Consider the following 72,089-nt stretch of genomic DNA (forward strand, 5'->3'; position numbering starts at 1 on the left):
AGCCAGTGTCTTAGCTGTTCCATGTTTACGCCATTGACTGATGAATTATACACACTCTTGGCATGGTTACATCAGTCGCCCCGACAACAGATGGATTTGTTTACCAGGAAACAACAGTGAAAGTTGTCTGTCAGCCTCAGACAGGTGACACCTGACCATGTTACTGGTCTCACCTAGGAGCAATTAGTTCCCCTGGCCTTTACAATGAGGTAAAACACACCCAAAAACCACACGTTGGATAGTTATCTTTATTTGTTGTGAAATGGCAGAGGGAATGTGTCCAATATTGTCTTTGTAATCTGGCATAACACATACCTACATTAAGGGACAAAGAAACATAATATATTCAAATAATTCCCTGTGGATACAACCGAGAATGAGGTTTATACAGTAAAAGCACCTGGGATGTAGTGGAGTGTAACAACATGCTAACATTGTTACCCACCTTTTTATTTTCTCAACAGTGTTTTCCCACTACATCCCTGCAGAGCACAATAGTGTATCAGCAGCCCTATCCTGAGCGTTAGAGGCACAGAGTGGTCACATCACAAACACAACAGTAGAGTCATAAAATACAGAGCATTCATTACAATGTTGATAAAAATGAATTCAACTTCACAGAATGTTAATATAAAACAAAGTCCACAGGTGAGTGAGACACCTCCTCAGACAGTTCATTCACACTGTCAGAGTTGGGAGAGGTCCATGCAGTCCTTAGGAATTTGTGTGGGTGTGTGTTAGGACTTGCCATGTATGATCTTGGGGCATGTCTCTGGTGGTACACAGTGGTTGTTGTGTAATACCAGTCCAGCAGGACACTGGCAGCCGGGCACACAGGGTTTAAAACAGTGACTCTCTATCACCCCTAGTGGCACGTCACGGTTAACACAGGTCACTGGACATGGGGGACCACATTCATCAAACACGAAACCACGCTCCACTGGACAGCCCACCGCTAGATCGAGAGAAATAAATGGGCAGGGAGAGAGGGAGAGATTGTCAACACAGAGAGATGGGGCCCTTTACTGTGGTAAAATAATGTTTTATACTGTGGTTTTGTGTTTGTATTTACCACACAGTGAGGAGCTCCTCCAGGACAGTCTAGCCCCAGCCTCTCTGCACTGCGCTGCGTAGGCCTCCAGGGCATCACACAGACACTCGTCAGCGTTGGCTCCGCAGGCACACAGGTCATAGACACATGCTGCATACCAGGGCTCTGGAGCCACCAAGTGGTGGCAGGTATGGAACACTGCAGACTTTAGAACCCTGAGGAACAAAGGTCAATCAATCAATCTAGCAAGCTCAAGCGCAGCTAATGTTTTTGAAAAGTCTGGTGTGTGTGTTACCTGCAGCGTGCATTAGCCGACTTCCTGGCCTGGTAGCCTGCTGCCTTACAGGGGTCAATATCTTCCCCAGGCTGACATGACAGGCTGCTGTTACCACTACCCACCTACAGGGGGAGATAGCGATACTAGGGTCTGTGTATGGCTGCTCTGACAAATCAAATCAAATTTTGTGCCGAATACAACATACCTTACAGTGAAATGCTTACCTAAGAGCCCCTAACCAACAATGCAGTTTAAAAAATACAGATAAGAATAAGAAATAAAACTAACAAGTAATTAAGAACCGCAGTAAAATAACAATAGTGAGACTATATACAGGGGGGTACCGGTGCAGAGTCAATGTGCGGGGGCACCGGTTAGTTGAGGTAGTATGCACATGTAGGTAGAGTTATTAAAGTGACTACATAGATGATAACAGAGTAGCAGCGTTGAAAAAAGGGGGGTGGCAATGCAAATAGTCTGGGTAGCAATTTGATTAGATGTTCAGGAGTCTTCTGGCTTAGAGGTAGAAGCTATTAAGAAGCCTTTTTGACCTAGACTTGGCGCTCCAGTACCGCTTGCCTCTGCGGTAGCAGACAAAACAGTCTATGACTAGGGTGGTTGGAGTCTGACAATTTTTAGGGCCTTCCTCTGACACCGCCTGGTATAGAGGTCCTGGATGGCAGGAAGCTTGGCCCCACTGATGTACTGGGCTGTTCGCACAACCCTCTGTAGTGCCTTGCGGTCGGAGGCCGAGCAGTTGCCATACCAGGCAGTGATGCAACCAGGATGCTCTCGATGGTGCAGCTGTAGAACTTTTTCAGGATCTGAGGACCCATGCCAAATCTTTTCAGTCTCCTGATGTGGAATAGGCATTGTCGTGCCCTCTTCACGACTGCCTTGGTGTGCTTGGACCATGTTAGTTTGTTGGTGATGTGGACACCAAGGAACTTGAAGCTCCCAACCTTCTCCACTGCAGCCCCGTCGATGAGAATGGGGGCATGCTCGGTCCTCTTTTTCCTGTAGGCCACAATCATCTCATTGTCTTGATCAAGTTGAGGGAGAGGTACTGGCACCACACGGCCAGGTCTCTGACCTCCTCCCTATAGGTTGTCTTGTTGTTGATCAGGCCTACCACTGTTGTGTCATCGGCAAAATGAATGATGGTGTTGGAGTTGTGCCTGACCGTGAACAGGGAGTACAGGAGGGGACTGAGCACGCACCCCTAAGGGGCCTGTGTTGAGGATCAGAGTGGCAGATGTGTTGTTACCTACCCTTACCACCTGGGGGCGGCCTGTCAGGAGGTCCAGGATCCAGTTGCAGAAGGAAGTGTTTTAGTCCCAGGGTCCTTAGCTTATTGATGAGCTTTGAGGGCACTATGGTGTTGAACGCTGAGCTGTAGTCAATGAATAGCATTCTCACATAGGTGTTCCTTTTGTCCAGGTGGGAAAGGATAGTGTGGAGTGCAATAGAGATGACATCATCTGTGGATCTATTGGGGCGGTATGCAAATTGGAGTGGGTCTAGGGTATCTGGTATGATTGTGTTGATGTGAGCCATGACCAGCCTTTCAAAGACCTTCATAGCTACAGACATGAGTGCTACGGGCCTGTAGTCATTTAGGCAGGTTACCTTAGTGTTCGTGGGCACAGGCACTATGGTGGTCTGCTTAAAACATTGGTATTACAGACTCAAACAGGGAGAGGTTGAAAATGTCAGTGAAGACACATGTCAGTTGGTCAGCGCATGCTCGCAGTACACGTCCTGGTAATCCATCTGGCCCCGCGGCCTTGTGAATGTTGACCTGTTTAAAGGTCTTACTCACATCGGCTGCGGAGAGCGTGATCACACAGTCTCCCGGAACAGATGGTGCTCCCATGCATGTTTCAGTGTTATTTGCCTCAAAGCGATCATCAAAGTAGTTTAGCTCGTCTGGTAGGCTTGTGTCACTGGGCAGCTCTCGGCTGTGCTTCCTTTTGTAGTCTGTAATGGTTTGCAAGCTCTGCCACATCCAATGAATGTCAGAGCCGGTGTAGTATGATTCAATCTTTGTCCTGTATTGACGCTTTGTTTGTTTGATGGTTCGTCGGAAGGCATAGCGGGAATTCTTATAAGCTTCCGGGTTAGAGTCCCGCTCCTTGAAAGCGGCAGCTCTAGCCTTACTACTCAATGTCATCGGAGGAATCCCGGAACATATTCCAGTCTGTAGCTTAGCATCTGCTTCATTTGACCACTTTTTTATTGATCTAGTCACTGGTGCTTCCTGCTTGTAATTTGTAAGCAGGAATCAGAAAGATAGAATTATGGTCAGATTTTCCAAATGGAGGGAGAGCTTTGTATGCGTCTCTGTGTGTGGAGTAAAGGTGGTCCAGAATTTTTCCCCCTCTGGTTGCACATTTAACATGCAGATAGAAATTTGGCAAAACAGATTTAAGTTTCCCTGTATTAAAGTCCCCGGCTACTAGGATTTCTTGTTTGCTTATGGCGGAATACAGCTCATTAAATGCTGTCTTAGTGCCAGTCTCTGACTGTGGTGGCATGTAAACAGCTACGAAAAATACAGATGACAACTCTCTAGGTAGGTAGTGTGGTCTACAGCTTATCATGAGATACTCTACCTCAGGCGAGCAATAGCTCGAGACTTCCTTAGATATCGTGCACCAGCCCCTTGTCTTACCAGACACCGCTGTTCTATCCTGCTGGTACAGCGTATAACCAGCCAGCTGTATGTTGATAGTGTTGTCGTTCAGCCACGACTCCGTGAAGCATTACAGTTTTTAATGTCCGTGGTGAATATTCACAGTCCTGATGTCTAGAAGTTATTTTCGGTTGTAAGAGACGGTAGCGGCAACATTATGTACAAAATAAGTAAAAAATAAGTTACAAACAAAAAAACACAATCGGTTGGGGACACGTAAAACGTCTGCCTTCCTCTCCGGCGTCATTTTACACAACTACAGGAGTTTTGGTTAACACTCTACCTACAAAGGAGACAGACGCACACTCACCTTCCAGCTGTTTCCAAAGTCGGCCTCTGATTGACTGACTTTTCCTGCAGGGGTTCGTAGGTCGTCCTGGGGGTAGTTGTTGAAGTTGCCACAGAGACCACAGGTGTGACCTTTATACGACCCCGGAATACTCACTTCCAGGTGTGACCGCCCACTCCACAACACCTGAGGAGTTCAGACATGTAAGAGTTAACACAGGTAAGGGTTTAGACAACTTAGAGTAAATAGATAGTAGTTTTAGTACCTTTAGTCCTATATTAGTGTTGAGTAGGATGGTATTTGTCTGGCGCTCCAGGTAGATGTATGGTTCTTTGAGGAAAGGCAGGGTGACAACCTTGTAGTCCACCTGGAATAAAAACACACCTCCGCTAAGATTGGCTCTCACCTCTTATACACATGTTTTGATTGGCTCGCGGCTAGAACATCCAGAACCAGAAACCCACTCACCCTAACAACCCAGTCCTGGAGTAGCTGCACTACCACATCTCCTATGAAAACAGTTACTTCTTTGGTCCAGGACACTCCCTTTCGACCACGGTCATCATTGGTCGCATGGATACTGGACACGCACAGGTGTAGACAAATTAGTTCAAATCAACCAAATACCAAACCTTGCATGAATCTTGTTAACAGAAAAAGCATTGCTTTGTACCTGAAGTCCCCTCCGTCACAGTCCTGGGACAGTATGTAAGTGCAGGCCCCCTGGAAGTGGAGCATGCGGCCATCGAAGGTCCTGTAGTGGGGATCCCCAAACGCTACGCAGGTGGCTGGCCGTGGTATGCAGTGGGGACAACACACACCTGGGATCACAGCAGGAGTCTCATCCTGTTACACACAAGAGTCAAACGGAACACATAGTTAGACAGAACACAGAGTCAGACGGAACACTGACAGACCAGACAGAACACTAAGGCCAGACAGAACACTAAAAGCCAAAAAGAACACTAAGAGACCAGACGGAACACCGAAAAAACATACGGAACACAGAAAGAACATATGGAACACTGAGTCAGACACAACACTGAGAGACCAGACGGAACACCGAAAGAACATATGGAACACTGAGTCAGACACAACACTGAGAGACCAGACCGAACACTGAGAGACTTGACAGAACACTGAGAGACAAGTGTGTGTTATATTGACCGCTGCACAGCCTAGTGGAGGACAGCGTTGGCTGTAACAGTGTACGTCTCCAAACACACAGGTACAGCTGGTACACTCATCCACTTCCCACTGTTCATTAGACTGGTACACAGAGCCCTGGTAGACACACTGCGCCCCCGAGTCTGAAACACACACACACACACATTATGTAGAGGTATATTAACAGTTTAGCTGTGTAGTGGTGATATTGCATTTTTTTTTTTACCCCTTTTTCTCCACAATTTTGTGGTATCCAATTGGTAGTTACAGTCTTGTCTCATCGCTGCAACTCCCGTATGGACCTGGGAGAAGCGAATGTTGGGAGCCGTGCGTCCTCAGAAACACAACCCAACCAAGCCGCACTGTTTCTTCACATAATGCCCACTTAACCCGGAAGCGTCTGAGAAAACACCGTACACCTGGCGACCGTGTCAGCATGCACTGCGCCCGGCCCGCCACAGGAGTCGCTAGTGCGTGATGAGAAAAGGACATCCCTGCCGGCCAAACCCTCCCCTAACCCAGACGACGCTAGGCCAAATGTGTCTCCCGGGCGCAGCCGGTTGCAACAGGCCCTGGAATCAAACCCAGAATCTCTAGCAGCACAGCTAGCAATGCAATGCAGTGCTTTAGACCACTGCGCCACTTGGGAGGCCATTGCATAGTTATATATATTAGTGGTTAGTGAGAACTGTAGAAGTGGTACCTTGGCACTCGTAACAGCATTTTCCAGGAGTCTTCATTCTGACCAGGCCCTGCTCACACTCCACAGGAACACACTCCTCTATACTGCACTCAATGTTACCCAGCTAGAATACACACACATACAACAATGGAAATTTGTGCCATTCGTGCAATTCTGTGAGTGCGTTAGCGTGCATGTGTGTTTGTGTAACTTACATTACAGGTACATGTGACGCACTCATCCTCACTGTCTGTCCAGCTCTCACCATTAGACACATGCCTCTTCTCACCCTCCATAACACACTCTGAAAGAAACACACACACACAGTGTTTGGAGGTTAAGGTTGGATGTTTAAGAGATGGGGTTTAGGGTGTACAAAAATGGGGTAGGGTTGAGCGTGTACTGTCACAGACGGGGCAGCAGGAATCAGGGGGTGTGTGGTGTTCTTCAGGGCGGCAGCTGAGAGGGGGGCAGCTCTGGTGTAGACACGTCCACGTCAGGTCCTGATCAATAACACACAGGGATACAGGTTATATATCACTAGTCCAACACACAATACACAGCTTTATATTATTATACCACTACTCCTACAGACAATATACAGCTTTAAACAGACAAACACAGGTCAGGGGTTGTTGCCATGATACCTTGCACTGGCAGGTGAAGCAGGGGTCGTCTGTAGCCAGGACCTCGTTGCCGATCAGAGTGGCCGTGCAGTTACTGAGGGGCTCTACACACATGCGTGCACAAACACACAGGTTAGTGGTGCGCAGGTCATCTGTTTGTTCACCGGCCCGCAATTGCTAATAACCCATCCGTAACTGCCCAACTATATGTGATAAAGTGAAATTCTGAGGCCCGAACCCAACCCTAACTCGTTAATATGATAGAAACATGTCCTGCAGGCTACAGTCAGACGGCGGAACAATATTTTGACAGAGAGTGGAGGATTTTTTGGGGTTGATTTAGATCTATGACTGCTTATAATTTACAACATATTGGTAGGCTACTTGTTAGTCAACTTAATTAGATACATGCAGCTTCTCTTCTGTCATTATATAAGTATGTTGCCCTTGTAGACTAAATAAACCTTTGCTCACCAGAATAATGTCATGAATTGATAGAATGAATGCTTCAATCTTGACATCGATAAAGTTCTCTATCATCTCTGCTTCTTAAGTGGAGCAAAGACATTTAGGGACCAGGGAGAACATGCAATAACAAAAATATAATTAGGTGGAACATTTCCAAATGACATCAGTTTGACCGGTTGTCAGGAAATAGAAAGCTGTGAAAACAACCCAACATGTTTTGGATAAGATTTCAGTTTGGCTTGGATGCATATTTTCTGTGGTTGAAATACTATTAGCTTTTATGATGCTGATAAAAATAGCATCTCTACAGACGGTATCTAACTGTGCATTCACATTCTCTCGACGCTGAAATAAATAAATCATAATTCTCCACTCCTGTTCCTGAGTAAAAGTTGTCTTGATAGTGTATAATTTTACAGCAAGAAATGCTTAATTCTGCAGAAGTTAATATTAAGGCTATGTGAGAGGTTATAGACCCACAGTCAGTGTCCAGATTTCAGTTTCCATTTAACCCATCAGTAGGTAGTTCCCTTGATGTATGGCACAAGGGCCTATTTAAAGTCCCCTTCTTGAAACTGTCAAATTTGTATATCGCCTCACAATCATCACATATAACATACTGTAGCCCGGCACTGCCATCACCCTCTTTTACCATTTCACTAAATCTTTCTCAAACAATACTTTTCTGGCCCTTCCTTCTCTTTATTTTCATCTCTTCGTTTCGCAGCTTTTCTCTTATTGAACTCTGACATTGTCCTTTGGCTCTCGTACAGTTAGGCCTAAAGCTTAGGCTTACGTCCTAATGCCAGAAGCCTAAAATAATGAAAGAAAAACCTCAATGTAGTCTATACAGTATATACATTTGATAAATGTTTAGATTTTTAAAATATATTGTTTCTCTTTATTCAACCAGCCATCCACCCTTCATCCACACAATATTTCATGATCCTAAATCCATTATAAGTCAACCCCCACCTCATTAACACAGGTTACTGGAAGTTTTAGAGTGAGGGAGAGAGAGAGAGAGAAAAAGAGTGTGTTTGTGTGCGTGTGTTAAACTGGTGTGTATGTGTACTGACGTGCGCAGACAGGGCAGCAGGAGTCTGGTCCAGAGAACAGGATGTTGCTTTTAACACAGTCCACCAGGCTGGGACACTGCTTACGGTAACACTTCAGGTGCTGCTCTCCATCTGGCATCACCTGGACACAGGAAACAATGACATCACCTGCTACAGTACTGTATCTAGACATGCTGTGTGTGTGTGTGTGTGTGTGTGTGTGTGTGTGTGTGTGTGTGTGTGTGTGTGTGTGTGTGTGTGTGTGTGTGTGTGTGTGTGTGTGTGTGTGTGTGTGTGTGTGTGTGTGTGTTTGTGTGTGTGTAGTACCTCGCAGGTGCAGATGTGACAGGGGTCATCTGCAGGGTGGAAGCTGTCTCCTGGACCGTACACTAAGCCCTCAAACACACAGTCTGACCAAACACAAAGAGAGACACTGATCACAGTCTGACCAAACACACACAGAGACACTGATCACAGTCTGACCAAACACACACAGAGATATTGAACTAAACAGAGGAACAGAGAAGGTAAACAGGGTGTCTATTATAGTTACCTGCACACACAGGGCAGCACTCCCCAGGTACAGTGATGGTGTTGATGCAGGGGGACAGACAGCGGACCTCCGAGCAGGTGGTCACTCCGTCCACACACATACAGCTCATACAGGGAGTAGAGTCTGCAAACCAGCTACTGCCCTCAGCATGCTCCTCTCCGTCATACACACACCCTGAGGAACACGCACACACAACATTTTACATCCACAGAGTGTGCTAAATTGTGTAAACCTGACCAATAACTTGTTAAATATATGGGAGGCAAATACAAAGCCCAAGCTGGTGTTTTACCTCTGCAGCGAGGACAGCATGTTCCTGGTTCTGTCAGCTGGTGCATACAGGTCAGCTTAGGACACTCTGGACCCACACACTGCACCTTCCCTGCCTGGAACAAACACACATTATACACACACATACGCCGCAGACACCTGCACACACACGCAAGAAAGAGAGAGGAGATATAGTCTAACCTGACAAGTACATGCTGTGCAGAGGTTGGAGCTGGGATTCCACTGCTGTCTGTCACTGTACTCCTCACCTTGGTATACACACACTGAGAGAAACAAACACACAGGGAGTTTAACAGGAATGTTTTCTAATGCACCGTAACCTGCAAAATAGTTGCATGGTGTAATTGTAACATCATACAGGAACTCAAGTCCTTTTGTTGACCTGACCTAGAATTCCTCACAATCAAATGCCGACCGTATTATCTCCCAAGAGAATTATCCTCTGCTATTGAACCAGCGTGTATATCCCCCCTCAAGCCGATACCACAACGGACCTCAAGGAACTTCACTGGACTTAATGCAAACTGGAAACCATATATCCAGAGGCTGCATTTATTGTAGCTTGGGATTTTAACAAAGCACATTTGAGAACAAGGCTACCTAATTTATATCAGCAAATTGACTGTAGTACTCGTGCTGGCAAAATTCTGGATCACTGCTACTCTAACTTCCGCGATGCATATAAGGCCCTCCCCGCCCTCCTTTTGGCAAATCTGACCATGACTCCATTTTGATCCTCCTTCCTATAGGCAGAAACTCAAACAGGATGTACCCGTGTTAAGAACTATTCAACATGCGGTGGAACTATCCACCGCATTTAACCATGTTAAGGTGACTGGGAATATGGCTGAATACAAACAGTGTAGTTATTCCCTCTTCAAGGCAATCAAACAAGCGAAATGTCAGTATAGAGACCAAGTGGAGTCGCAATTCAACGGCTCAGACATGAGACGTATGTGGCAGGGTCTACAGGAAATCACAGACTACAAAAAGAAAACCAGCCACGTCACGGACACTGACGTCTTGCTTCCAGACAAACTAAACACCTTCTTTGCCTGCTTTGAGGATAATAGTGCCACCGACGCGGCCAGCTACCAAGGACTGCTGGCCCCCCCTCTCCTTCTCCGTGGACAACGTGAGTAAGACATTTAAACGTGTTAACCCTCGCAAGGCTGCTGGCCCAGACGGCATCCCTAGCCATGTCCTCAGAGCCTGCGCAGACCAGTTGGATGATGTGTTTATGGACATATTCAATCCCTCCCTATCCAAGACTGCTGTCCCCACATGCTACTAGATGGCCACCATTGTTCCTGTACCCAAGAAGGCAAATGTAACTGAACTAAATAACTTTCGCCCAGTAGCACTCACATCTGTCATCATGAAGTGCTTTGAGAGACTAGTCAAGGATCATATCACCTCCACCTTACCTGTCACCCTAGGCCCACTTCAATTTGTTTACTGCCCCGTCCACAGATGATGCAATCGCCATAACACTGCACACTTCACTATCCCATCTGGACAGGAGGAATACCTATGTAAGAATGCTGTTCATTGACAGCACTCAGCATTCAACACCATGGTACCCTCCAAGCTCATCATTAAGCTTGAGGCCCTGGGTCTCAACCCCGCCCTGTGCAATTGGGTCCTGGCCTTCCTGACGGGCCGCCCCCAGGTGGTGAAGGTAGGAAACAACATCTCCACTTCACTGATCCTCATCACTGTGGCCCCACAAGGTTGCGTGCTCAGCCCCCTCCAGTACTTCCTGTTCCCCATGACTGCGTGGCCATGCACTCTTCCAGCTCAATCATCAAGCTTGCAGACGACACAACAGTAGTAGGCTTGATTACCAACAACGACGAGATAGCCTACAGGGAGGAGGTGAGGGCACTCGGAGTGTGGTGTCAGGAAACAACCTCTCACTCAACATCAACAAAACAATGGAGATGATTGTGGACTTCAGGAAACAGCAGAGGGAGCACCTCCCTATCCACATCAACGGGGCAGTAGAGGAGAAGGTGGAAAGTTTTAAGTTCCTCGTGGTACACATTACGGACAAACTGAAATGGTCCACCCACACAGACAGTGTGGTGAAGAAAGAGCAACAGCAACAGCGCCTCTTCAACCTCAGGAGGCTGAAGAAATTTGGCTTGTCACCTAAAACCCTCACAAACTTTTACAGATGCACAACAGAGTATCCTGTCGGGCTGCATCACGGCCTGGTACGGCAACTACACCGCCCACAACCGCAAAGCTCTCCAGAGGGTGGTGCAGTCTGCACAATGCATCACCGGGGGCAAACTACCTGCCCTCCAGGACACCCACAGCACCAATGAAATCATTGGCCACTTTAATAAATGGATCACTAGTCACTTTAATAATGCCACTTTAATCATGTTTACATATATTGCATTCCTCATCTCATATGTATTTGCATCTTGCCTATGCCGCTCGGTCATTGCTCATCCATATATTTATATGTATATATTCAATTCCGTTACTTAGATTTGTGTGTATTAGGTAGTTGCTGTGGAATTGTTAGATTACATGTTAGATATTGCTGCACTGTCGGAACTAGAAGCACAAGCATTTCGCTACACTCGCAATAACATCTGTTAACCATGTGTATGTGAACAATAAAATTTGATTTGATTTGATTTTTGGAAAACATGAAATATTCCATGTTTTCATTCAGTTTGTGGGTTTACCTGCACACTGGGGGCAGCAGTCTCCTGGCAGTGTGATTGGTTGGGGGCAGGAGGTGGGGGGGCAGAAGAGAGGCATGCAAGAGACACTCCCCCTCACACAGGTACAGCGCTGACAGGGATTGGCTAGCCCTGGGGTGAGGGGTGTGGCTGCTGGGGTGAAGGTTTGTCTGTTAGGGGAGTGAGGAGAGTGTTTACAGACATCCAGCTTGTCACAGGGCCTAGACATAACAGTGAAGGTGTGTGTGTGTGTGTGTGTGTGTGTGTGTGTGTGTGTGTGTGTGTGTGTGTGTGTGTGTGTGTGTGTGTGTGTGTGTATGTGGAATTAGACCTACCTGTTAGAGTAGACCACACCCCCGTAGAGGCAGGCCTCACAGAGTGGACAGCAGCCATTGGATGACTCAAAGGGGAGGGGGTGGGAACATTGAACAGGACACAGCTTTTTATGACACGTCACCACCTCGTTCTAGAGAGGGGGGGGGGGGAGCAAGAAAGACGGAGGGAGAAAAATATGGGACAGGGATGTGGGATAGAACAAATATGGAACAGGGAAACAGTGATATAAGAGGATAGACAGACTTCACAGAGATAGAGGGAGGGATAGGGGATGAGATAAAGCTGTCTTCTCACCAGACAGCTGCAGGTGGAGCAGGGGTCAATGGGCGGGGTGAAGGAGGCCCCAGACTGAAACTCCTCCCCCTGGTAAAGGCACACCCCTCTGCAGATGGGGCAGCACTCCCCTGGAGGGACCACAGGACGCGCACACACCACGGGTGGGCACGACCCAGACACACACACCACACCACCGTTCTACACACAGTCACATGGAAAAATTGACCAAAACTAGAGCAAATATAGTAATAACATTGTGTCTCACCAAGGACCTGAAGATTTGTGTTAGCCTCCATTACTGTCTAAGCCTTAAGTTTTATCTCAGTGGAGTATCGAAGGTTGGTCACATACAGATACAGTGTAGGTGTGTATGAAGTGTGTATGTGTGTACCAGGCATGTGCAGCGTTGACAGTGGTCTGAGGGGTGTGGGAAGCGCTCTCCATTGGAACAGTCTCGTCCGTTGAAGCGACAGCCGTCACACACACCGCACGCACAACCGTCCAGCGCAGGGTGTGGACAGGACACAGCAGGACACCTCCGCTTCACACACACTACCTCTCCTCTCTACACACACACATCCACACAAATGTAAACGCACACAAACACAAGAAAACACACCGACATCCGTCACACACAACATATAAATGCAAACATGAACACACAAATACTTCATTGGATCAGATGTCTAACTGACATGGAGCAATTATTTGTATTTTTTTCACACGGTAACTTGTTGACGCATATGTTACTTTACGCACACATCACCCTCCCTTCACGTTTCTCACGTTTCTCACCCTCTTCTGGATCCTTCCTATAAACCAATTTGATGGACATGATGATGTAGCCCAGGGTTTCCCAAACTCGTCCTAGGACCCCCCCTGGGTGCACGTTTTTGTTTTTGCCCTAGCAATACAGAGCTGATTCAAATAATCAAAGCTTGATGATGAAGGGGTTAATGGAATCAGCTGTGTAGTGCTAGGGCAAAAAACAAAACATGCACCCGGGGGGGGGGGGGGGGGGGGGGGGGGGGGGCCAAGGACCGAGATTGGAAAACCCTGATGTAGTCTACATCTCTGACTCATATTTATGAACAGCCGACATAAAAACCTGCAGCGATTTGAATGAATGTACCAATATATATATATTCTGTAGGCAACCTTCTCTTTCTGTTGTAACTAAGGATACTGCAGTAGCACAATCGGGACGCACACTGTAAACCCCAAGGAATTTTTAACTCAAATACTTCTAGTAAGTTGTACTCAAAAGTCAATGAAAAGTCATTATTACTTCAAATGTTCATGTGGTACTGACTCAAAACTAAATGAGAAGTCACACCAACTACATTTTTTAAAGATATGATAACAAATGAACTTTTTCCCTAGCATGCTCTGCTGGAGGTAGATTATTTTTGAGTCATTTTTATATCTTTGTTTTTGCATGTATCCAAGCATTACATTTTTGCACCCATTACTGAAATGGTTGATCTAGTTTAAATGGCTTAGGTAGTTTCCTCCCACTGTTCTTAACCCTGGCAGTCGTTATGGATGCAGGTTGCAGGTGAATATAACTTAGGAATTACACATCAATTTGCAAGCCAGCATAATGTGATTTATAGTTAGGGTTGTAAAATTCTGGTAAATGTCCCAGGTTTTCCAGAAATCCTGATTGGAAGATTACTGGAATTGTTTTTGGGAAAGTTTGTGGAATTTTGCAGGCCTGATGTGCCCTGTGAACTATGAGTTTCAGGCCACTGTATAAGGCCTTATGATATATTGTATGTAATGGTTAAATTATACTGATAATAATTCACCTAGGAACTCACTTGGTGAAGGCTACCAGACTAAATGAACGAATTCAACAACCATGTCTCTGTCAATAACAAATACAGTCATGGGTGGTAACTCTACAATTCAATCGAAAAGGCAAGGCACACTGGGAAATTATTGGAGTCGTGGCTTAGTGAGGGCATTAAATTGAAGTATACCTTAATCAAAAAACGACATTTGTATTACTCATATGAAGGTAGTACTGCTCACTTCAGCTATTCAACTTTCTTATCCAGTCATTTTTTAGATCATCGGTTTCCTAAAAATGTTTGAGTAGCCAGAATGTATCTGGTTTTACAGTGCAGTCTACACATTGCTTTGGGGCAAAAACAATCTCAGTTTTAACCACAAATAACATACAACTGTTAAAAAATGAAAAAAAAGAACACTAATACTCCCTGTCTGCTTCCTGCTTAGCCAATGTTTGCAATGATGATTTTTAAAAAAAGAGCATCACATTGCTATTTAGACTGCCTATCTGAGTCCTGCTTGTGTTTGATATGGGAGGGAGTTGTAAAGTAGAGAAGCTCGCACATGCGCAGAAACAGGATTGCAAACGCAGCCACTTAACCTTGACCCCACCCTGAACTCTGACCCTGATACTTGACCACTCACTGAGCATGTGCAGGTTTCACAGGTTCCTCTGGTTCCAGGGAAGACCTGTCCATCAACGTAAGCCCCGCCCTGGAACACACAGCCTACACACACACACACACACCCACCCACCCACCCACCCACCCACCCACCCACACACACACACACACACACACACACACACACACACACACACACACACACACACACACGTCAGTGTCAGACAGAAAGAAATAAAGACAGACAGACAGATATGTTATAGTGGGTAGAGTACCGTCACACAAGGGGCAGCCACAGGGGCTGGTGGCAGGATGAGAGCAGGAGGCTGGAGGACACAACTTCTTCACACACCTCACTGATCCGCCCTACAGACAGGGAGAGAGATATAGAGAGGAGAGAGTGGGAGAGAGAGAAAAATATTTAAATAAAGTTACACATACAAAGTACAAATAGGTGTCTGATGAAGGCGATTACGCCGAAATGTAAGCCTGAATGTATGTCCCGTCAATAAACAATCAGATCTATGCAGAAACAGAGTGATCCTTTTTCTTTATTTCCCTGGGCAGTCACCTGTCGAAGTGTCCTGGGGTAATAATTTTGGGGGGATTTTAAAGTCCCTCAGTTGAGCACCTGATTCCATTTTTGTTCAAGCTTAGCTGATGCTTGTTTGGGTATACTTTCTTTCCATTGTGTATTAAACACTAAATAGTGTGTGCGTGTGTTACCTGGCAGCTACATTCTGAGCAGGGGTCAGTAGGGTCAAGGATTGACTGGCCACTGATGAGGACCACATTGCCATGGGAACAACCTGTCACAGGAAGAAATTGCCATAGAAACCATGTCTAAAGGAGAAACATTGTAAATATGTTACTTAGAGGAACAATGACATACGGTGTGTGTATGAGGTGTGTGTGTGTACGCACGGTTACACTCTCCGCAGCACTGGCCGGGTGGCTTGTAGGGGTGTGTGCAGTCCTGGTAGCAGGGTAGCTGGCTACACACCACATCACCTACGTAACATGTACACACTCGACACGGGTCCTGTCCACTGAGAAACTCATAGCCATCAGCATACTCCGTACCCCCATACATACAGCCTGCAGAGAGAGAGCGAGAGAAGGGGGAGAGAAGGATTTAGTCCTTCCCCTCTAATCAGGGACTGATTTAGACACACACACAATATCCCACAAGGTGTCTCACCATCACAGGCTAGGCAGCACTCTCTCTGTATTGGGTAGGGACAGCTGACAGCAGGGCAGCGTTTCCTCTCACAGTGGACAGAACCCTCGCGACACACACACACTCCACACGGGTCCGACACATCACCCCACGACTCCCCATTGGCCCGTTCCCGACCCTCATACAGACAGCCTGAAACACACACATGTGGGCTATATGTGTAATATCATGTTATGTAGGCTGTTTGAAGAGTAATGTCATGTTATGCAGGCTGTATGAAGTGCAATGTCATGTTATGTAGGCTGTATGCAGTGTAATGTCATGCCATCCAGGCTGTATGAAGTGTAATGTCATGCCATGCAGGCTGTATGAAGTGTAATGTCATGCCATTCAGGCTGTATGAAGTGTAATGTCATGCCATGCAGGCTGTATGAAGTGTAATGTCATGCAATGCAGGCTGTATGAAGTATAATGTCATGTTATGTAAACTGTATGAAGTGTCGTACCGTCACAGGTCCTGCAGCACTCCTGCTGTATGGGGTGTGAGCAGTGAGCGAGGGGGCAGGGCTTGCGCTGACATCGAGACGTCCCATTGGTGCAGAGGCATGATCGACAGGGGTCAGTGGGGTCGTAGAAACGCTCAGTGTGTCTGTAGGGCCGACCCTCATACACACAGTCAGCAGGGGGGACTGCACAGACACATAGAATAATTTATGACACCAAATAATACATTTACTTTTAATTTCAATTAGTCAATCTTTGTCCCTGGCTGTAGTTGCGTACCTGGGCATTGGGGGCAGCATTCTCCAGGCAGCAGGTTGGGGATGGAGCACGCCAGCGGTGGACACCTCCTCATCAAGCACTGGACGTTACCATTCTACAACACACACAAGGTATGGGCCTAACAGGTTCATGGTTGTAGGCATATGGGATTGTCACTCAAACCTTGAGCTACAGTAGGATGGTCATTTTAGAATGGGCAAAACACGGGATTACAGCTAACCCTCAACATTGGCGCTCATGTGTGTGTTCTTACGATACAGTGGCAGGTCCTGCAGTTGTCAGTGGGATGGAGGAACTCTTGTCCGTTGGGGTACTCTTTCCCAGCGTAGCTACACCCTGCAAAAAGGTGTTCATTACTTAGACATGGTTTGACACTATACATGTGTGTGTGTGTGTGTGTGTGTGTGTGTGTGTGTGTGTGTGTGTGTACCGTTACAGTTGTTCTGGCAGCAGGTCCCTGGGAGGGGGGTGGTGCAGTGAGGCCGGGGGCATTCTGATGCGTGGCAGTCAACCCTCCCTGACACACAGACACACTCCTCACACACACTCACCGGGCTGGGGAACACCTCGCCGTCCACAAACACACGGTTCTCAAAGGAACAGTCTGGAACAAACACACAGGCAAAAATACACTTAGAAAACACAGGTTTTGCATTTACAAGGTTAATATATATGTGTGTTAATATATGTGTGTGTGTTTTAGGCGAAGAGTACCTGAGCATTTAGGGCAGCACTCTCCGTGCGGTGTGTGTGTGTTGGAACAGTTCAGGGGGGGACAGGCTCTCCTCACACACTGCACCGTACCCTCCTGGGGAGTGGGGGGTAGGACCATGTTATGCAATTTTATATTGCAGTATGTTATATGTGTGTGTGTATGTTTGGCTGTGTGTGTGTCCTCTCACCAGACAGGTGCAGGTATGACAGGGTTGGTCGGGGTGTGTAAAGGTTTGTCTGTTGCTATAGATACGCTGATCGAAGGTACAGCGCTCACACTCTGCACAGCACAAACCTAGAGAGAAAGGAAAAAGAGAATGGAATGAGAATGGAAAAGAAAGATAGCCATTTCAAATAAATACCCTCAGACAGACATGCACACTCACACTGTCTTACCGGTGGTCTTCGTGGGGTGTGTGCAGGCAGTGGGGGGACAGTGGGTGTGTGTACACACCACTTCTCCGTTTAGACAGGTACAGTTGGTGCAGCCCTTGACCTGCCACTGAGAACCCTCCTCATACTTCAACCCCTCCAACACACACACTATAGAAAAAGAGAGAGAGAGAGACAGAGACAGAGAGGGGGGGGGGGGGGGGGGGGGGGGGTGTAGGATTGATTATGTAAAGATATATTCCTGTCTTTATCTCTGTATGTATAGGATGTTATCATTGTTGCAAAATAATATGTGGTACCTTTGCAGATGGGGCAGCAGAACTGGGGGTTATTGATGGGGTTGGAACATTGGACCGGAGGACACCTCTCCTCTTGGCACCTTACATTTCCATCCTGATACATACACACACACACACACACACACACACACACACACACACTCAGAACTTCTGTATTGTTTGTTAGGATGTGCATCAATGTGTGTATGTCTATCTATGTGTGTGAGTTCAGACCCACCTTGCAGCTGCACTGGACACAGGGTCCACTTCCAGCTGGGTTAAAAACATTACCATTAACGTAGACTCTCCTCTCGTATTCACACTCTGCAGAGACAGACACACACACAGAGGTGGGATGGATAGATAGTGGTGAAGGTTAGAAGTTAGAGTGTAAAGACTGCGGCAGGCTGAACTCACGATCACAGGTGGGACAGCACTGTCCTCTAGGCGTCGCAGGGTGGCTACAACGCAGAGGTGGACATGATGCATCCATACGCTCACATGACACCTCTCCATCCTATTGGTAAGAGAGATACACATCACATGACAACTTTCCAGCCTATAGGAGAGAGAGAAACGCATCAAATGACACCTCAACAGCCTATTCATAGACTTCCAATATGTCACTTTTTTGTTGTGGCCATACTGATTCCCGACTTGAACACGTCCACACACATAGTCAGTACTCACAGAGCAATGGCAGCGGAGACAGGGATCTGTCCTGGAGGGGAACATCAACACCTGAGAGTCATACTCACACTGCTCACACCTAGGACACACACACACAGGCGAAAGATGATGCTTATTTAACTACATGTGCTACTACAGCTATGATACTGGTGGTTTTATGTGTGTGTTACCGTGGGCAACAGTCTCCGGGGCGACGGACAGAGTTGGGGCAGGAAACCGCAGGGCAGGGTCTAGGCGAGCAGAGGACATCTCCATTCTGAGGAGAGAGAGGAGAAACACACACACACACACGTCAGGGTCTGTTTTAGACACATACTGTATGCACAAATATTTGACATACAGAGACACAGAGCTCTCTCCGAGTCTTACCATACACACACACTCCTGACAGCGGTCTACACTAGGGACCTGGGCTCCATTCAGGATGTCCTGGCCGTTCATTCCGCAACCTGAAACACACATAATCACACACTGTCACTGTATACTCAATTCTACGCACACACACACAGACACGCACACGCAGACACACAGAGACAGACACACGCACGCACACGCAGACAGGGTGTCTCACCATGGCAGACTGGGCAGCAGGTATTGGGTGGTGGGGAGGAAGGGTTCCGACATGGAGGGCTACACCTCTCTGTCTCACATTTAACAACACCCTCCTGGCAAAAGTTAAAGGTCAGGAAATTAATCTACAGTAAAAGTAAATTCCTGTCAGCACATGAAGCCATCTCTAGTGGATTATGAGAAATAGAAAGAACAAAAGAGAGAGAGAAAAAAGGAGAAAGAAAGGAAGCAAGTGAGAGAGAGACTCACCAGACAGTAACAGAGACTACAGGGGTTTTCTGATGGTCTCCATTTAGCTCTGTGGTGGTAATGGATGCCTGTATGGATACAACCTACAGACACCCATCACAAATAAATGCATATGTCAGTAATAAGAACACATGATTGCTTCTGTCAGAGTATGAATTATACAAACCTCTACAGCGAGGGCAGCACTCTCCATGAAGTGTCTCCTGTTCAGAGCAGTCGAGGGGGGGGCAGGAAGGTGGGGAACACACCATACTACCCTCCTAGCACAACCCACAGAAAGAAAGAGCAAAGAATCATAATTTAGTCAATGTATGTAAGTGTTGAAGTGTATGTTGGTACGTAGTGTATGTGTCAGTGTATGGCAGACATATTCACCTTGCAGGTGCAGGTCTGGCAGCCATCGATGGTGTTGACAGAGGAATTATAGGCACGACCGTCCAACTTACACCCTACAGACAGAATGAGAGAGAGGTTAGGGAGGTGTGTATGTTTGTTCTGTGTACTCGTATCTGTCCATGTCCGCATGCTAGCAAGTATGTGTGTGTATATGTTGGACGTGTTTAAGGTATACTGGGGTAGTGGGCTTTGGAGGGGGGGGGGGGTGAGTGTCTAGTTTGGCAGCAGTATGCACTCATCTGACAAACAATCAGACCTAAGAATAAATAATACCCTGGTAATTGGAATGTGTGTTTCTGTGTGATATCCCTCCCTCCCTCTTTCTCCCTCCAACTCACTCTCCCTCTCTCCTTCTCTCTCCCTCTAACTCTCTCTCCGTCTCTCTCCAGAACATCTGGCTTTCCTCTTTAGTAATGACACAACAGCATGCTGCTCATATAACACACACACATACACACATGCGCACAAACACACACACACACGCACACACGCACACATGCGCACAAACACACACACACACACACACCCACAGAGAGAGATGTTTTACAGCTGTAACCATAAACAGAGGTGCCTGCGGTGGTACAGAGTTAGAGACTGCCCCGGTGAGTACATTAACACACAATTGACTTGTCAGAGCAACAGTTTGTGTGTGTGTGTGTGTGTGTGTGTGTGTGTGTGTGTGTGTGTGTCTGTGTGTGAGGCTGCCCACCAATGCCAGGAAGCATTTCCGCCACTCATCCGAGCATGCAGGCCAATGCAGAAAGATCAAAGAGTGTATGAGTGCGTGTTTGTGTGTGTGTGTGTGTGTGTGTCGGCTGGATGCCATCAGAAACAATTAAGAGAGATGGGCAGAAAAGAAAGATGGACATAAAAAAACAAGAGGAGACAAAGACAGTAGACAGAGAGAATGGGGAAAGAGAAATAAAAACTGATTAAGACAGAAGATAAGAGAGAGTGGTAGGAATGAGAGAGTGTGAGGGATGGAGAGAGAAATTAAGAGAAGACGGAGAGAGAGAGGGGGAGAGGGGGGAGAGAGAGAGAGAGAGAGAGAGAGAGAGAGAGAGAGAGAGAGAGAGAGAGAGAGAGAGAGAGGGAGAACGAGAGAGAGAGAGAGAGAGAGAGAGAGAGAGAGAGAGAGAGAGAAAGAGAGAGAGAGAGAGAGATTGAAGGCATAATATCATGTTTACAGTACATTCCAACAGGGTCGTTTCTATAGGGAACATGACAGAACAGAGACCCATTCGACATATACCGGCCTACTGTGTGTATATGTGTGTGTGGAGATGGAACTTGCTTTAAAAATAAGTAACCTTTTCATTTCTATAGGGAACATGACAGAACAAAGACACATTTTACAAATGCCAGGGTGTGTGTGTGTGTGTGGTGAATATCATGTGGTGGGTAAACAGCTTAATAGATGAAGAGTAAAAGCAGCAACAAAGAACACTAGAAACATTCACTCCCTTTATCTAATACAGTGTGGTACATTGATTACACCTCCTAATGTCTAAATATCTCCTACTTCAGTTAAATATTCAAAGGAAGTGCTACAGGGTGTGCAGACTTTCATTCCAACCCATCATCAAAGTGTATTCCAGAAAGAGAAAAGTGTCCTATCTCCAGAATTGGTAACCAGCCTTGGTAATGAAAGCTCTGATGTCGAACTGCATACGTTTTTCATGATAAAAAAGCATTTTCTAGTCATCTTCCACTACGCTGAATGACATGGGCGCCGGTCAGCACTGGTTACCAGCCCTGGCAGATGACGTACGCTCCGGTGGTTGGGTCAAGCCACTCAGTAAAGCAGGAGCCACAGTTCCGCAAACGACACTCAGCCATCGGGTTACCAAGACAACGGGCTTCACGGCAGAGGTCAGGGCAGGTCATGGGGGCAGAGCCAAGAGGACAACCGGAAAACCAGTGTAGTTCAAAACAAAACCTACAACACACACACAAACCAATGAGAAGATACAATAACAACTTCTACTCTAAAGAGATATATTCACGACTCACTGGCTACTGTTTACACCCCCTCTCTAATTGACCGATGGTTACCTGCTGTCTGGGGTGATTGGCAGCCAAATGCCCCGTCCCCTCTGTGACATCACCTTGTGGGTGTAGTAGTCATCAGAATGCTTCTGTCCCGCCCACTCCCGCTCCAGCTGACCAATCAGGGCTTGGCTCTCCTCTTGATCCAGAGCCATCCAATCCTGCAAAGGCCAGTGCTGAGGCAGGGCTGTGATTGGAGAGCAGGTTCTTGTAATGTGGTTAAGAGTGTGTTGATTGGTTGAAATTAGCTGCTGTTGGGTGTGGTAATAGAACCGTAGGTAGTGCGGTCCGTTGTAGAACCAGTTACAGCTGTCCTTATCGTAACCGTCTGGTCGAAATCCAAATGCATCAAAACCACCCCGGTCCAAACCAAAGGGGTCGAAACCATAAACATTGTAGCCACTGTCGCTAAAGAGCTCTGACATAACCTTCTCTCTTTCTCTCTCCTCCTCCTCTCTACTCTCCTCTCTCACCTCACTCTCCTTCTCTTTCTCCCCTTGAGTCTCCTCTTCTCTCTCCTCCCCCCTCATAAACAATCCATCCCAGCGCATCCCGAACCATGTAACATTGTGGCGGTTAAACCCATAGCGGTTGTATCCAGAAATGTCATAGCCCTCTCTGTCGATGTGGTCACGGTCCAAACCATCCTTACTGTAACCAAGCAGGTCCCAGCCCATGCGGTTGAAACCTTGTCTGTCATATCCATTGCGATTGTAACCACTGTGGTCAAAGCCATCATAGCTTTGTGCATTGTAATCATAGGTGCTGTGTTTATGGTTGTTTTGTGTATCTTGTCTCTTTCTGTGATAGCTGGCAGTGTCTTTCGCTCCTCTGTGGCGGCCCTTCCCTCTTTCGGCAAGGAGTGATGATGTCACATTGCAGGGAGCTCCGAGGGTTATGGGTACATACACCACACACAGTTGTTCCCGTGAAGACATCACATCATCAGGAGCAATGCCGAACGGCTTCATCTTGACGAGACGCTGCCTCACCGGGTACTTGGTGTGTAGGTGAGTGTGCCCATGAGCTTCTTCATGAGTGTGCACGTCTCTGTGCCTGTCCTGCCAGTGTGTCCAGAGCTTGTCGATGAAAGCGGCGTGTGAGAGGTAGAGGGGGTCATAGGCGGCCAGAGGAGAAGCCATGTGGCCCCCCACCCAGAGCCTAAATAGCCCAGACAGCCCCTGCAGAGCCTGGGAGAACAACAGGAAGTTTCCCTGAGACAGTAGCCTCTGGACGCTCACCGCGTCAGGCACAGACACCTGCTGAGACCAAGGGACAACGTCAGAGGAAAACATGACAGACAAATAAAGATCACTTTATTGACCTTTAGCAATGACATACAGTAATCATTTCATAGTGTATACAGCTTCAAAACATGAGGAAAATTGTAAAATCATGAGGCTAACCGAGGTGTTGAAGCTCCGTCGTAGACAGGGGGACCAGTGAAACCGTGCAGACAAGCCCTGGAAGGAGTGGTGGGGGACACAGCCTGAGACATAGTTGCTCTCTTGCTCTCCATCCCCCTCACTCACTCTATCCCTCTCTTCATCCCTTTCCCTCTCGCCATTCCTCTCTCTCTCTCCGTCCCCTCCAAACATCTCGGGCTGCCAGACAGCTGAGGTCAAAAGATCACCAGAGTCGACCGTCCACTCGAAGTACGGAACACCCAGTTGGCATGACGACACAGCCTGGAGCTCCTGCTCCACCACCCGCAGGAAGTAGCGCTGCCAGGGCAGGAAGTAGGTGTGGTCACCAGCCTGAGGGGAGAACTCAGCTCTCAGCTTGGTGAAACCATCCCATACACCTACACAAAATCCAACATGAAAACAAGACTGATCCAAGGTATAATAGAGAACAAATGTCAGTTAGCTATACACTTGGGTAGTAAAGAGTTAGCTGTACATGAGTACCTGGCTAATAGAGTTAGCTGTAAAAGTGTATCTAGCTAGTAGAGTAAGCTGTACAGAGTACCTAGCTAGTAGAGTTAGCTGTACAAGTGTACCTAGCTAGTAGAGTTAGCTGTACAAGTGTACCTAGCTAGTAGAGTTAGCTGTACAAGTGTACCTAGCTAGTAGAGTTAGCTGTACAAGTGTACCTAGCTAGTAGAGTTAGCTATACATGTGTATCTAGCTACTAGATTAAGCTGTCAGGTGTACCTGGTTCTTAGAGTTAGCATTAACTGTAAAGGTATACCAGGCTAGTAGGGAGTTAGCTATACATGTGTACCTAGCTAGTAGGGAGTTTGCTATACAGATGTGCCTAGCTAGCTAGGGAGTTAGCTATACAGGTGTACCAGGGTTTCCGTTAGGGACATTTCACTGGCAGCATTTTAAGTTAAAGCTGTAAACGGATAATAGAGTAGTAGGGAGTTAGATATATAAGGTGTACCTCGCTAGTAGGGAGTTAGCTATACAGGTGTCTCTAGCTAGCTAGGGAGTTAGCTGTACAGGTGTATCTAGCTAGCTAGGGAGTTAGCTGTATAGGTGTATCTAGCTAGGGAGTTAGCTGTACAAGTGTATCTAGCTAGCTAGGGAGTTAGCTGTACAGGTGTATCTAGCTAGCTAGGGAGTTAGCTGTACAGGTGTATCTAGCTAGCTAGGGAGTTAGCTGTACAGGTGTATCTAGCTAGCTAGGGAGTTAGCTGTACAGGAATATCTAGCTAGCTAGGGAGTTAGCTGTACAGGTGTATCTAGCTAGCTAGGGAGTTAGCTGTACAGGTGTATCTAGCTAGCTAGGGAGTTAGCTGTACAAGTGTATCTAGCTAGCTAGGGAGTTAGCTGTACAGGTGTGTCTAGCTAGCTAGGGAGTTAGCTGTACAGGTATCCAGGGTTTCCGTTAGGAAGATGTGGCGCCGGACATTTGACCGTCAGTCTTTTAATTTAATAATAATTTAACGGACATTTGACACATTAACCTGATTAAGGCGTCCACCCAAGATGCTTAGAATGACAGAAATCACCTTCATGTTTATTCATCTTAACAGAATATGCAACTAGAAGATGTAACGGCGGTGTCCGAATTCGCGTGCGCACTTTGAAGATGTTAGAATAACTGCCACATTTACTTTTCCTCAGCCATCAAGATGGGTAACGAACAGCAAAATCACTAGCCTATGTCAATCTAATATCCCCCATAGGAGAAAAGTGTACCTATTCTATTGGTCAGCTTGTTGTTCTGTGTAAGAAAAAATAGCCTATTCCAAACAGACTCTGGGACAGTTGTGGGACAGATGTGCCTAGCTAGCTAGGGAGTTAGCTATACAGGTGTACCAGGGTTTCCGTTAGGGACATTTCACTGGCAGCATTTTAAGTTAAAGCTGTAAACGGATAATAAAGTAGTAGGGAGTTAGATATATAAGGTGTACCTCGCTAGTAGGGAGTTAGCTATACAGGTGTCTCTAGCTAGCTAGGGAGTTAGCTGTACAGGTGTATCTAGCTAGCTAGGGAGTTAGCTGTATAGGTGTATCTAGCTAGGGAGTTAGCTGTACAAGTGTATCTAGCTAGCTAGGGAGTTAGCTGTACAGGTGTATCTAGCTAGCTAGGGAGTTAGCTGTACAGGTGTATCTAGCTAGCTAGGGAGTTAGCTGTACAGGTGTATCTAGCTAGCTAGGGAGTTAGCTGTACAGGAATATCTAGCTAGCTAGGGAGTTAGCTGTACAGGTGTATCTAGCTAGCTAGGGAGTTAGCTGTACAGGTGTATCTAGCTAGCTAGGGAGTTAGCTGTACAAGTGTATCTAGCTAGCTAGGGAGTTAGCTGTACAGGTGTGTCTAGCTAGCTAGGGAGTTAGCTGTACAGGTATCCAGGGTTTCCGTTAGGAAGATGTGGCGCCGGACATTTGACCGTCAGTCTTTTAATTTAATAATAATTTAACGGACATTTGACACATTAACCTGATTAAGGCGTCCACCCAAGATGCTTAGAATGACAGAAATCACCTTCATGTTTATTCATCTTAACAGAATATGCAACTAGAAGATGTAACGGCGGTGTCCGAATTCGCGTGCGCACTTTGAAGATGTTAGAATAACTGCCACATTTACTTTTCCTCAGCCATCAAGATGGGTAACGAACAGCAAAATCACTAGCCTATGTCAATCTAATATCCCCCATAGGAGAAAAGTGTACCTATTCTATTGGTCAGCTTGTTGTTCTGTGTAAGAAAAAATAGCCTATTCCAAACAGACTCTGGGACAGTTGTGGGACGATAGATCCCAAAATTATGCAACCAGTAGGCCTAGGCTACATGAAAAGAAAACTTGAAAAAGCAATGAGGCTGATGCAACAGATCAGATCGTTTAGCTTAAAATGTTGACAAACTATTACTACTACTACAATGTAGAAAATAGTAAAAATAAAGAAAAACCCTGGAATGAGTAGGTGTGTCCAAACTTTTGACTGGTAGGTATTGTATATACAGTTGAAGTCGGAAGTTTACATTCACTTAGGTTGGAGTCATTAAAACTCCGTTTTCAACCACTCCACAAATTTGTTGTTAACAAACTACAGTTCTGGCAAGTCAGTTAGGACATCAACTTTGTGCATGACACATGTACTTTTTCCAACAATTGTTTACAGACAGATTATTTCACTGTATCACAATGCCAGTGAGTCAGAAGTTTACATACACTAAATTGACTGTGCCTTTAAACAGCTTGGAAAATTCCAGAAAATTATGTCATGGCTTTAGAAGCTTCTGATAGGCTAATTGACACAATTTGAGTCAATTGGAGGTGTGGATGTATTTCAAGGCCTACCTTCAAACTCAGTGCCTCTTTGCTTGACATCATGGGAAAATCAAAAGAAATCAGCCAAGACCTCAGAAAACAAATTGTAAACCTCCACAAGTCTGGTTCATCCTTGGGAGCAATTTTCAAACGCATGAAGGTACCACGTTCATCTGTACAAACAATAGTACGCAAGTATAAACACCATTGGACCACGCAGCCGTCATACTGCTCAGGAAGGAGACACGTTCAGTCTCCTAGAGATTAACGTACTTTGGTGTGAAACGTGCAAATCAATACCAGAACAACAACAAAGGACCATGTGAAGATTCTGGAGGAAACAGGTACAAAAGTATCTATACCCACAGTAAAACGATTCCTATATCGACATCACCTGAAAGCAGGGAAGAAGCCACTGCTCCAAAACTGCCATAAAAAAAAGCCAGACTGCGGTTTGCAACTGCACATGGGGACAAAGATCGTACTTTTTGGAGAAATGTCCTCTTGTCTGATGAAACAAAAATAGAACTGTTTGGCCATAATGACCATCGTTGTGTTTGGAGGAAAAAAGGGGAGGCCTGCAAGCTGTGGAACACCATCCCAACCGTGAAGCACTGGGGTGGCAGCATCATGTTGTGGGGGTGCTTTGCTGCAGGAGGGACTGGTGCACTTCACAAAATAGATGGGATCACGAGGGAGGAAAGGTACGTGGATATATTGAAGCAACATCTCAGGACATCAGTCAGGAAGTTAAAGCTTGGTCACAAATGGGTCTTCCAAATAGATAATGACCCAAAGCATTCTTCCAAAGTTGTGGCAAAATGGCTTAAGGACAACAAAGTCAAGGTATTGGAGTGGCCATCACAAAGCCCTGACCTCAATCCTATAGAAAATTTGTGGGCAGAACTGAAAAAGCCTGTGCGAGCAAGGAGGCCTACACACCTGACTCAGTTACACAAGCTCTGTCAGGAGGAATGGGACAAAATTCACCCAACGTATTGTGGGAAGCTTGTGGAAGGCTTTCCGAAATGTTTGACTCAAGTTAAACAATTTAAAGGCAATGCTACCAAATACTAATTGAGAATGGGAATGTGATGAAAGAAATAAAATCTGAAATAAGTAATTCTCTCTACTATTATTCTGACATTTCACATTCTTAAAATAAAGTGGTGATCCTAACTGACCTAAATGTCAGGAATTGTGAAAAACTGAGTTTAAATGTGTTTGGCTAAGGTGTATGTAAACTTCCGACTTCAACTGTATATATATATATTATTATATATATATTTAAGTATATTTTCCGTTATTATTTTCCCAGAACCCTACCACCCCTCCCCTAATTGGAGTAAACTAATGGACAACAACACTTAGGCTTTTACTTCCAGCTTCTACTATACATACTATGTACATTTTACAGACACAATGTAGTTTACAATATTTATCTTTTGTTTGTTTTGAATCTCATTCTTCAGCTAGCCTCAACCCCTCCCATCTATCTCTGTTGTTTCACAAAAGTTCTGAACCTACAGTATATACATTTTACAGACACAGTATATTTTACATTAGTTACCTTGTTGTTTTTAGTCGCAAAAGTTCTTTGCATAATGCAATTAGCGGGAACACACTGTTGTCAAAAGCTCACTGCACATGCGAGAGGTTTTATGTGAGAGAGATGAAAATATCTGTTCGAAATTTAGAAAGAGGGGAGATCTAAAGATGCAACAACTAGCATGGATTGCTAATATGACTAGGATCGTGCCTATGGCTACTGGACAATGAAAGAAAGTTGATTTGAAAACCAATAGAACATGAGACAAATAAGCTCTGGTGTCAATAGCATATGGAAGTATTTTTTTAAGGTCAGATTTTACTTTGAAGCAAAGCAAGACATGCCTCATAATATTCATTAAAATGTTCAGGTTTCAAACAATTAAGTATATGTGTTCAAAAGGCATACTGCCTCCAGCTCATTGTAAGTTGGTGTGTGACGTGATGAAGCCTGCCTACCGTTGCCTATGCACTTGAATAGCGAATTGGAAATGTGCTTCAATTATCAGTTGAGAAATTTAAATAGCAGCGCTTTTTAATCGTGGCCATCAAAACAGTTTTTAACATACGATTGAATTTATAATTGTTGCGCAATGATTGGGCTTATAAAACAATGTTTCACTCTTGCAGTAACAAATTCGCTTTTTGAGGAGCTGTAGCAGCAGCTCGCACTGTCTGACAGAATAGGCTCTGTAGCTGTATGCTGTGCATGTGTGATAAACATAACGACTAACAAAAATACACAAGCACCAATTTAGGCTAAAAAAGTATTATTTAGTAATGCAACATTTTTTTTCTCCCGGCCAATTGACCGGCGGCAGTTTTATTTAATCGGCTTTTCATTATTTTTGGGGGGGGGGGGGGGGGGGGGGGCAAAAGCCGGCTATTACTAGCTAACGGAAATCCTGAGGTGTTGGGACAGTGAATTTTTGTAGTTGGCTCTGTACTCCAGCACTTTGGATTTGAAATTATACAATGACTAAGAGGTTAAAGTGCAGACTGACAGCTTTAGTTTGAAGGTATTTTCAACCATATCGGTTGAACCGTTTAGAAAAACTTTTAGACCAAAAGTATTAGCACAAATTCATTTACATGTGTATTAAAGAAGTCAAAAGTTAATTATTTGGTCCCATTTTCATAGCACGCAAAGCCACATCAAGCTTGTGACTCTACAAATTTGTTGGATCCATTTGCTTTTTGTTTTGGTCATGTTTCAGATTATTTTGTGCCCTATAGAAGTGAATGATAAATGGTATTGTGTCATTTTGGAGTAACTTTTATTGTAAATAACAATAGAATATGTTTCTAAACACTTCTACATTAATGTGGATGCTACCATGATTGCGGATAATCCTACATTAATCGTGGATAATGATGAGTGACGAAGTTAGACACACAAATATCATACTCCCACAAAAATGCTAACCTCCCCTGTTACATGACACTCATCATGACACAAAAAGTGCAGTAATTTCTACACGGTGTACCGATATGGATGAAAATACCCCTCAAATTAAAACTGACAGTCTGCACTTTAACCTCATTGTCATTGTATCACTTCAAATCCAAAGTGATGGAGTACAGAGCCAAAACAACAACAGTTGTGTACCTAGCTAGTTGAGAGTTAGCTGTACACAGGTGTACCTAGCTAGTTGAGAGTTAGTTGTACACAGGTGTACCTAGCTGGTTGGGAGTTAGTTGTACACAGGTGTACCTAGCTGGTTGGGAGTTAGTTGTACACAGGTGTACCTAGCTGGTTGGGAGTTAGCTGTACACAGGTGTACCTAGCTAGTTGAGAGTTAGTTGTACACAGGTGTACCTAGCTAGTTGGGAGTTAGTTGTACACAGGTGTACCTAGCTAGTTGAGAGTTAGTTGTACACAGGTGTACCTAGCTGGTTGGGAGTTAGTTGTACACCTGTGTACCTAGCTAGTTGAGAGTTAGCTGTACACAGGTGTACCTAGCTAGTTGAGAGTTAGCTGTACACAGGTGTACCTAGCTGGTTGGGAGTTAGTTGTACACAGGTGTACCTAGCTAGTTGGGAGTTAGCTGTACACAGGTGTACCTAGCTAGTTGGGAGTTAGTTGTACACAGGTGTACCTAGCTAGTTGGGAGTTAGTTGTACACAGGTGTACCTAGCTGGTTGGGAGTTAGTTGTACACAGGTGTACCTAGCTAGTTGAGAGTTAGTTGTACACAGGTGTACCTAGCTGGTTGGGAGTTAGTTGTACACAGGTGTACCTAGCTAGTTTGGAGTTAGTTGTACACAGGTGTACCTAGCTAGTTGGGAGTTAGTTGTACACAGGTGTACCTAGCTGGTTGGGAGTTAGTTGTACACAGGTGTACCTAGCTGGTTGGGAGTTAGCTGTACACAGGTGTACCTAGCTAGTTGGGAGTTAGTTGTACACAGGTGTACCTAGCTAGTTGGGAGTTAGTTGTACACAGGTGTACCTAGCTGGTTGGGAGTTAGTTGTACACAGGTGTACCTAGCTAGTTGGGAGTTAGCTGTACACAGGTGTACCTAGCTGGTTGGGAGTTAGCTGTACACAGGTGTACCTAGCTGGTTGGGAGTTAGCTGTACACAGGTGTACCTAGCTGGTTGGGAGTTAGTTGTACACAGGTGTACCTAGCTGGTTGGGAGTTAGCTGTACACAGTTGTACCTAGCTAGTTGGGAGTTAGTTGTACACAGGTGTACCTAGCTGGTTGGGAGTTAGTTGTACACAGGTGTACCTAGCTGGTTGGGAGTTAGTTGTACACAGGTGTACCTAGCTGGTTGGGAGTTAGTTGTGCACAGGTGTACCTAGCTGGTTGGGAGTTAGTTGTACACAGGTGTACCTAGCTGGTTGGGAGTTAGCTGTACACAGGTGTACCTTGCTAGTTGGGAGTTAGCTGTACACAGGTGTAACTATCTAGTTGGGAGTTAGCTGTACACAGGTGTACCTGGCTGTGCGTAGAGCCTCCTGATGGCTCGTTGGTACTGGCGTCTCTCTTTCAGGGTCAGGTCTCGTATCTCCTTCCGCTGTGTCAGTTGACTACACCCACACTGCACCGCTCCGCTTTGATCACACAAACACTCTTCACAGCCATGCCTGAACCTCTCCCCGTAGCTCCGAGGCAGGCTATGGTAGAGGCAGCCACAGGCGTGGACGCAACCCACCTCAGAGCAGCGCTGGCCGGGGGAGAAACTCACAGCCTCTCCCTCACCCTGCAGGTCCCTGACCCTGGCCTGACAGGCTGACACAGACAGGTACTCACAGCTGTAGATGAAATCAGCATCTGTCCCGTCAAACCCACGAGCATTTTTCTCTCTCCCTCTCTCCTCCTTTCTTTCTCTCTGCTGGTCTGGCCTGGTCAGGTTGAACCACTGGTAACCAAAGTGATCAGATCCGTCCTCCTTGTCAGTTATTTCTCCAAACCATGCCTCTTCCTCCTTTTGGCCCCTTCCACTCTGCTCCTGGTTGGAGGTTGTGTTGTATCCATGGCGACCGTTGCCCTGGCTGTCGTAGCCAATGAGAGGGCTCGGTTTGGGCAGGCGGAAGCAGCAGGCTCCCATCATGCACTGCTCCTGGCAGGCCTCGAGGGAGAGGAAGTTGTTGTTGCTGTTTCCTGTGCAGAACAGGAAGTGGTCACAGCGGCCATGGGCGGGGCTGAAGGACCAGCGACGCTGAGGCAAACTCTGACCTCTACAGCTGCCCTCTGGACGGGGCTGCCAGCATGCCTACACACACACACACACACACACACACACACACACACACACACACACACACACACACACACACACACACACACACACAGCGCCTTTAACCCTCCCTAACTCAGTGCAGCATTCTCCATCAAACATCAGGACAATGCTAGTCTAATGTTAGGCATTAAGTACTACAAAGCAGTGCGAGTTTCCAGAAAACCTCGTAGATAAAGTGGAGTTTTTCTCTCAACAACCTAGCCGCACCAGGCCTGAGAGAGTAACAATTGAGAAATGTATTTTTGACAATGAATGAAGCACTTTGTTTAAAAGACGATTTGTACTTGATCCAGCAATGCGGTCAGGAGGTTTCCGTACGGCGGGTGTGATTGCAATTGCTAAGCCTCAAGAGGATTACAGAGGCCAAATCGAGCTCCATACGGTGACACCGTGCACCTCCCAAATTTAGCAACAATGCGGAGGGCCCTGCATAGCTCCGTATAGCGCCGCATTGAAATGATTGGTTGATGGTTGGTGGGGGTGGTACATCCTGTATAAACACAAACTAACTTCCTTGACAACTTCCTTGACAACAAACATGGATAACTTTTATGAAAGGCTATCAGAACCACAGGAGGTTAGTGGCACCTTAATTGGGAGAACAGGCCCCTGGTAATGGCTGGAGTGGAATCAGTGGAATTGTATCAAACACATGGTTTCCATGTCTTTAATGCCATTCCATTCACACTGTTCCAGACATTATTATGAGCCGTCCTCCTCTCACCACTGTTAAGAACAAGTTCACAAATAAAATACATCTTTATGATACCTCGTGTAGGAATTTAAAAGACACCAACATGAGTTTGAACGCCTGGAAAGAGATCGGGCGAGATAATGGGGATAGATGCGGTAAAGAGGTCAATGGAGAGCAGATAGTGGGGGATAGAAGGATGCTGGATTGGCACACATTCAACAAATCTGATCTAACAAAGTGGATATTTGTCAAATCCGTCATGATTGATATATTGTAACAGGCCCAGTATATGGTTACCAAAATCCCATTTGGATATATTTGGCTGTTTTCACTGCATTACATTTAGAAGTTGTCCCTTTTCAGGTTTGTAAAAAGTGGTGGTGGCAGTCAAAGTCGGTTTTAACAGTAATGCAGTTGATTGATAACGATGACATGAACATGTGTTGGGGTTTACATACAATCAAGCATTATACTCTGATTGTTACCTCAACATAGTGTGAAATACACATATAAACAATAGCCTAAATCTATGCTATTTTTTGCCGGGGGGCAATTGTGAGATTCGGGATGGAGATGCAGGTGGGAAAACTGTGCAGCCTTTTACCCTCATGCTATCTTGGCTGAGCTCCTATGTCAAGTGCTGGGAAACGGACTCCAACATCTCAGAAGAGGTCATGTTTTGTCTTTTCGTTTAGGCAGTTGCTCGTAATTAGCTGGATGGCTAAAGAGATTATATCTGAATCACTACGAGTGGTGTGGTGCAGACCAATTTATTGGATGCGTATGACAGCTCCCCGAAGTGCAAGAAGTATGAATGTTCTGACTTCTGCAGAGGCCGCATTGCTGTAAATGCTATGTGGCCACTGCAGATCTCGGATTGAACATAAATCGACTTTCAGAGTAATTTGGGTCTCAGTCCTTGAGAGAAAAGTACAACTTTAGCTATGAAGGCTTTGGGAAACTCAACCCAGATTGTTTACCAACACAGCACTACCCCACAGCAGACCACTACACGCTATTTACATCTTAGGAAAAATCTACAAAACTAACTACTCAGCATGCAAATCTACAGCAAAGCAAAACTCTAGAAAACACAGCTCTGCAGCTCACACGCAACTCTACAACACAACTCTACAGCAGTGGTTTTTAACTTGTGGTATGCGGAGGTACTGTAGGTGGGCCTCAATTGTTTTAATTTGTTTTTCTTCCAAAAATAATAACTTCGGTCGCCAGCTGTACGACAGATTGGTGCGGCTGGCTTCCGGGTTAAGCAAGCAGTCTGTCAAGAAGCAGGGTGGCTTAGTGGGGTCATGTTTAATCTGTTACATTCGCTGTAAAAATGTACTCTAAATTTGACGGCTAAGATATTTTATGTTAAATAAAAATTGCGACTGTTAATGGTGGTCCTCAAGAGCTTTTGACAGTGATTTCCCCGGAAAGGAAAAAGTTCTACAGTACTCACACACATCTCTAGAAAACACACAGCTCTGCAGGACACAAGAAAACTCTACAACACACAACTCTAGAAAACACAAAACTCTATAAAGTGGTGTCCAAACCTGTCAGAGTTCTGACCCACCTCAAGCCTGTCAAATGTTCTGCTGACCTGTCAGATAAACCAAGCAGCCACAAGGATCACACCAACACACTACACTAGTATGGTCAAGTTTTGTCTAGTCTAATACACTAATCTAGAATAGTTTAAATGTCTATTCTATGTGGTAGTACCTGTGTTAGCTGTGTTTCACAGTATGTCCCGGTGGTATAGGGGGGGCAGAGGCAGCGGAACCCAGCAAGGTCAGAGGTCAAAGAGACACACACACCCCCATTACGACACGGGCGGGATTCTGGGGGGGCAGCAATGTATGCCTCTGTTTGTTTCACACATTGGATGCTTGTGTGGGTGAGTGTTGTTTGTGTCTTGTGCATGTGTGTGTGTGTGCAGTGTTTACCCATATTCATAAAACGTTGCCGCCACTCCCAAAAATCTGATACTTAAACCAGATATACGGTACAGTGCCTTAGGAAAGTATTCAGACCGCTTGACCTTTTCCACATTATGTTAGGTTACAGCCTTAATCTAAAATTGATTAAATCATTTTTTCCCCTCTTCAATCCAAACACAATACCCCATAATGACAAAGCAAAAACGTTTTTTTTTTATACATTTTTGCTAATTTATAAATAAAAATAAAACTGAAATATCACCATTTACATAAGTATTCAGACCTTTTACTCAGTACTTTGCTTAAGCACCTTTGGCAGCTATTACAGCCTAGAGTCTTCTTGGATATGATGTTTTTACAAGCTTGGCACACCTGTATTTGGAGAGTTTCTCCCATTCTTCTCTGTAGATCCTCTCAAGCTCTGTCAGGTTGGATGGGGAGCATTGCTGCACAGCTATTTTCAGGTCTCTCCAGAGATGTTTGATCGGGTTCAAGTCCGAGCTCTCGCTGGGATACTCAAGGACATTCAGAGACTTGTTCCGAAGCCACTCCTGCGTTGTCTTGGCTGTGTACTTAGGGTCGTTGTCCTGTTGGAAAGTGAACCTTCACCCCAGTCTAAGGTTCTGAGCGCTCTGGTGCAGGTTTTCATCAAGGATCTCTCTGTACTTTTCTCCTTTAATGTTTGCCTCTGACTAGTACCAGTCCCTGCCACTGAAAAACATCTCCACAGAGAGATGCTGACGCCATCATGCTTCCCAGTAGGGATGGTGCCAGGTTTCCTCCAGACGTGACGCTTGGCATTCAGGCCACAGAGTTCTATCTTGGTTTCATCAGACCAGAGAATTTTGTTTCTTATGTTTGAGAGTATTTAGGTGCCTTTTGGGCCTTTTACTGAGGAGTGGCTTCTGTCTGGCCACTCTAACATAAAGGCCTGATTGGTGGAGTGCTGCAGAGATGTTTGTCCTTCTGGAATGTTCTCCCACAGAGGAACTCTAAAGCTCTGACAGAGTGACCATTGGGTTCTTGGTCACCTCCCTGACCAAGTCCCTTCTCCCCCGATTGCTCCAGCTTTAGGAAGAGTGTTGATGGTTCCAAACTTCTTCGATTTAAGAATGATGGAGGCCACTGTGTTCTTGGGAACCTTGGAAAATGTGTTGGTACCCTTCCCCAAATCTGCGCCTCGACACAATACTGTCTCTGAGCTCTACGGACCTTCCTTTGACTTCATAGCTTGGTTTTTGCTCTGACATGCACTTTCCAAGTCATCTCTAATCAATTGAATTTACAACAGGTGGACTGCAATCAACATCTCAAGAATGATCAATGGAAACAGGATGCACCTGCGCCCAATTTCATGTCTCATAAAAAAGGTTCTGAATACTTATGTAAATAAGCTATTTCAGTTTTTATGTTTTTTCCTTTGTCATTATGGGGTATTGTATGTAGATTGCTGAGGACCATTTTATTTTCTATATAATAATATAATATATAATAAGGCTGACACGTAACAAAGTGTGGAAAAAGTCAATGGGTCTGAATACTTTCTGAAGGAACTGTGAAGTATATAATGGAGCTACATATTTTAAATAGGATCATCTTTGAGACCTAACAATCACCAAAATAAAAACAAACCAAAAATGTCCTGGCATGGGGCCCCCATTGATTTTGTTATATGTTTGAGTGACTCAGATAACATAAGAACACGTCAAAATCCACACGGTGATTGAATCAACGTTGATTCCACATAATTTTAATGAAATGACATTGAACCAATGTGGAAATACATTGAATTGATGTATGTGCCCAGTGTGAAACCATGGCAAAATGTGTAGAATTGCAAGAAATTTGCTTTAAAACAGCATTTTTTTCATCTTAGCCCCATGAAAAATGTGTAGAATTGCAAGAAACTAGCATTAAAACTGTGAAAATGTATCTCTGCCCCATGGCTAAATGTGTATATTCCCCACCACCCGCACTTACTTTGCCACTGCTGCTGAAACAAATCTTAGTGTGAAACACTTGTATGCCTGTGTTTGTGTGTGTGCAGTACGGTACCGACCGTCAGTAGGAGCAGAGCAGGTGACCTGTCCAGAGGTGCAGGTACAGAATGTGTTCCGGTGCGTCTCCCAGCGATGCCCCTCCTCCACCTGTCTCCCCTCCCACACACACCCACGCCTCACACACTCACACCCCTCCAGATACTGCACACGCGCCTGCAGGTCCACATTCTACACACACACACAGAGACACACACACAGAAATACATAGTCAATAGTCAGTCTTGCGTGAATAAGGATGAGTATACCTCAATTGCCCATTGAAATCTTTAAAAAAACATCACATTATATAATACATGACTTTGCTGTGGCTACCTGGGCCTTGACCATGTCCAGCATGCGCTCCAGGCCCTCTAGCCTCTCCTCCAACCCCCTCAGCCAGTCCTCGCCCTGGAACTGAGACACAGGTTTCACCCCATGGGGTGCTGGAGGACCCAGAAGCACCCCACCCCTCTGGGGCTGGTCGCCCTGGGGATGATGGGGGTGGAGAGAGGGGTTATGTGGCTGGTAGTTGGCTATATCCTGCTGAGGTTCCAGCCCAGGTCCACTGTCAACCCTGTCTACTGGAGCAGAGTTATTGAGCTGGGCATGGGGAGGGCCATGCAGAGAATCTGAGAAAGAGGGGAAGGGTGAGGGGAGAAGAACAGAGAAAGAGAGTGAGTGAGGGGGGATGAGGGGAAAGGGGAGCGAGAGTGAAAGAGGGAGGGAGAGGAGGAAGCCAGTAATCAGTTGATCTAATACAAAAACAGTAGTTAATCCGTCTGAAAATGTGAATTAACAGTTAGACTCTAAACTTAGAACTCATTAATAAACAACCTATAGGAAGTAGCCGGGGGACCACGGATAATATCTACACTAGTCCCCAGAGCCCACAGCGCACACACACGCACAAGCATCTACAAGAGGACACACACACACACGAGCACACATGCCCGCATATGTTTTACTATCCTTGTGGAGACCTAACATTTATTTCCATTCAAAATACTATTTTCCATAACCCTAACTCCTAACCCTAATTATAACCCTAACTCTAATTGTAACCCTAAACCTAACCCCTAAGCCTAAAATATCCTTTGTCCTTGTGGGAACCTGGTAAATGTCCCACGAGGGAGAATTTTCCTTGTTTTACTATTCTTGTGGGGACTTTTGGGGTTTTCCACAAGGATAGTAATACAACCCCCCCCCCCCCCCCCCCACACACACACGTCTTTCTGTGATTGGGTGGTCTGGCCTCAGGGTGGTCCTGTCAGAGTGAGATCAGAGAGGACTAGAGGTCAAAGAGGTCAAAATTCATGACCCTGTTCCAGCCAATCATAATGGCTGGATTATTATATGACAGGGAGTGTGAGGAGCTGAAGGAGGGCTAATACTACAGTAATAGATTAGTACACTCAGTTCCTCATTCGTAGAGAATGACATGGACTTGTCTTAATGGCAAAGTAGCCATAAAACCAATAGCCAGGTTAAAAAACCTGTACCTGTAATGTTGTCACATTGCCACGGACGCCTCTGATACGCTCTGGTAGAGATCTCAGCTATCTGCACATAACCCTACAGAGAGACAGTGATGGAGCAATAGAAGGGGGGACAGAGAGGGAGAGAGAGAAAGAGAAACAGTTATCGAGTGCATACTTGCATGTGTGTAAATATATGTGTGCAAGTGTGTTTACTCACAGTGAACTTGCTCTCCATGTCACCCTGTGTGCTGGCCAGTGTGATGACTAGGTCTGGGGGCAGCTGTAGTTTGACTCTCTCCTCTTTGTCTCTCTGTATAACCACTGCCTCTCTACAGTCTACAAACAGAGACACACGGCCAGCCTCCAGGGCCAGGGCCAACCGCACCCAGCCTCCCCCAGAGAAGGGACTTCCTCCTGGGAACAGGACACTGGCAAGTCCCTGGCCTTCCAAGCCAGCCTGGTGGTCCAGACGCAGAGATTTGGAGCGGGTAGAGGAGTAGAGTTGGAGGAGGGGCGAGGAAGAGGAAGAGGAGGAGAAAGAGAGCAGAGTGCCACTGGAGTCTGCACCCTGACGTGCCATCAGGTGAATTCCCAGACTGCCTTGCAGTGAGGAAACAAGGTAGTGGGAGTATTGTTCGGGAAGGGTCAGGTGAGGTGAGCGGGGGCGGGGGCGGAGTTTGTAGGCCTGGGTTCCAGGCCACTCCCCCTGGACTTTGGATACACCCTTTAAGGGGCGGGACATGTTGAGAGCCTCCAGTAGGTTGATCACTGAGGGACAGACAAGACAATGAATGAGAATTGACAGAAAGATCAACAAGCGAGCCAATCAAAATATACACAAACACAAACATATATACACACACACACACACACACACACTGTCAGGTTGGCTAATACACACTCATGCTTCATAACAAGTCTGATACGACATGATAAACAGATTTCTGGGTCTGAAAGAGACAGAGCCACCAGAAAACATGTGGCGAGACAGATTTTGCCCTTGTACTTTTCAATCTGGTGGGGTACCTCCACACCAATTTCAAAGCAGCATCCCCGAATGCGTTTATCAGACATTAATTAGTTCACATCATAGAAAAACGTTTTGCAATGGAAAAGAAAGAAGTTAACCCCCACGCTCGTTGCGACAGGTGGATTCACAATGGTCTCCTAGCTACACCCTATACAGAGCCTCATCAACTACGCCTTTAAACAGCTGTTTGTTTGCACCAGCACCTCGTTGTTTAACTCTGCACTTGGTTTCTTTCTTCGATCACGCTCCTCTCCGGTCTGTGGAATCAGCTGTGTGTTACCTAGTGGAAGAAACCCTCCTATCCTGCATGCCTGGTTGCCTGCCTTATGAGAGAGCAAACACAAATTTTCATGGAAAATTGCAGTTAATAAAAGCAGTTTAATCATCCTCTAAAACTAGCTAGAATGGTATAGTCTATAGCTAGCTAACACAACTACTAACGTTAGCTTTAGAGGAGCCTAGCTAGATAGCTAGCTAGCTAACATTAGCAGCTAGATTGATACCATCATGCAGCCAGCTGCTAATGTTAATAATTTAGACTCACTGAATAAATGTGTTTGGCACAGGATAAAGAAGATGAAATGATCTGCTGCTGCTACCCAAGGCCAAGGGATACTGAAGTTCCTGAAAAGGTTAGTCAGCCAGTTTGTTAGTCCAGTAATGTTTGTTGGTATATTATTTTATTTTCACTACTTGTCTTTTTTTTTTTTTCAATTTTACAAATGTTTGTGGTGCAAATTTCACTGTCTTAAAAGTAAAACACTTAAAACTTCCGCCACAGAGCAGTCTACACAGACAATATAAACGCATTTGTCCAACCATAACAGATTGATGGCTAATGCAGAAAGAGATCATTTATTTTCTAGCACCACCATAACTTTCCCATATATAGAGAGACAGCCATAATGGTGTCAGTCTTTGATCTTCTTGGCCTTCCTGTGACACCAGATGTTGTAGATGTCATGGAGGGCAAGCCGTGTGCCCCTAATGATGTTGTGGGCTGACCACACCACCCTCTGGAGTGCCCTGTAGTTGTTTATGTGAAGGGACCATTAGGTCATCAGTTATGTGCACGCAGAGGAACATAAAGCTTTTGACCGTTTCCACTGTGGCACGTCGTTGAGGATGCGGGGGTGCTCTCTCTCTCTCTGCTGTGTCCTGTAGTCCACGATCAGCTCCTTTATTTTGTTAACGTTGAGGTAGAGGTTATTTTCCTGGCACCACTCCACCATGGCTCTCACCTCCTCCCTGTAGGCTGTCTCGTCATTGTTGATAATCAGGCCTACTACTGCTGGGTCATCTGCAAACTTGATAATTGAGTTGGAGACGTGCGTGGCCACGCAGTTATGGATGAACAGGGAGCACAGGAGTGGGCTGAGTACGCACCCCTGTGGGGCACCCGTGTTGAGCATGAGCGTGGTGCAGGTGTTGTTGACCACCTTCACCACTTGGGGTCAGCCCATCAGGATGTTCAGGGCCTAGTTGCACAGGGAGGGGTTTTGACCTAGGGCCAAGCTTAGTGATGAACACTACATAGGTATTTGTCTTGTCCAGGTGGGATAGGGCAGTGTGCAGTGCAATGACGATTGCTTCATCCTTGGATCTGTTGGGGTGGTATGCGAATTGTAGTGGGTCTAGGTTGTTGGCTAAGGTGGAGGAGGGTGGGTCCTTAAATATCCTCTCAACGCACATCATGATGACAAATGTGAGTCCTACATGTTTTTTTTTAGATAGTCATTTAGTTCAGTTACCTTAGCTTTCTTGTGTACAGGAACAATGTAGGACATCTTGAAGGAAGTGGGGACAACAGACTGATTAAATATATGGATTTGACAGGCAATCAGTTCCTACAGTGAGCGCCAGGGAATCAACTTCTGGTGGGCCAAATCAGAGAGGAAGAGGTGAAGCGAGAGAGATAACTGGGCCCAAAATCTGTCTACTCCAGCTGTTGGCATTTTATTAATTATTTTCTTTCACCAAGCGAGGAGTTTTTTTGTGATGGTCAATGAGTGTCGAATTTGGTTAACAAAATATGGAATGGCTTATTTGCTATGTGTAATCAAGAGAACCATTGCACTCTCCCAGAAGCTTGAGTGGTGTGTAAATTCAGACAAAGGAAGTGGCGGAAGTGGCGAACTGGGGAAACCTAGTCAGTTGTACAACGGAATGACTTCAACTGAAATGTATCTTCCGAATTTAACCCAACCCCTCTGAAGCAGAGAGGTGCAGGGGGCTGCCATAATCGACATCCACGTATTCGGCGCCCGGGGAACAGTGGGTTAACTGCCTAGCTCAGGTGCAGAACGACCTTGTCAGCTCAGGGATTCGATCCAGCAACCTTTCGGTTACTGGCCCAATGCTCTAACCACTTAATGGGTTCGCAATCAAAAAGATGTTGCATAAAGCTTACTTCATTATTCAATGTTTTTAACTATTTTCCCCGCATCAGGGATAGCATTCTCAGACGTTTCGGCTTTACAGCCTTCTTCAGTGTGTGCCTTATTGCTATGCATGCCTTATTTGATCGAATGTAAGTTTTGTAATGTTTAGATTGTTAAGAGTATACTGATATAAATAGGACACACTGGCTAAAATGGTCCCACCTGATCTAGCCTCCTCCTGACTGCCTTCCATTTATTAAGAAATGTATTTTCATTGTTAGAGTGGCCACTAGAGTATCTGGTCAATATAATGGATAATCTGCGGCCAAATGGAGACCAGGACAACAACACAAGGTTAGTGGTTTTATGACTTGCACATACTGTGTGTAGTGTTACATGTAACCCTGCCTTGTTACAGAGTCCACTGTGTAAAGTGTTACATGTAACCCTTTCTCACATAAAGCTTACATAATGAATAATTCCAGAAAAGCACCGTGATCAGATGAACAAAAAATACGTATTCTGACATAAAATTCAATGACGTTTTTGCATTGAAACCTGTCTGTCTTTTTTATTTTTCAAATCTACTGCTTAACATTGTGTGTATGTATAGAGTTAAAGTGACATTATAACCATTCTTTGCATAACATTCAGCCCTGCTAAGTAGTTCACTAAACTACAGAGTACTGTATGTTGTCTATTGAAGTGGTTGTCTCTGGCTCTTTTGATATCAGATTCAGAATGAATAATAACAAGGTTTCTGGTAGTTTGAAAGGGTTTCATCCACCTGAGGCCAGGAGTGTTTCCAATTCACTTAACCCAACAAGAAAAACCCCTGTCCTATAGTCATAGCACAGATGAAAAGGGACGCTATCTAAAATAATACTTGTTTTTCATAGCCTACGGATGGGACCCATAGTTTTACCTCACTAAGTCATGAGATCACTTTTAAACCTGTGGTGCCAGATCTGGATAGAGAGGTAGAGAGAGAGAGAGAGAGAGAGAGAGAGAGAGACTGTGCGGTCTACACACAGTGTCAATGTTCCAATGATGTAACTGACCCTAAATTAATGCAAAAAGTAGTCTAACATTTCAACACAGTCACTGATTGATGAGATACAATGACTAACAGATCCTGGCAGACATACTTTTAATCTTATCATCAAATCATGTTACACACATACGCACACACACGCACACACATACACCGTGCAACCTAACCATTGTTCTGAGAAACAGTTTTGCGGGAGTCAATATCGTAAACACATACCGTTCTCATGGTTTTTATCTATAGGGTGGGCTCGAAGGGACGAACACACACTCAACCACACACACAGCAGGGTCTTCAGCCAGCGGACCTCCATTCCCACACGGCTGGTTGTGAGTGTGTGAACACCTCGGCAGAAAGAAAGTTCCCCTTCGATTCACACTTTGCGCGCTTCAAATCCGCATGAAAAGTTACTCCATAGTAGTAACACGGAATTTAAATAGCCTAGTTAAATGCGATAATTTGACATTCAAATCGATTCATTTGAAACGTTAATTTGACAAACAAAGAAACGCCAACAAGTTATGTCCTTTTTCCAACACGGTCTATCTGAACTGCGTCCACCCGGACTTCAGCTCCTCTTCCCCGATGTCAACGAGCGATGCGCGTCACAGAAACACGAAACATCTGGATGCAGGCAGGCTCTCTATCTCCGGGGAGGCTATACGGACACGCCTGGTGTATACGAGTTGAGTGGGGACGAACGGATTCGGTTTAGTCAGTCTAGTCAGACGTCCTAATGAGCGCTCCACAGCTAGGTAGTTATACTAGTTTATGCTTGAGGCTAGAATTTGAAACTTGTCTGCCGAAGTCAGGACTTGAGTGTTCAGAATCATGTAGATTTCAAAAGCAACAAATGTGCTTTTGCTGTCACACTGGTTTGGTATTATCTATCTAGCTACCCACTGGGCACAGACTTCATATCAATATGTAGTTTTGATTTACATTTGGTTGAGTTGTCAACTAACGTGAATTCAACATAAAAACCAATTTTAAAAATCACCATGTCATTGGATGTAGGTTAAACGTTGGACGAAATTCCCTTAAATTGCTAACTTTTTTCAAATCCATTCAATTTTCCACGTTGGTTCAAGGTGATCACATATTTTGGGGTTGTTGAAATTACGTGCAAACAACGTTGATTGAACCCGTTTTTGCTCAGTGGGTTATTACAGGACAGCAGTGCTCAGCAAGCTCGGGCATAAGGACACACTGTGCACCTTGTTGTGTTTCCGGCAGCGCAAACTCTCCTCATTGACCAGCGGTAGCCAGTAGGCCTACCAACTGGGCACAGACATCATATCAACTTCTATTTGACGTTGGTTCAACATAATTTCAATGTGGAAACAATGTTGATTCAACCAGTGTGTGCCCAGTGGGTAGACTATCAACCCAGTATCACAGATTACTGTGAAATTATAGGAAATTCGTGACAGGCACACTGTAGTATACAGTGAATTTCAATCACAGATCAAATCAAAGTTTATTTGTCACGTGCACCAAATATAGTGAAATGCTTACTTACAGGCTCCAACCAATAGTGCAAAAAAGGTATTAGGTGAACAATAGGTAAGTAAAGAAATAAAACAACAGTAAAAAGACAGGCTATAAACAGTAGGGAGGCTATAAAAGTAGCGAGGCTATATACAGACACCAGTTAGACAAGCTGATTGAGGGAGTATGTACATGAATGTATAGTTAAAGTGACTATGCATATATGATGAACAGAGAGTAGCAGTAGCATAATAGAGGGGTTGGGGGGGGGCACACAATGCAAATAGTCCGGGTAGCTATTTGATTATGGCTTGGGGGTAAAAACTGTCGAGAAGCTTTTTGTCCTAGACTTGGCACTCTGGTAGTGCTTGCCATGCGGTAGTAGAGAGATCAGTCTATGACTGGGGTGGCTGGGATCTTTGACAATTTTTAGGGCCTTCCTCTGACACCGCCTGGTGTAGAGGTCCTGGGTAGCAGGCAGCTTAGCCCCAGTGATGTACTGGGCCGTACGAACTACCCTCTGTTGTGCCTTGCGGTCAGAGGCCGAGCAAGGCAGTGATGCAACCAGTCAAGATGCTCACGATGTTGCAGCTGTAGAACCTTTTGAGGATCTCAGGACCAATGCCAAAACTTTTTAGTTTCCTGAGGGGGAATAGGCTTTGTCGTGCCCTCTTCACAACTGTCTTGGTGTGTTTGAACCATTCTAGTTTGTTGTTGATGTGGACACCAAGGAACTTGAGGCTCTCAACCTACTCCACTACAGCCCTGTCGATGAGAATGGGGGCATGCTCAGTCCTCATTTTCCTGTCGTTGTCACGACTCCCGCCGAAGGCGGCTCCTCTCCTTGTTCGGGTGGCGTTCAGCGATCGACGTCACTGGCTTTCTAGCCATCGCCGCTCCATTTTTCATATATCCATTTGTCTTGTCTTGTTTTCATACACACCTGGTTTTCATTTCCCCAATCAATCTACTTGTATTTAACCCTCTGTTTCTCATCATGTTTTGTGTGTAATTGTTTTCATGTCAAGTGATGTTCCTTTAGCGCTTTACTTTATTGTTCCGTTTTTTGAGCGCGTTTGTTTTGTTGTGCTCCCGGTTTGGAACTATAATAAAGTGTGCTTTATTTAATCATACTCTGCTCTCCTGCACCTGACTTCTTGAGGGATAGGTTGTTATTCTGGCAGGTCTCTGACCTCCTCCCTATAGGCTGTCTCATCGTAGTCGGTGATCAGTGTCGTCTGCAAACTTAATGATGGTGTTGGAGTAGTACCTGGCCATGCAGTCGTGAGTGAACAGGGAGTACAGGAGGGGGCTGAGCACGCACCCCTGGGGAGCTTCAGTGTTGAGGATCAGCGTGGCAGATGTGTTGCTACCTACCCTCACCGCCTGGGGACGGCCCATCAGGAAGTCCAACTGCAGAGGGAGGTGTTCAGTCCCAGGATCCTTAGTTTAGTGATGAACTTTGAGGGTACTATGGTGTGGAACGCTGAGCTGTAGTCAATGAATAGCATTCTCACATAGGTGTTCCTTTTGTCCAGGTGGGAAAGGGCAGTGTGGAGTGCAATAGAAATTGCATCATCTGTGGATCTGTTTGGGCGGTATGCAAATTGGAGTGGGTCTAGGGTTTCTGGGACAATGGTGTTGATGTGAGCCATTACCAACCTTTCAAAGCACTTCATGGCTACGGACGTGAGTGATACGCGTCTGTAGTCATTTAGACAGGATGCCTTTGTGTTTTTGGGCACATTGACTATGGTGGTCTGCTTGAAACATGTTGATATTACAGACTCAATCAGGGACATGTTGAAAATGTGTGTATTTTGACCTGTTTTAAAGGTCTTACTCACGTCAGCTACGGAGAGCGTGATCACACAGTCGCCCGGAACAGCTGATGCTCTCATGCATGCCTCAGTGTTGCTTGCCTCGAAGTGAGCATAGAAGTGATTTAGCTCATCTGGTAGGTTCGTGTCACTGGGCAGCTCGCAGCTGTGCTTCCCTTTGTAGTCTGTAATAGTTTGCAAACCCTATCACATAAGATGAGCGTCGGAGCCGGTGTAGTAGGATTCAATCTTAGCCCTGTATTGACACTTTGCCTGTTTGATGGTTCGTTGCAGGGCATAGCAGGATTTCTTGTAAGCTTTTGGGTTAGAGTCCCGCACCTTGAAAGTGGCAGCTCTAGATAAAAACAGTAGATGGCTGAAAACCTCTCTGGGATAGCGGGACACCTGTCGACAACTTCCGGAGAAATTTGAATATTTTCAAATAAATTGGAATAAAATTATTCAAATAAATAATCATAAAAACTATGGATATTAAACATCTAGGTACATACAAGTGTCATATCGGTTAAAAGCTTAAATTCTTGTTAATTGAACTGCATTGCCTGATTTACAATAGGCTATACAGCAAAAGCATGCCATGCGATTGTTTGAGGACGGCACCCCAAATCAACCAGCACAGGCTTCATAAGATCACAGATATTGATTAAATATTTGTCACGTTCTGACCATAGTTCTGTTATTTATTCTTTGTTTTAGTATGGTCAGGGCGTGAGTTGGGGTGGGCAGTCTATGTTTGTTTTTCTATGTTGGTTTTTGTGTTCGGCCTAGTATTGTTCTCAATCAGAGGCAGGTGTCGTTAGTTGTCTCTGATTGAGAATCATACTTAGGTAGCCTGAGTTTCACTTTTGGTTTGTGGGTGTTTGTTTTCCGTGTAAGTGTTTGGTCCACACGGTACTGTTTCGTTTTTCGTTTTGTTCACATCGTTTATTGTTTTGTATTTCAGTGTTCAGTTTGTTTCATTAAATATTACATCATGAACACTTACCACGCTGCGCTTTGGTCCGATCCTTCTTCCACCCATGAATGCCGTTAAAATATTCACTTACTTTTTTGAAAATCTTCCTCTGATTTGCAATCCAAAGGGTCCCAGCTACAACATGCATGGTCGTTTTGTTAGATAAAATCCTTCTTTATATCCCAAAAAGTCAGTTTAGCTGGTGCCATCGATTTGAGTAATCCACTCGTTCAACATGCAGAGAAAGGAATCCAAAAAGGTACAGCTAAACTTTGTTAAAACAAGTAAAAATGTGTTTCTATCTAATCCTCAGGTACTCTAAAATGTAATTAAACTATAATATTTCATACGGAAAGAAGTATGTTCAATAGGAAAGTAAAATTAGCATGTGTATGTCCTCTTCGTCACGCTCGCACAGACTGATTTCCAACTCTGACTCCCAGTACCAAAACTCTAAATTCTTCCTCGTTTGGGAAGAAGCAAGCCTGAAACCTTGAACAATGACTGTTGATATCTAGTGGAAGCCATAGGAATTGCAATCTGGGAGCTGGAATTGCATATGACCCATAGCTTTCCATTGTAAGAGCATGGGCTCTCTCTCAAAAAAAAATACTGGTTGGTATTTCTTTGGATTTTCTCCTAGCATTTCAATTGTGTGATAGTCTCATGTTTTCTATCTAATGGTACCAATTATATGGGCCTGAGTAACACGCAGTTTACTTTGGGCACGTCAGTCAGACAGGAAGTGGAGGAAAATAGACCCTAGCCTGAAGAAGTTTAAAACAGAAAAAGGAGGGAGGTTGGTCGGAGGATGGGTAGGCATATAACGCAAACGTCAAGCAACCTAAAGGTTGCGTGTTCGAACATGAACATCTAGCAAACCATTTTAGCTAATTAACAACTTTGCAACGACTTACTACTTTTTAGCAACTTTGCAACTACTTAGCATGTTAGCTAACCCTTCCCCTAACCTTAACTATTTAACCTAACTCCTAACCTTAACCCTAACCTTAACCCTTTAACTACTTAGCTAGCATGTTACCTAAACCTGATCTTAACCCCTAAACCTAACCCTAACCCCTAACAATCCCTTTAGTTTTAGCCACCTAGCTAGCCTAGCTAATAGTAGCCACAACAAATCGTGTAATGTACACGAATGCGTTATGATGAAAGAAAATCGTGCAATACACACAAAATGCGTTGTGATCAAAATCGTGTAAAAATGGACTTTCTGGTGTACCGGTCACACATTTTGAATGAGTAATTTGGGTCTATTTCACAAGACTCTGTGATAGTGTGTTGAGACTGTATCGCAATGACATCCAGATAGTTACTACCATATTACAAGTTATTTCTCGCGTAGGCTGTTAACTTACTCTAAATATAATCACGTTCAATGGAACAAATTGGTGACTTTAGCTACCGCCTGCAACATGTGATACAGCTGCCCAGGGAGAAGCATCAGTGGGAAGCACCTAGATACAACACAGTTGATCTGGTCATTCACACCGGCTTGTCATTAAGTTAGCTAATTGCCATGTCACGGTGGCATCAAGATTCCAGATGTTGACCAATACTGTAAGTTATTTCTCCCTCGCCCATTAAAATAAACATCACTATCTTTTACAAGTTTTGACTTTATGTTCGTATTCTTAAATGGTATTATTTCTTATTGTTGTTGCATTGTTGAGAAGGAACCTGCAAGTAAGCATTTCGTTGGACGGGTATACCATGTGTATCCTGTACATACGACTAATAAAACTTTTAACTAGCGCCACCGCTGTTGTCGTTGCCAGCTAGCCAGCATAAACTAGCTTGCTGGGAATGGCTCATCAGAACAACTGACTGAACTGACTGAATCCATTAGTTTTCACTTGGCTCTCAGACAAACAAGTCATCAATTTAGGCACAAGGCATGTCTGGGTATCCTCTCCCCTCTCTTGCATGCAAGCGCGCGCGCACGCATGCACACACACACACTTTGCCTGAAGGTAAACTCCCTCAAACTTCGAGCCATACCATGAGCACACCGAAAGTCGCAACATTATGCACTGTGTGGGTTAACTTGCACAGAGCTGAAGAATTAGCCCCCTCCAAAAAACATTTTCAATGAGAAACGTATTTCATAATTGGTGTCTAGCATTTGGCTAGACACATTTGTATGGGCTGTTTTTAGTGTCACAAATAACTCTGAAGCCTTGATGTGGGAGACCGACAGCGCACAACACAGTTTGGGACTTAATGGAGTGGAATAACTCTGCAGCTCAGGGCCTCACTCTGCTCTGGTCTCTATATCCTTCTTTAAATGAACTACCTCTATGTACTCCTTTCTCTGTATGCCTATCTATCCCTCTTTCCATACGTTTATCTGCCCAGGATATTCTATTTTGTTCATAGTGTCAAAGACCCACTTCCGCTGCCCCCGCCCCAGGGACAACTCTTTTCTTCTTTTGTACCTCCCCTCTCTAAAGAAAACATTCAGCTGAGTGTTGTGGATTCCTGCTCTGGTTGACCTAAAACCTGGCTCGGCTTTTTAGACTGGAGGGGAGCCAAGGACTGACGTGTGTGTGTGTGTGTGTGTGTGTGTGTGTGTGTGTGTGTGTGTGTGTGTGTGTGTGTGTGTGTGTGTGTGTGTGTGTGTGTGTGTGTGTGTGCATGGGGGAGTGAGAGGGGTGTAAACGGATGTAGTGATTCATGTCATCATGTTTCTTCTCTGAAGTACTGAAACATTGCATCCTCCAACATTCTGCCTGAACAGACTGATCAGCAGACCTTTCTTCTGTCATATATCTCTCTCTCTCTGCCCTCCTTTATCTCTCTCTCACTCTGCCCTCCCTCCCACTCCCACACTCTCTCTCTCTGCCCTCCTTTATCTCTCACTCTGCCCTCCCTCCCGCTCCCACACTCTCTCTTTCTCCCCCTCCCTCTCTTTCCCTCTCTCATTAGTAAAGACAATACTCTGGAGGAGAATGAACCCACATTAGGATCACACAGTGCTGCCAGATACTGCTACAGGCACACACATGCTCTCAGTGAGGTGGGTGTTTCAACATGTTATGTGTTCCAGTGAGGATGTTTGATCAGACAGACACACAAGTCCTGTTATCAGTTGTACCCCTCCAGGGACCAGCATCTGATCTATCTGAAAGCTGTGGGTCTACCTGACTAACCTAGGCAGCCACAACCACATCCTAGACAAGACCTCCATGAGCCACTGGACTAGTTAGCTTTATGCAGGTCATCAGCTCTGGTCTGGGTCTGTGTCGGGTGTCACTGTGTATACTGCAGGAACCCGTGGAACAATTGGAATGTGGGGATTGTTTGTTTGGGGACCTTTTTCAATGTAACACCACACGGAGAGGATAATTAAAGGCGGTGTGACAGATGACACACTCTTTTTCTCCCTCTCTCTCTCTCTCTCTCTCTCTCTCTCTCTCTCTCTCTCTCTCTCTCTCTCTCTCTCTCACACACACACACACACACACAGACTGTTACGGACAGTGATCACACACCAGTTCGTGTGTTCCATAAGGGTTCCATAAAACGGTCACAATAACGACACAACAGATGTGCTGTCACCTTATGACAGCTGACTTTACACTGTCACAGCAGTTTCCTCTGCTACAGGTTATGTGGTTCAGACAGATAATTTATTCTAATGTCCTCTTAATGAGGATAAGTAAACTCCTGTGTAAACACCAGCTGGTGGAGAGGTCACGGAGGAAAGAGAGGGAGCGAGAGAGAGAGTAAGAGAGACGGTTACCTCTGAATACAGCTATAGGTCCGACATCTAGTGGTGACATGTCATAACAGAAGGTAATAAAATCAACACTGACAATGATGCCCAACCCAGACATGGATCATTATGTAATTATGTTAATACTTGAAAGGACTATTTCATTGGTTCCATTATACTGGGCAAGCTAAATTAAGTGCAGCTCAAGTATCTGAAATTATCTGACATGTTTGATCAAAGCCTGGGCTTGATGGACATGGTTATTCATAATCAGAGCAAGAGATCTACATCCAGCCATCACAACAAGTGACTGGTCTGGTGTCCAAACATTATATTAAACTTAATAATCTCTCTCTCTCTCTCTCTCTCTCTCTCTCTCTCTCTCTCTCTCTCTCTCTCTCTCTCTCTCTCTCTCTCTCTCTCTCTCTCTCTCTCTCTCTCTCTCTCTCTCTCTCTCTCTCTCTCTCTCTCTCTCTCTCTCTCTCTCTCTCTCTCTCTCTCTCTCTCTCTCTCTCTCTCTCTCTCTCTCTCTCTCTCTCTCTCTCTCTCTCTCTCTGGTGTCTGGAGAAGGGGGAGGATGTCAGGGTTAAAAGCCAACATATGATTGGTAATCCCTTGTCAGCCCGATTAGCATGTTCTCTCTAAAGCCTGATAATCAGACGCACTCGCACATGCACACAGACACTGGCTCAAACAACTCCCTTATAAGACGTGTGTCCCTTACCTCCACTGTGACCAGATCATTAATAGGTCTGATCGGTCACATCTTTATATTCACGCCACAACCCAGACCTGTAATGCCTGATGGAAGACACACTCAACCACCAGAGATTCCAGAGAAGTATGTGCAGATAGTCAAAAGGGAATAGTCAGGTGAGTTTTGACCCCTGTCTCTAACCTCCATGCTGTTTTAGTACGTTCTTTCTAGGCACCTCGATTGGCTAGTGCTCTCTAAGTACTCTGATTGGTCATAAATCCCGCCCCCAGGGTTTAGCCTCTGAGCCGAAAGTTATCCTCAGGAAACGCTTCTTAAGCTGCTGTCTAGTTTGTGTGTGATTTTTGTGTTCAAGTGCTGTCTTTGTGAGTGTGTTTGCGTCCCTGTTTCTTTCTGTACGTTTGGTGGTGTCTGCTTGTGTATCTGCGCTTATGTTTCTTAGTTTGTGTTTATTATTGTGAGGACACACACACTCCCTGGGTCTGCGTGGAAGGCTGTGTGTGTTCCCATGGTCCAGCAGGTATGTTGTGTTCTCTAGGCATTAAGAACAGAAACCACTGAGGATCTCACACCTACAGGTCAGTTAACACAGGTAAAGGTGGTGTGTCTGTGCCTGTGTTTGTGTGTGTGTTTACTTTAGAGGCTCTTGTGCGCAGGGTAATATTTGAGCGGCGGGGTGACAGACAGCATGTTTGAGGCCATGTGTGTGTGTGCATGTAGTTGGGTAGTGTGGTGGTATTGCTGGCACGTTGTTAGTGTTTCTAGGTTCTCAGAGGGCAAGTCGACTAAATAATGGGCCCCTATTAAGAGATACTAATGATCTGAATGGAATGCAATGGAACTGTCATGTCACCGTGATTTCAAATTTACACATGGATGATTTATTTGTTGGCATTTTTGTTTCCCGTTTGTTGATTTGGAATGGAGTGTTCCCTAACCCTAACCCTGATAGGCACCAGAATTAGGCCACGTGGAAGGAGGTTTGTTGGAATCAGAGCCAAAAAACAGGATTAGAGGAAGAGTGAGTTAGAGGATGGTTTGATGAAGGGTGAGCGGCAGTTGTCTGTCTCTGAGTCAAGCAAGGGAGGGGTTCAGGGAGGGCTGAGGTGGGGGAGATTAGGGCTGAGGTGGGAGAGGAGAGTGACAGGGGAGGTTAGAGGTGAGGTGGTCTGTCAGAGAGGGAAGCTGAAGAGAAACCCACTTACAGAGCATTTAAAGGAATTACTAAAGAGAAGCCTTCAACCTCGTCAACTGTGTGTGAGAGAGAGTGAATGGAAGAGTGAAACTGCGTGTGTGTGCCTTTTTTTAAAACATTTATTTGACACCACCAGCTACATCTGGTCTCCCATCCAGGGACTGACCAGGACTGGCCCTGCTTACCTTCAGAGGCAAACTAGTAGTAGAATGCAGGCTGCTATGCTGCTGGAATGTGCCAAAACTTGCAACTGATAAAAAGGCATAAAAATTGCATGAAAGAGGGAGATGTATTTAATCACGTTATCATAAAAAAATAGCACAGTGGGCTTCTTGACAATATGATCTGGTAATGAAATTACATGACAAGTACATTATGTTTTCCATGTTAAACCAGCCATTTCAAACAATACAAGGAGCTTGAAGTGGCCTACTTGAATTTGGAGCTCAGAAATTCAAGTACCGAAGTAGGCCTACCTTGAAAACCAGACGTTTCCTCAGTTGGGTGCCTGAAAATATTTATTATTGTATCCATTTTATAGGTTCTCCTGCTCCCTTATTATGTTTCCCAGATTTAAAAAATTGCAGCATCCATCCACCCTTATAATGTTTCCCAGATTTAAAAAATTGCAGCATCCATCCATTTTGCATCATTTGTTACCATATTTCAAAATGATTTCCTTGCAATATTGTTTTTTGCTGTCAATACTTTTGGGTTTATGTTTTGCTTTCAATATCATTATTTCTGTTTGCAATACTAACAATTTTGTTCTTGACTTTTGCTTGAATTTAATTGCACAAAAGTAACTCACTGATAGAGGATTGTGCCATATAATAACACTATTACTCTAGGCCTATTAAAGGTGTTTAAAGCGGCAATCCTGAATTGAAACATTCGTGTTTTCAATGCCTCAGTTTCAGTAAAAAGTTGAGGATTGGGGCTGGAGAAATGCAACCACTTTCATAGACTATGCTATGGATGCAAGGACTGACCATCCATGATATCAAAATGAAAGATTTAACCATGTTTTTAGGCTTTACAGTGGTTGTTTACATTTACTTTGTTTACAAACTTTGGAGTAAAACCTTATATTTTGGGTTCTGACGGACACGACAGTAGAACTAAGCATTTATACGTTATATTCTTCAAGAATCAATAGGCACACATTCTCTGATAGCCTGCAGATTGTACATGTTTTTTTGTAAGTGTGTGTGTGTGCATTGTGTGTTAATAATCACAGTAAAGCCATGTGAGATCAGACTTCTGTAGTGATGTAGCGCTGATCTCCAACTAAACATTATTGTGGGAAGCTCCATGTTACATTCCAATCTCCCTATCATATCTAAGCTGATATGACACCAATGTTGATGAAAAATCAACTTGATTGGAGGTACACAACACACTCCCCACCTCTCGCCATGAGCCATCCGGCCATTACCGAGAGCCACATACCAGATTTTCAACAGGGTCATTAGCATTTGGAAAATAAACATTTATTGCCCCGACCTAGCTCAATATCTAGGAGTCGGATAAGAACAAGACTACAGCGTTCATAAAGTGACCATTAGACATACCACCTTTTGGACTGAATAAGTTTTTGGGGGCAACAGTTTTGATGAAATGTATAATTAATCGCTTTCACACGTGCTACCTTTCTGTAGCATTTCTGGCAATGCTAACATCTTTTCAGCCGAATCTCAGTTCTAAAACCGGACCAAAGCACTTGGGTTGCGCAGCAACAGCGCTATAGGAGCTAGCTAACACCAGTCTGATGAGAGGCAAGCTACAAGCAAAGGAAGATAGTTATATTTAGCTTTGGATGTTTTTTCACATTTCTGAAGTCATCTGTGTAAACTGTTGGCCTGCCTTGACACTTGCGTGTAATCAGAGCATAAACAAATAAGCACAAATAAGATAGTGAACGTCCTTGGCTGCTATTGCCAGTTAGCTAGGCAACTAACGTTAGCCAATAAGCCATCAAGGCTGTAACAATAGTTGTATGGACAGATTGCAATGTACCAGCACAACTCAATGTTAATAATATCTCCTATATTCTTCCACAAAGCACAGCTAGCTAAGTAAAGTTCATAGTCAACATCAAACTTTGGTAACCTGCCACGCTGCTAATGGGTCTTTCTATAAACTAGGGTACCAGTGAGGATTCCTACACTGAACAACTTGTTACAGCAGTTGATAAGTCATTGATAATAATCTGCCATTTTTTTTCAGGTCATTACATTAAGATATAAGGGGGATCATAGCTATATTCAATACAATTCATGAGATTATTTAAAACCTGTTTAGCCCTCTATCATGGTTGGTGGCTTGATGTGAGACATAAAACATTACTTTTCTGTCCTTGCATTTATGGCAATGTAAATTGTCATTATATAACATATTAAGCATTAATCGGTTAAATTAGACATTGAACATGAACCCTGCAAGAATCGTGGATCTTGCTGTCGGACAGTTTTTTAATAGAGATCTCAGAAATGCAGTGTAACTAACTAAATAACATTTCCTGTCTCCTTATGTTACAGGGTGAAAACAGTTTTCATCGGCACAAAAATCCAAAATAATTTATGCATTGCTTCTAACTGAAAGAGTCACATTACCTTAATACTTCAAACCTAAATTGATACTGTAATTAACACGATTCTTCAGTAATTATGCAAAATACTTGTTGGATGCACATTTGGTGTCCAGCTGGTTAGGTATGCCATGATATTTTCACACATCATCATCTGATCCAGGAAGGAATTTTCAAATAACTGTCAAGTGACTAACAGCTGTTGTGATACAGCATGCGATGAAATGACAGCCAAAGTGCTGGGAAAAAGGTGTTTGCGAGGAATATCCAGAATATTTTGGTGTCTCGCGGATGAAGACAGTTGTGCTGCTGAAGACAGTTGTGCTGCTGAAGACAGTTGTGCTGGTGAAGACAGTTGTGCTGGTGAAGACAGTTGTGCTAGTGAAGACAGTTGTGCTGCTGAAGACAGTTGTGCTGATGAAGACAGTTGTGCTGCTGAAGACAGTTGTGCTGATGAAGACATTTGTGCTGGTGAAGACAGTTGTGCTGGTGAAGACAGTTGTGCTGCTGAAGACAGTTGTGCTGGTGAAGACAGTTGTGCTGGTGAAGACAGTTATGCTGATGAAGACAGTTGTGCTGCTGAAGACAGTTGTGCTGATGAAGACAGTTGTGCTGGTGAAGACAGTTGTGCTGCTGAAGACAGTTGTGCTGGTGAAGACAGTTGTGCTGCTGAAGACAGTTGTGCTAGTGAAGACAGTTGTGCTGGTGAAGACAGTTGTGCTGGTGAAGACAGTTGTGCTGCTGAAGACAGTTGTGCTGCTGAAGACAGTTGTGCTGGTGAAGACAAAGACAGTTGTGCTGCTGAAGACAGTTGTGCTGCTGAAGACAGTTGTGCTGGTGAAGACAGTTGTGCTGCTGAAGACAGTTGTGCTAGTGAAGACAGTTGTGCTGGTGAAGACAGTTGTGCTGGTGAAGACAGTTGTGCTGCTGAAGACAGTTGTGCTGCTGAAGACAGTTGTGCTGGTGAAGACAGTTGTGCTGCTGAAGACAGTTGTGCTGATGAAGACAGGTGTGCTGGTGAAGACAGTTGTGCTGGTGAAGACAGTTGTGCCTGGATCCACATGGGATCTAATATCTCCCAATTGATGTTGATTATCTGTTTTTGTCTGCTTGATTTACGTCAGGGTGTTGTTAGATTTAACAGAGAAATGTAATGACTTCACGTTTTCATAATGTGTGTTTTTTTGTCCCTCCGATTGGACAGAGAGTTTACTGTGTGCAAAATAGGATAGCCCAACACCCAAAACTATTCCTATTAATGAAATATTCTGCATATAATGACAACAAATTACATAGCTTATTCACAATATGGTCTGGTAATGAAATAACATGACAAATGTATTATGTTTTCCATGCTACTTTAGACAATACAAGGGGCTTGAAGAAGCCTACTTGAACTCGGAGCTCAGAAATGCAAGTACTGAAATAGGCCTACCTTGACAATCAGACATTTGCTCAATTTGGTACTTGAAAAGTTGTTGTAATTATTGTAACCAATTTATAGGTTCTCCTGCTCTCTTATAATTATCCGTGATTTCATTTTTGATCAGTTTTTGTCAGAGATGTGCCCACTTTAGTGTGTTTCCTGCTGCTTCAAATGAAGGTTGTTGCGCTACTCTGTTGCAGTAAAACCACATGTGGTTATTATGTGGTTATTAACAACATCTAATGTTGGCTTTACCTTAGCTTTCCATACAAATCGCTACATTAAAAAAGAAACCTGGTTTTGGTATGTGAACACCTGCTCATCGAACATCTGACTCCAAAATCATGGGCATTAATATAGAGTTGGACCCCCCTTTGCTGCTATAACAGTCTCCACTCTTTTGGGAAGGCTTTCCACTAGATGTTGGAACATTGCTGCAGTGACTTCAATTCAGCCGCAAGAGCATAAGTGAGGTCGGGCACTGATTTCGGGCAAATAGGCCTGGCTCACAGTCAGGGTTCCAATTCATCCCAAAGGTGTTCGATGGGGTTGAGGTCAGAGCTCTGTGCAGGCCAGTCAAGTTCTTCGACACCGATCTCTACAAACCATTTCTGTATGGATCTCGCTTTGTGCATGGGGGCATTGTCATGCTGAAACATAAAAGTGCCTTCCTCAAACTGTTGCCACAAATCTGGAAGCACAGAATCGTCTAAAAATGTAATTGTATGCTGTAGAGTTATTATTTCCCTTCCCTGGAACTAAGGGGCGCTAGCCCAAACCATGAAAACCAGCCCCACACCATTATTCCTCCTCCCCCAAACTTTACAGGTAGCTTTCTCCTGGCATTTACCAAACCCAGATTTGTCCGTTGGACTACCAGATAGTGAAGTGTGATTCATCACTCCAGAGAATGTGTTTCCACTGCTCCAGAATCCAATGGCTGCGCACTAATGCATGCATGTTGATCCTGTACCCCCACACCAGACACGATCAGGACACACAGGTTGAAATATCAAAACAAACTCTGAACCAAACTTTCAACCACACAGGTTGAAAAGCCTTAAACATTTACGGCAATTTAGCTAGCTAGCTTGCTGTTGCTAGCTAATTTGTCCTGGGATATAAACATTGGGATGTTATTTTACCTGAAATGCACAAGGTCCTCTACTCCCACAATTAATCCACAGATAAAAACGGTAAAACAAATTCCTTTCTAATCATCTCTCCTCCTTCCTCAGGCTCATTTTTTTTACTTCTTTGGACTTTATATGGCGGTTGGCAACCAACTTTACACTGCATTACTGCAACTCACTCGAGTGTGGACATCAGTTCATCTTTCAATCACCCACGTGGGTAAATGCTTCTAAAAACCAATGAGGAGATGGGAGAGTCCGGACTTACAGTGCATTGAGCATCACAAATAGAACCTAGCATTGAGCTTCACAAATAGAACCTATTTATATTTTAGCACCTGGCCGCGCAGACGGTTGCTGAAGCACGCAAGCAGTGTGGATGCAATGATTGAATAACATGTATGTATACATTTATTTTACAATGCTCGCGCACGTGACACGAGCGGTGTGGTCAGCATGTAAGGCTTGTGTGTGGCTGCTCGGCCATGGAAACCCATTTCATGAAGCTCCCAACAAACAGTTATTGTGCTGACGTTGCTTGCAGAGGCAGTTTGGAACTCGCTAGTGAGTGCTGCAACCGAGGACAGACGATTTTTACGAGCTATGCACTTCAGCACTAACTCGCTCACGTTCTGTGAGCTTGTGGGGCCTACCACTTCATGGCTGAGCCGTTGTTGCTCCTAGACGTTTCTCTTTACAATACCAGCACTTATAGTTGACTGGGGCTGCTCTAGCAGTGCAGAAATTTGACAAACTGACTTGTTGGAAAGGTGGCATTCAATGACAGTGCCACGTTAAAACTCACTGAGCTCTTCAGTAAGGCCATTCTACTGCCAATGTTTGTCTATGGAGATTGCATGGATGTGTTATCAATTTTATACATCTGTCAGCAACAGGTGTCACTGAAATAGCTGAATTCATTCATTTGAAGGGGTGTACACATACTTTTGTATATATAGTGTATATTCACCTTTATTCCTCTAAGTACTACATGAAAATCCTTTTCATTTTTGTTTCAAACCATTTAGATACATTGATCCCAGTGTCACACATTGGCCCCAATATTTATAGGACCTCTATACCAGGCGGTGTCAGAGGAAGGCCCTAAAAATAGTTATCTCTGCTACCGCACGGCAAGGGGTACCAGAGCACCAAGTCTAGGTCCAAGAGGCTTCTAAACAGCTTCTACCCCCAAGCCATAAGACTCCTGAACAGCTAATCAAATGGCTACCCAGACTATTTGCAACCCCAGACTAAATAGCCACTTTAATAACTCTACCTACATATACATAATTACCTCAATTAACTCAACACCGGTGCCCACGCATATTAATACATTGACTACGTACCGGTACCCCCTGTTATTGTTATTTACGGCTGTTCTTTAATTATTTGTTATTCTTATCTTTTACTTTTTTTAAAGGATTTTCTTAAAACTGCATCGTTGGTTAAGGGCTTGTAAGTAAGCATTTCACTGTAAGGTTGAATTCGGTGCATGTGACAAATAAAATTAGATTTGACATACTGTATATCATTGGTCTGTATGTATTTTTAGATATAGGCCTATTGTGAATGTGTATTATTGTTGCATCACCATCTTTTTTGAAAAAATAAATACAACTGTAAGCTACATATTCACTTGACAGAGGTAATAAACTGCCAATTGATCAGCACAATAACTGATAAAACAGGACAATGTTTGCAAAATAAGTGTTTCTGAGCTTATGTCAGCATTACACAGGTAAGCTAACAGTTAAAGAAATCAGGAATGCAGTCAGGCTCTATAGACCTTTAAAGTATACAGTTGAAATCGGAAGTTATCATACACTTAGGTTGGAGTCATTAAAACTCGTTTTTCAACCACTCCACAAATTTCTAGTTTTGGCAAGTCGTTTAGGACATCTACTTTGTGCATGACACAAGTCATTTTTGAAACAATTGTTTACAGACAGATTATTTCACTTATAATTCACTGTATCACAATTCCAGTGGGTTAGAAGTTTACATACACTAAGATGACTGTGCATTTAAGCAGCTTGGAACATATTTTGGTGCGAAAAGTGCAAATCAATCCCAGAAGAACAGCAAAGGACCTTGTGAAGATGCTGGAGGAAACAGGTACAAAAGTATCTATATCCACAGTAAAACAAGTCCTATATCGACATAACCTGAAAGGCCGCTCAGCAAGGAAGAAGCCACTGCTCCAAAACTGCCATAAAAAAGCCAGACAACGGATTGCAACTGTACACAGGGACAAAGATGGTACTTTTTGGAGAAATGTCCTCTGGTCTGATGAAATAAAAATAGAACTGTTTAGCCATAATGACCATCTTTGACCCCCCTCAGCTCCCAGCTGTGCCCTGGACACCATATGTGAATTGATCGCCCCCCATCTAGCTTCAGAGTTTGTTCTGTTAGGTGACCTAAACTGGGATATGCTTAACACCCCGGCAGTCCTACAATCTAAGCTAGATGCCCTCAATCTCACACAAATCATCAAGGAACCCACCAGGTACAACCCTAAATCTGTAAACAAGGGCACCCTCATAGACGTCATCCTGACCAACTGGTCCTCCAAATACACCTCCGCTGTCTTCAACCAGGATCTCAGCGATCACTGCCTCATTGCCTGTATCCGCTACAGAGCCGCAGTCAAACGACCACCCCTCATCACTGTCAAACGCTCCCTAAAACACTTCTGTGAGCAGGCCTTTCTAATCGACCTGGCCCGGGTATCCTGGAAGGACATTGACCTCATCCCGTCAGTTGAGGATGCCTGGTCATTCTTTAAAAGTAACTTCCTCACCATTTTAGATAAGCATGCTCCGTTCAAAAAATGCAGAACTAAGAACAGATATAGCCCTTGGTTCACTCCAGACCTGACTGCCCTCGACCAGCACAAAAACATCCTGTGGCGGACTGCAATAGCATCGAATAGTCCCCGCGATATGCAACTGTTCAGGGAAGTCAGGAACCAATACACGCAGTCAGTCAGGAAAGCTAAGGCCAGCTTCTTCAGGCAGAAGTTTGCATCCTGTAGTTCCAACTCCAAAAAGTTCTGGGACACTGTGAAGTCCATGGAGAACAAGAGCACCTCCTCCCAGCTGCCCACTGCACTGAGGCTAGGTAACACGGTCACCACTAATAAATCCATGATTATCGAAAACTTCAACAAACATTTCTCAACGGCTGGCCATGCCTTCCGCCTGGCTACTCCAACCTCGGCCAACCGCTCCGCCCCCCCCCCCCCCCGCAGCTACTTTCTCAAGCCTCTCCAGGCTCTCCTTTACCCAAATCCAGATAGCAGATGTTCTGAAAGAGCTGCAAAACCTGGACCCGTACAAATCAGCTGGGCTTGACAATCTGGACCCTCTATTTCTGAAACTATCCACCGCCATTGTCACAACCCCTATTACCAGCCTGTTCAACCTCTCTTTCATATCGTCTGAGATCCCCAAGGATTGGAAAGCTGCCGCAGTCATCCCCCTCTTCAAAGGGGGAGACACCCTGGACCCAAACTGTTACAGACCTATATCCATCTTGCCCTGCCTATCTAAGGTCTTTGAAAGCCAAGTCAACAAACAGGTCACTGACCATCTCGAATCCCACCGTACCTTCTCCGCTGTGCAATCTGGTTTCCGAGCCGGTCACGGGTGCACCTCAGCCATGCTCAAGGTACTAAACGATATCATAACCGCCATCGATAAAAGACAGTACTGTGCAGCCGTCTTCATCGACCTTGCCAAGGCTTTCGACTCTGTCAATCACCATATTCTAATCGGCAGACTCAGTAGCCTCGGTTTTTCGGATGACTGCCTTGCCTGGTTCACCAATTACTTTGCAGACAGAGTTCAGTGTGTCAAATCGGAGGGCATGCTGTCCGGTCCTCTGGCAGTCTCTATGGGGGTGCCACAGGGTTCAATCCTCGGGCCGACTCTTTTCTCTGTATATATCAATGATGTTGCTCTTGCTGCGGGCGATTCCCTGATCCACCTCTACGCTGACGACACCATTCTATATACTTCCGGCCCGTCCTTGGACACTGTGCTATCTTATCTCCAAACGAGCTTCAATGCCATACAACACTCCTTCCGTGGCCTCCAACTGCTCTTAAACGCTAGTAAAACCAAATGCATGCTTTTCAACCATTCGCTGCCTGCACCCGCACGCCTGACCAGCATCACCACCCTGGATGGTTCCGACCTTGAATATGTGGACATCTATAAGTACCTAGGTGTCTGGCTAGACTGCAAACTCTCCTTCCAGACTCATATCAAACATCTCCAATCGAAAATCAAATCAAGAGTCGGCTTTCTATTCCGCAACAAAGCCTCTTTCACTCACGCCGCCAAACTTACCCTAGTAAAACTGACTATCCTACCGATCCTCGACTTCGGCGATGTCATCTACAAAATTGCTTCCAACACTCTACTCAGCAAACTGGATGCAGTTTATCACAGTGCCATCCGTTTTGTCACTAAAGCACCTTATACCACCCACCACTGCGACTTGTATGCTCTAGTCGGCTGGCCCTCGCTACATATTCGTCGCCAGACCCACTGGCTCCAGGTCATCTACAAGTCCATGCTAGGTAAAGCTCCGCCTTATCTCAGTTCACTGGTCACGAAGGCAACACCCATCCGTAGCACGCGCTCCAGCAGGTGTATCCCACTGATCATCCCTAAAGCCAACACCTCATTTGGCCGCCTTTCGTTCCAGTTCTCTGCTGCCTGTGACTGGAACGAATTGCAAAAATCGCTGAAGTTGGAGACTTTTATCTCCCTCACCAACTTCAAACATCTGCTATCTGAGCAGCTAACCGAGCGCTGCAGCTGTACATAGTCTATCGGTAAACAGCCCACCCATTTTTACCTACCTCATCCCCATACTGTTTTTATTTATTTACTTTTCTGCTCTTTTGCACACCAATATCTCTACCTGTACATGACCATCTGATCATTTATCACTCCAGTGTTGTTAATCTGCAAAATGTTAATTATTCGCCTACCTCCTCATGCCTGTTGCACACAATGTATATAGACTCCCCTTTTTTTCTACTGTGTTACTGACTTGTTAATTGTTTACTCCATCTGTAACTCTGTGTTGTCTGTTCACACTGCTATGCTTTATCTTGGCCAGGTCGCAGTTGCAAATGAGAACTTGTTCTCAACTAGCCTACCTGGTTAAATAAAGAAAATAAAAAATATATATTTATGTTTGGAGGAAAAAGGGGGATGCTTGCAAGCCGAGGAAAACCATCCCAATCATGAAGCACGGGGGTGGCAGCATCATGTTGTGGGGGTGCTTTTCTGCAGGAGGGACAGGTGCACTTCACAAACTAGATGGCATCATGAGCAAGGAAAAGTGTGTGGATATATTGAAGCAACATCTCAAGACATCAGTCAGGAAGTTAAAGCTTGGTCGCAAATGGGTCTTCCAAATGGACAATGCATTCTTAAAAAGTTGGCAAAATGGCTTAAGGACAACAAAGTCAAGGTATTGGAGTGGCCATCACAAAGCCCTGACCTCAATCCCATAGATAATCTGTGGACAGAACTGAAAAAGTGTGTGCGAGCAAGGAGGCCTACAAACCTGACTCGGTTACCCCAGCTCTGTCAGGAGGAATGGGCCAAAATTCACTCAACTTACTGTGGGAAGCTTGTGGAAGGCTACCTAAAATGTTTGACCCAAGTTAAACAATTTAAAGGCAATGCTACCAAATACTAAATGAGTGTATGTGAACTTCTGACCCACTGGGAAAGTGATGAAAGAAACAAAAGCTGAAATAAATAATCTCCCATTTAAGGCTTGTTTTCATATCATAAAAAAGTTTGAAAAGGTAGTGGAGTTGGATTAGTGTGGTATGTGAAGAATCCAATACTTTAACTTGCATGCGGTACAAATCACATAATTTTGGGACCACCTACATTAAGAATATGAATTAGGCTGTTTGAGAAGATAGCGACTCCCAAACCCGCATGCGGGAGCGTAATTATCGCCTGAAACTAATTAGCATAACACAGCGGACATAAATATTCCTAGAAAATGTTCCTATTCATGAAAATCACAAATTAAATATATTGAGACACAGCTTAGCCTTTTTTAATCACCCTGTCATCTCAGATTTTCAAAATATGCTTTACAGCCAACGCTAGACAAGCATTTGTGTACGTTTATAATAGCCTAGTATAGCATTATGCCTTGCTATCAGCAGGCAACCTTGTCACGGAAATCAGAAAAGCAATCAAATTAAATTGTTTACCTTTGATGAACTTCGGATGTTTTCACTCACAAGACTCCCAGGTAGATAGCCAAAGTTCATTTTTTCCCAAAATATTATTTTTGTAGGCGAAACAGCTCCGTTTGTTCTTCACGTTTGGCTGAGAAATCGCCCGGAAATTATTTCCAAATTAGCTCCATAATATCGACAGAAACATGGCAAACGTTGTTTAGAATCCATCCTCAAGGTGTTTTCCTAATATCTATTCGATAATATATCCGTCGGGACAATTTGTTTTTCTCTAGGACCGATTGGAGTAATGGCTACCTCTGTACTTTACGGGAGAATCTCTCTCGGAGCCACCATATATGAGGTAGTTAGCCTAGCATTGCTCAGTCATGGTGACCACCATGACAAAACAGACAGCAATCTAGCCATAATTAACCTAGCATCCTTCAGTTTCAGCCATGTCAATACAGACATCTGGCTAGCCATAGTTAGCTAAGCATTGCTCAGTGACCAGTAAGTCAGACAGACAGCTAGTTGTAGCTATCATAACATTGTTCAATGACAGCTTGCGTATGTCAATAAATACAGCACAGATAGCTAGCAATAGTTAGCCTAGCTTCACTCATTTAAGTTACACCCATGTCAATACAGACAGCTAGCTAGTCATAGATAGCTTAGCATTGCTCAGTGACAGTGGCAAAACTGTTTGGTTGTTTAACAACAAGATGGCTCTTATTTTACCACACTTCTCTTTCTCTTATTCCAGGTTAGGGGTGGTGGTGTGAGAGACTGGGACCGGAACTTGGAGCTGTGCTAAGGAAGGTCTGGTTCTAGATACAGTGCTAGGGGCTGGGACTGGAACCTGGTGTCTGGTTGAGGCTGTAGTGATGCAGCAGCAGAGGTCTTGTCTGTGGAGGTGGAGGGTCCTACTCTGGTCCACACTACTCCTCCTCATTCCCCTCAGTGCCACAGGTAAAACCCATCACCTAACCCTGACTGTCTACATCTAAAACCCATGTAAGGAGCAGGATAGCATTCTGTTTAATTGTGTGTGCCTGCACGTGCGCATGCTCGTGCTTATACGCGTGTGCGTGCCTGTGTTTATTTGTGTAACATCTCACATAAAAAAATACGATAGTATGCTATGGTCTAAATACTGTAGTATTACTATATTTACAGTATATACTCTAGTATTCACTGTAGTGTTTTTGTGGACTTTACTATAGTGTTCAATGTAATATTTACTGTAGTGCTTTTGCAGAGATGACTGTAGTATTCACTATAGTGGTTTTGCGAACATGACTGTAGTATACTATAGTATTCACTGTATGTGTTTTTGCGGACATGACTGTATGTGACAATCAGGGTTGGGGAGTAACTGAGTGGCTCTGTGGTCTGAGGCATCGCTACAGACCCTGGTTCGATCCCGGGCTGTATCACAACCGGTCGTGATTCGGAGTCCCACATGGTTGAGTACAATTGACCCAGTGTCATCCGGGTTAGGGGAGGGTTTGGCTAGGGTAGGCGGTTATTGTAAAAAAATGATTTGTTCTTATCTGACTTGCCTAGCTAAATAAACATGTGAGGGATTACAAAAAAATGGTAACTGTTACATTACCAGCAAAAATACTGTAATCAGATTACAGTTAATTTTGAAAAACTAGATGATTACTTTGAGGATTACTTTTAAATTCAGAAAGGATGTTTGTGAAAAAATACCTTTCACACTTCTCTGTTTTCTTAATGACATTCAAATCAGCATTGAAAAAAGGCACAAGTTTAAGTTTGTTCCACCTGAGCGAGGTAAGGATGACAGCAGTGGTGTAGTCTACGGCGACACGGATATCACTTATTATTGAGATTTACAAATCAAATCAATTCAAATTTTATTTGTCACATGCCCCAAATACAACAGGTGTAGGTAGACCTTACCATGAAGTACTTACTTACAAGCCCTTAACCAACAACGCAGTTCAAGAAATAAAGACAATAATTACAAAATAAACTAAAGTCAATAAATAAAATTAAAAAGTAACACAAGAAAATGACATAACAATAACGAGGCTATTTACAGGGGGTACCGGTACCAAGTCAACATGCGGGGTTACAGATTAGTCGAGGTCATTTGTAAAGTGACTATGCATAGATAATAAACAGCGAGTAGCAGCAGTGTTTAAACAAAGGGGAAGGGGGTGGTCAATGTAAATCAAATCAAATCAAATGTTATTGGTAACATGCACATGGTTGCAGATGTTATTGCGAGTGTAGTGAAATGCTTGTGCTTCTAGTTCTAACAGGGCAGCAAAATCTAACAAATAATATTTAACAATTCCACAACAAATACCTAATATTTGTGATATAATGTGATATATATATATGTATGAGCAATGACAGACCGGCATAGGCTAAGATGCAATAGATAGTATAAATACAGTGTATACATATGAGATGAGTAATGCAAGATATGTAAACATTATTAAAGTGTCATTATTAAAGTAACTAGTGTTCCATTTATTAAAGTGGCCAGTGATTTCAAGTCTGAATGCTAGTGATGGCTGTTTAACAGTCCGATGGCCTTGAAATAGAAGCTGTTTTTCAGTTTCCCGGTCCCAGCTTTGATGCACCTGTACTGACCTCACCTTCTGGATGGCAGCGGGGTGAACAGGCAGTGGCCCAGGTGGTTGTTGTCCTTGATGATCTTTTTGGCCTTCCTGTGACATCGGGTGCTGTAGGTGTCCTGGAGGGCAGGTAGTCCTGAAGGTGTTGTCGTGCCCTCTTCACAACTTTCTTGGTGTGTTTGGACCATGAAGGGTGACTCCAGCAGTGCCTCGTGCTTATCGTGGAGAGAGGTTGACCGGGCAGGCACTGTGTTATGCGGTGAGGCGCACGCATAGCCAGGTGCGCTAAATCGCAGCTCCTCGTATTAGCCGGGCTAGAGTAACCAAAAAAGTGTTATACAAATCCAAATCAATTTTATATTTGAGATTCTTCAAAGTAGCCACCCTTTGCCTTGATGACAGCTTTGCACACTCTTGGAATTCTCTCAACCAGCTTCATGAGCTAGTCACCTGGAATGCATTTCAATTAACAGGTGTTCCTTGTTAAAAGTTCATTTGTGGAATTTCTTTCCTTCTTAATGCATTTGAGCCAATCAGTTGTGTTAGGGGTGGTATACTGAAGATAGCCCTATTTGTCACGGATGCCTCCGGAACTGTCATTACGCACACCTGGTCCCTATTCCCATTTGATTAGTAATTGTATAAGTGTGCCCTTTGTTCACCATTGTCCTGTCGATTATTGTTACAATGTCCATTGGTTCGTGTGAGTACCTGTGCTATGTTGTTTTAGCTTTCGTGCCACGTATATTGTGTAGATGATTACGGGTCTCGTCCCGTGTGATAATCATTGTGCTACTTTGTATTTATTCGAGGTACTCCTCACTCTTTTGTTTGGGTTTCTACCCTGTGTTTTGTATAGTGTTTGTTTGGTCTTCATCCCCGTGCCTTTACACGGCACGCTGTAATTTGGGAAATAAAAACCCCTATTACGCATTCCTGCGCCTGTCTCCTGATCCTTCATACCGACGTGACACTATTTGGTAAAAGACCAAGTCCATATTATGGCAAGAACAGCTCAAATCAGTAAAGAGAAACGACAGTCCATCATTACTTTAAGACATGAAGGTCAGTCAATCCGGAAAATGTCAATAACTTTATAAGTTTATTCAAGTGCAGTTGCAAAAACCATCAAGCACTATGATGAAACTGGCTGCAGAGGTTCATTAGAGTTACCAGCTTCAGATTGCTGCCCAAATAAATGCTTCACCGAGTTCAAGTAACAGACACATCTCAACATCAACTGTTCAGAGAAGACTGTGTGAATCCAGCCTTCATGGTCGAATTGCTGCAAAGAAACCACTACTAAAGGACACCAATAATAAGAAGACACTTGCAAGAAACACGAGCAATGGACATCAGACCGGTGGAAATCTATCCTTTGGTCTGATGAGTCCAAATTTGAAATTTTTGGTTCCAATCTCTGTGTCTTTGTGAGACGCAGAGTAGGTGAACGGATGATATCTGCATGTGTGGTTCCCACCGTGAAGCATGGAGGTGGGATGGTGTGGGGGTGCTTTGCTGGTGACACTGTCTGTGATTTATTTAAAATTCAAGGCACACTTAACCAGAATGGCTACCGCAGCGATACGGCATCCCATTTTGTTTGCGCTTAGTGGGACTATAGTTTGTTTTTCAACAGGACAATGACACAAAACACACCTCCAGGCTGTGTAAGGGCTATTTGACCAAGAAGGAGAGTGATGGAGTGCTGCATCAGATGACCTGGCCTCCACAATCATCTGACCTCAACCACATCGAGATGGTTTGGGATGAGTTGGACCTCAGAGTGAAGGAAAAGCAGCCAACAAGTGCTCAGAATAGGTGGGAACGCCTTCAAGACTGTTGGAAAATAATTCCTCATGAAGCTGTTTGAGAGAATGCCAAGAGTGTGCAAAGCTGTCATCAAGGCAAATGGTGGCTACTTTGAAGAATCTAAAATATATTTTGATTTGTTTAATACTTTTTTAATTACAACATGATTCCACATGTGTTATTTCATAGTTTTGATGTCTTCACTATTATTCCACAATGTAGAAAAACCCTTGAATGAGTAGGTGTTTCCAAACTTTTGACTGGTACTGTATCCCCTGATTCTTGAAGAATGTGACTTATAAATGCCTCATAAGCTTAGTTCAACTGTTATACTCCACTAGAACCCAAAATATAAGCTTGTTTTCCGCCAATGTTTGTAAACATTGTAAATGTAAACAAACGCTGTATAGCCTCGTAACATGGTTAAAACAATAATGCTGAAATCATGGATGGCCAGTCCTTGCGTCCATAGCTCTGTCTATTAATCTCAGAGTGGTTACATTTCTCCAGGCCTTTCCCTCAGCTCTTTACCAAAACAGAGGCGGGGCGACCGTTTTGTTTTTGTTGCATATTATGAAGATATCAATGTGTCACCAACAAAAAGGTAAACAATAGGCCAATAGCAATTGCAGCATATATGGCATTCATTTTTCACATGTAAATAGCACTGTTCAGTAGTGCTCAAAGCATGCCATTCCATGAGCACAGGATTTATTTTTCAACTTGAATCAATGAGCTGTAACGGTTTTCTTGAGGTGAAGGAGAGGCGGACCAAAACGCAGCGTGGTTTCTATTCATGGTTTTTTAATAAAGACAATACATGAACAGACTAACAAAACAAGAAAAGTGAAAACCTAAAACAGCCCTATCTGGTGCAAACACAGAGACAGGAACAATCACCCACGAAACACTCAAAGAATATGGCTGCCTAAATATTGTTCCCAATCAGAGACAACGATAAACACCTGCCTCTGATTGAGAACCACTCCAGACAGCCATAGACTATGCTAGATGTGCTAAGCCACAAACCCAATACCTAACAAAACCCCAAGACAAAACACACCACATTAAAAAACCCATGTCACACCCTGGCCTAACCAAAATAATAAAGAAAACACAAAATACTAAGACCAGGGCGTGACATGAGCCCAATCAATCCTCCATGATAACTAAAAAACAGAGTAGGGCTGGCTAATAAGTCCTTCGTTTTGGGGTTAGGATCTGATAAAACAATTTGGCTCATATATATTTCCATATTTCCAAGTCCTATTCTTTAAGATCAAGGGGTATAACATTTATGGGAATGACTGGAATTCTGATAGACTTTGGTTTTTAATGTAAAGATATCATTTAATCATTTAATTTTATGTATTAGAAAACAATGGGTTAGAGGCCTACGTAACCAACCCATAAAGTCAAATTTAACATCCATATATGGCCAGCTATGTAAACTTTAATATTGATTTATCATGCAATAGATTTTGTTCAATTGCTTATATACATTTTTGTCTTCTTTTAATGTATCTTAAGAGGAAAGTCATCTAAAAGTAACAGAACGTAATCAGATTATTTTACTGAGTTTGGGTAATCTTAAAGTTCCGTTACTGATTACAATTCCGACAGGTACTTAGTAACTGTAACGGATTACATTTCGAAAGTAACCTACCCAACCCTGGTGACAACATATTTGTGTATACTATTGTGTTTACTGTGGTGTTTTTGCGGACATGACTGTAGTATACTACAGTATTCTCTGTAGTGTTTTTGCAGATACGACTCTAGTATACTGTAGTATCACTGTTGTGTTTTTGCAGACCTTACATCAGTATTCACTGTAGTGTTTTTGCAGATACGACTCTAGTATACTGTAGTATCACTGTTGTGTTTTTGCTGACTTTACTGTAGTCTTCACTGTAATGTTTTTGAGGACATGACTCTAGTATACTGTAGTATCACTGTTGTGTTTTTGCTGACTTTACTGTAGTCTTCACTGTAATGTTTTTGAGGACATGGCTATAGTATACTATAGTATTCACTGTAATGTTTTTGAGGACATGGCTATAGTATACTATAGTATTCACTGTAATGTTTTTGAGGACATGGCTATAGTATACTATAGTATTCACTGCAATGTTTTTGAGGACATGGCTATAGTATACTAAAGTATTCACTGTTGTGTTTTTGCAGACTTCTCTGTATTAGTCAACATAGTGTTTTGCACCCTCGACTGTAGTATATTGTAGTAACACCTGCTGACTAGGGTTAGCTAAAATGGCACAACTACCAGACTATGCCAGTTACTGTTTAACGAGAGGAACAACTGAATCAGAACATAAGACACACAGGTTCGTGACAGGCCACCTATTGAGTTGGGTCAGTTCTGAGCAATGCAACAAACCAGACAATACCTTTCAAAGATATATACATTTTTATTACAATTGTAACATTAACATTAATAACATTACATTTTTATAACAATTGTAACATTAAATGTTAGATGCAGGTTCTAGGCCGATTAAAGGGAAACAGTACACAGGCAGATATAAAGAACAAGATCAGTTTATTCAAGTTATAGGATTAGGTTTGCTTGTTTGACACAGATAAACAACACAAACAATTATAAATATGTGTTTCCCTGGCAACCTTATTAGGGGAGGACATGCAGTACATATAAAATCACTACAACATACAGTAAGCACCACTCGATCGAGGGATACTACAGTGTGTAGTATAGTATTCTCCAGTACACAAAAACATTATAAAGCAAGCACTACACAATCAAGGTATACTATAGCATGGAGTATAGGATTCTACAATATACTACAGTTTACTACAGAATTATATAGAACAGTTGAAGTCGGAAGTTTACATACACTTATGTTCGAGTCATTAAAACTTGTTTTTCAACCACTCCACAAATTTCTGGTTAACAAACTATAGTTTTGGCAAGTCAGTTAGGACATCTACTTTGTGCATGACACAAGTAATTTTTCCAACAGTTGTTTACAGACAGATGATTTCACTTATAATTCACTGTATCACAATTCCAGTGGGTCAGAAGTTTACACACACTTAGTTGACTGTGCCTTGGAAAATTCCAGAAAACTATGCCATGACTTTAGAAGCTTCTGAGGCTAATTGACATAATTTGAGTCAATTGGATGTGTGCCTGTGGATGCATTTCAAGGTCTACCTTCAAACCCAGTGCCTCTTTGCTTGACATCATGGGAAAATCAAAAGAAATCAGCCAAGACCCCAGAAAAACAAATGGTAGACCTCCACAAGTCTGGTTCATCCTTGGGAGCAATTTCCAAACGCCTGAAGGTACCACGTTTATCTGTATGAACAATAGTATGCAAGTATAAACACCATGGGACCACGGAGCCGTCATACCGTTCAGGAAGGAGACGCATTCTGTCTCCTAGAGATGAATGTACTTTGGTGCGAAAAGTGCAAATCAATCCCAGAACAACAGCAAAGGACCTTGTGAAGATGCTGGAGGAAACAAGTACAAAAGTAT

At 44.2% G+C, this 72,089-nt stretch overlaps 2 protein-coding genes across 2 annotated transcripts; both read right to left on the minus strand.

Moving 5' to 3' along the window:
* Positions 1-233: 233 nt before the first annotated feature.
* On the minus strand, positions 234-43,489 carry LOC110496478 (kielin cysteine rich BMP regulator). Its single transcript, XM_036955850.1, has 48 exons — positions 43,048-43,489; positions 38,584-39,134; positions 38,388-38,460; positions 37,222-37,517; positions 36,909-37,077; positions 20,124-20,197; positions 19,915-20,008; positions 19,749-19,831; positions 19,501-19,594; positions 19,299-19,378; positions 19,100-19,185; positions 18,930-19,008; positions 18,657-18,756; positions 18,478-18,563; positions 18,261-18,354; positions 17,965-18,111; positions 17,757-17,863; positions 17,569-17,662; positions 17,285-17,458; positions 17,108-17,190; positions 16,855-16,948; positions 16,578-16,760; positions 16,093-16,263; positions 15,816-15,989; positions 15,618-15,700; positions 15,167-15,257; positions 14,914-14,996; positions 12,863-13,036; positions 12,490-12,669; positions 12,195-12,325; positions 11,863-12,029; positions 9,338-9,420; positions 9,159-9,252; positions 8,867-9,040; positions 8,641-8,723; positions 8,335-8,455; positions 6,809-6,891; positions 6,565-6,664; positions 6,377-6,465; positions 6,183-6,285; positions 5,480-5,622; positions 4,986-5,158; positions 4,781-4,892; positions 4,578-4,679; positions 4,334-4,498; positions 1,347-1,450; positions 1,073-1,266; positions 234-955 (listed from the first exon to the last, which is right to left on the minus strand). The coding sequence occupies exons 1-48, from the start codon at positions 43,139-43,141 to the stop codon at positions 738-740; spliced, it is 6,330 nt and encodes a 2,109-aa protein (XP_036811745.1). The 5' UTR covers positions 43,142-43,489; the 3' UTR covers positions 234-737.
* Positions 21,253-24,833, minus strand: LOC110496468. The gene is made up of 3 exons (XM_021572399.2): positions 23,600-24,833; positions 22,200-23,452; positions 21,253-22,083 (listed from the first exon to the last, which is right to left on the minus strand). Exons 1-3 carry the CDS (start codon positions 23,789-23,791, stop codon positions 21,891-21,893), a joined length of 1,638 nt encoding a protein of 545 aa, XP_021428074.2. The 5' UTR covers positions 23,792-24,833; the 3' UTR covers positions 21,253-21,890.
* Positions 43,490-72,089: the final 28,600 nt, after the last annotated feature.

The sequence above is a fragment of the Oncorhynchus mykiss genome, chromosome 2, assembly GCF_013265735.2.
Source record: "Oncorhynchus mykiss isolate Arlee chromosome 2, USDA_OmykA_1.1, whole genome shotgun sequence".
NCBI classification, from domain to species: domain Eukaryota; kingdom Metazoa; phylum Chordata; class Actinopteri; order Salmoniformes; family Salmonidae; genus Oncorhynchus; species Oncorhynchus mykiss.

What these genes read in the sequence shown, in the direction of transcription:
- LOC110496468 (XM_021572399.2), bottom strand. Translation starts at nt 23,791, where the DNA reads ATGTTTGGAGGGGACGGAGAGAGAGAGAGGAATGGCGAGAGGGAAAGG. An exon ending in GACGGAGCTTCAACACCTCG is followed by an intron (nt 23,453 to 23,599) that starts GTTAGCCTCATG and finishes TGGTCTCAGCAG; the next exon opens with GTGTCTGTGCCTGACGCGGT. An exon ending in CCAATCACCCCAGACAGCAG is followed by an intron (nt 22,084 to 22,199) that starts GTAACCATCGGT and finishes TGTGTGTTGTAG; the next exon opens with GTTTTGTTTTGAACTACACT.
- LOC110496478 (XM_036955850.1), bottom strand. Translation starts at nt 43,141, where the DNA reads ATGGAGGTCCGCTGGCTGAAGACCCTGCTGTGTGTGTGGTTGAGTGTG. An exon ending in GTCAGGAGTGTGTGTGTATG is followed by an intron (nt 19,186 to 19,298) that starts GTAAGACTCGGA and finishes CTCTCTCCTCAG; the next exon opens with AATGGAGATGTCCTCTGCTC. An exon ending in CTGCCAGAACAACTGTAACG is followed by an intron (nt 17,191 to 17,284) that starts GTACACACACAC and finishes ACCTTTTTGCAG; the next exon opens with GGTGTAGCTACGCTGGGAAA.